The sequence below is a fragment of the Desmodus rotundus genome, chromosome 1 (assembly GCF_022682495.2).
Source record: "Desmodus rotundus isolate HL8 chromosome 1, HLdesRot8A.1, whole genome shotgun sequence".
In the NCBI taxonomy this organism is placed as follows: domain Eukaryota; kingdom Metazoa; phylum Chordata; class Mammalia; order Chiroptera; family Phyllostomidae; genus Desmodus; species Desmodus rotundus.
This window is the reverse complement of record NC_071387.1, coordinates 50,562,817-50,634,905: the sequence shown is the minus strand read 5'-3', so window position 1 is coordinate 50,634,905 and position 72,089 is coordinate 50,562,817.

The window sequence follows — 72,089 nt, the reverse complement described above, 5'->3', positions numbered from 1 at the left end:
CTGTGATGCCTGATGTGCTCTTTCAGCAACATCATGAAGTTAGAACCAGGACATCTCATTTGGATCCCACGTTTGCCTCTCCCCGACAGCATGTGTGACTTTGGGCAAATCACTCTGGGCACTATTTCCTTATCTTGAAGCTAGAGAACTGAAATGGTCCTGCTGTCCAAGGCAAAAGTTGGTGTTTAAATATGTCCATCAAAGGAGAGGTAAAAACTACAGCATAGTGGATTCTAGGGCCAGACTGGCTAGGATGGAAATTTGGGTTTCCTATTTATCAGCAGTGTAACTTTGCACAAGTTTCCTAACCTCTCTCTTTCTCAGTATTTTCATTCACAAAATAGAGATCATAATATTATTCTCATAGGATTGTGGTGAGGAATAAATGAGTGAGTTAGAGGAAGATTGCCTAGCATAATAAACACTAGAGTGTTTTCTATTATTACCTTGGGGCTTCAGAGGAGGGGGCCATTATACCCATTAGAGGGACCAGAAGAAGCCTCGTGGAAACGTGACATCTAAGATAGACTAAATATGTCATTAGTACCTGCATTAGCTTCCCAACTAAGTCAGAGAAGAGAGAGGTGTGGCAGAAAGGTCAAGGGCAAGCAGGCCAGGGAAATGGAGGAAAAAGCCATGAGCAGCTGAGTGTGCCCAATTCCTTACAGACCAAGGAGAAACCACCACTGCACTAGGAGTGCTGGGTCTCCTTTAGTCTAGGTTGGGCTCTCAATTTGGGGCATCTACTGTGTCTGAGAGCCATCAGGCAAATTTGGCTGGTTGGTTGGAGGGTCACACACCTATGAGGCAGTGCAATGAAGCAATGTCTAGCTACCTCTCTATGACGCCATCTCAGCAAGGGCAGCAGATCTGGGAAAAGCCACCCTGAGAACCTCAGAAGAAACCTGCCAGTATAACTGAGGCCTGGACTCCTGTTTTAGACTCTGTTCTCGTGCTCTGAGACCAACTCATTCTTATCTGTTTCATGATGCTGTCTGTTCAACAGATCATATCCTACTCTGTTAAACAACCAAACACAGTTACTCTCTCCACATGCTATTAAACACAGCTACATTAAAACAATGTGTTGGTTGAAACAAATACATACCACATGATAATTGGGAGTTAAGTCACTGTGACAGGCTGAATAACTGCATTAACCCTATTAAAACCTGTTTTCATGGGGTCAAAGGCTTTTCAGTGGAAGAAATCAGGTGTAAAAGAAACATTCAGTTTTTAATGCCTTGAAACATTTACTAAAATGCAAACCAGTAATTTGAAGAAGCCAGCAAACAATTTGACTTAGTTCAAGGAAAAGATGAAATGGGGTCATAGGTATTTTTTATCTTTAATTTAAATTTTTTATCTTATGAGAGGACATTTTATTTTTTCCTTTGTCACAGTAAAATATTTTATGATGAATGCAGCTTGTTTTAACAGAAAATTACTAGAAATTAAAGAAATTCCAGTTAAAACAACAATATGATTCTATAGTCAAACTATCAAATTTGGAAATCTTAACAAAATGATAAAAATTTTGTGTTGGTGATAGTGTGAGGAAACAGGTCACACACACAGATGGTATATTCCTGGATGGCTACTTCATAGTCAAGACTGATCCAATGTATACAGTTCCCCTATCTCAGCTGTTTACATCTAGGGAAGTAAAATTACCTATTGCCTAAGACAATAAGATGACTATAAATTAAGCTACAAGGATGTAAGCTTATTGAGAGCAGGAATCATTTTGAAATTGTTTTATCTTCTTTTACTCGGCACCTTCTACAAGTGTTAGTATAGGATGAGCAGTCAGTCAATATTCACATGTATATTAATAAATATGAATTCTAGTGTTTTATATCAGAAGACATCTAAATGCTTAGCAGCACAAATGAAGTGAATAAAACATGGTCTAACAATACAAAAGGACATGATGCAGTCATTAAAAATAAGGTAGTAGAAGAAAATTTATATGATAGAAAAATATGTTTTTGACAACTTGATATCTGAAAAATATCTACTTTGAAACAATATGTACAATATAATCTTAATTTTTCTACAAAACATATGTACAAGAAGGTATAAAAACTGGATGATAAAAGTATATACTAAAATTTTAACATACTGGCTATGTGTAGTTATAGTTGACTGCTGATATTTTTCTCTCTATATTCTAAAATAAGAACAAATATTTTTACAATAAGAATAATAGGATGTTAGTTACTGGGCTGAAATAATCAGCAAACTTCCTATGAGTGAGAAGAAATTTCCTGAATGCCTCTAGAGAGAAGACCTGAGACCAATGGGAGAATGGTACCGAGAAGCCAACTTTGATTTGACATAAGCAATCAGAAAATTATAACGTGGCACATCTTGAAGCAGTGAATCCCTTGTCCCTATAGGTAATTCAAGCAGGGCCTAAATGATTATCCAAGGATTAATTTGTCAGAATAATTTTTGGACTAAATTAACTTTAATCTATGAATCCAAGGCTCAGAGATTCCATGAGCTGAATGTCAGACAGCACCTCTATAAGACTCCATTTGATAAGATACAGAATTCTCTCTTTATGACAAAAAGTAGGTTCCAATTCATCCCTCTGTCTCCTTACCCTTATTGATGTTTCTTTTGTTTGCCAGGTCTTTGTGAGCTGTCCTCCTTCACTTGTTATGCTGCCTGCATAATTAGAGTTTCATTCTTTTCTCTCTTGAAGACTTCTGGGTTCTCAAGAATACTCTATAGAGTGACATGAATCTTTTAAAAGTGGATTGGTTTTCAATCAGCAGAGTGCCTTTTCCTTATTAATGTCATAGGGTAGGTTCTGGAAAAGGGAGAGGCCAAGAGGAAGGCAAAAAGCTTTGGAGTAGAGAGGAGGGAGGGTTCTCTAAACCTGTTTGATGGTTTTAATGAGGGCTGTTCCCGGCCAATTAAAGTGCTAATAGAAAAGGCATTGGCTTTCTTGAACTACTTACTGCACATTTGGACAATATCTATTTATAGCTTTAAGCCTTTGTTTGACAGGAAATTACGGACTAATTTTGACTCAGGTTGGAGCTAATTTTAAATAGTTCAAAGGAGTTCTGATTAGATTTACCATATCAACACATGGGACAAAACCATGTACAAAATGTTTTACTCAGTGTGTATCAATCATGACTTTTAAATTGTTGAATCTCAAGGATAGTGCTGGGAGTAAAGATCTATTCTTTACCAAGAGAACATCTTATCTTTGGTTTGCAGTAACTTGACATTGTTTAACATTTGACTCAACTCTCTTCTGGGTTTGGACTACCATAGTAGGACAAAGTAACAAACTCAATTGGTAAAAATCCAGGTACTACATAAGATCTAGCTTAAAGTAGATCCCAGAGCCTCTCATGGAATGAGTTTGGATCCAAATACTTTTGTAAAAACTTATTTGGTCAAGACTGCAGAGCACTGAAAGTGTTGAGAACATTTATTTATTTTATAATAAAACTCCAAAACCTTAAGACATACTTGCTCACTTTATAAAAAAAAACACAAAGTGCTAACCAAGTGCCAGGTTCAAACCTCCCTGTCATTTGTGTGATCATCTTCTCAGAATACTTTAGAATGATCATGTGGGCTCTCTGGCAAAGGGTGAAAAAGAGAATGATAAAGATTACAAAACCATCCCAGATTGTATCAGCCATTGTAACTGAAGTAGGGTTTTTAGGGGAAGACTGCTGAAACATCACACTTCTTCCATTGCCAAGAACTCCTGGAAAATCACAAGGTAAGCAAATTATAGAAAAGGCATTTGGGATGCTTCATCAAGTCTGCTGAGGCTCTTTCATGCAATATCCCATTCCATTAGCTATTCAATGGAATGGGAATAAGAGAGTGGGGATGCAATGCTGACCAACAAAGAGAAGGTCATTCTAAGATTTCCTCTCCTGCTGCCTACTGCAAAGTGCCACTATTAACACATTTGCAGTTGAAAAATGCCCATTTCCAGGACAGGGAACTGGAGCATATTTTCCCCAGTTGCCCTCCAAAATGTGGGGTCTCAGAATAGTATGGTGGCTAATTAGGAGACATGGCACAGTGCCTTCAGTCCTTCACACTCATTCACACTCATTCAGTCCTTACTTCTCTTAGATTCACCAAATCAATCTGTGTGTGTTTCCTGCCATGCCTTGAGCCTCAGATATTATAAAGATGTAGCCAATAAGGGGCACAAAGAGAGGAGTATATGCAGAATACAATAGGATAATGTGACCTGTGCTTTGTTAAGAGAGAAAGCAAGCTGTAGGCTTTTGAGAAGAAAAGAAGCTCAAAGAGATGGTCTTATAGCACTATCTCCACAGATACCCAGTGATAGGATGATGAAAACAGTAATGAGCATGATAAAGGCTAAAAAGCCACAGGGATATCAGACGTGGCACAGATATCTATATAAAGACTTTTAGCTAATAATATTTTAATGCCAAGTTCTTTTCATTGCTTTGGCTGAAACTCAGGAGTGAATGTTAACACATATTTGGCATGCGGGCATCTCTGGTGTACTAATTTCCTTTTGCTTAGTCATGTAGCTAGCAGTATAGATGCAATCAACTGAGTTGGCTGGTACTAACTGTTAGTTTCCAATTACTAGTTGCTCAAGGTTTATCAAGTATTGTGACTTTAATTAGGGCCCTAAGATGTAAACTGCAGTGTCTTTAACAGACACATTCCGATGGGGATAATTTGATGAGCCAGTTGCTGTTGTATAGTAATTGAGAACCAAAGAGAGATTCACATATGAATAGTAAATTAAGATGTGCAGTAGTAGCTGGGATTTATACCTGGACCGTTAGAGGCCTTAATGACCTCATAAAAGGGAATAAGGTCATTTGTTATTTAAAGGATCATAAGATATTGCATTTCATAAGGATATTGAGCATGCACAAGGTTAAAGCGCTCATGGGTGAGCCAGATTCCCTCTTTATTCCATTTATAAGCAGAACCAGAAGAGTTAGCACTTCTTTGTAATAAAGCTCTAAATTCCAGAGTGGCTTGCTGCTCTACCTCCCAAATCCCAAGGGGCAGCTGCTGCTGGGCTGGGCTTTGTAAAATGTTAGTTTTATCCTCAAACTCAGCATAGGCACTGAATCCTCCATTTTAGAACCAATTAAAGTAAACGGTTTTACAATTTTCTGGGACAGATTGTCACAAGTGACTGAATGAGGAATCCCAGAGGTCTGGGAAGGTGGCAGGGAAAAAGCCTAATTTCTAGGTATTCCTTGGGTACAACAGGTTCCATTTTAGGTTGAACAAAAAATTAAAAGGACTTAGCTATATATAAATGAGGGAGTTAATAGTAGAAATAGAAAACTCTCAATTACCCACAGAAACAAAGGGATAATCCAGAATAGTAGATTACCCAATATAATGTGTTGGCATTTGGAATGTATGGTCAGCATATTTGCATCCTTAATTATGCTTTTCTTAGGCTGCTATTAGAATTAATCTGTGTATCCCTTACACACAACTTAACAGCAGAAGAGGATAGCTGAGAAATACATTTGATGATTCAACCCCAAGATTAAAATTGGGTTGTGGATTAACCCTTTTGTAGATAATGGAGAAGTGATGGCAGTCTCTTTCTTATTACACACTTTGTTTCATTCCTTTTGCAGCAATAGGCACATCTGTAGACACATGCACAAACCTTCACAGAGAGCCATGCAATCATTTCTGCTATCATTATCATTCAGTCTACAGATGTTTTCCTTAGCCAGGGTCTAACTGGCAGGATAGGTTAGAAAATGAGGAAACAGTTTCTCCAGGTAAGTAATTAGAACAACAGGAGCAAATCATATGGCTGAATGTTGCTATTTAAATGGAAATTCAGGTCCCCAATATGCTGCAAATTTTAACTATACAGTGTTAAAGAACTCAGGTGGTGAGAATCTTAGGTATGTAGCTATAGGTTGTTGCATTGATTTGATGGGATTCCAGGAAATATATCTGGTGTAGAAAGATGACCATATAATGTTTTAAATGTAATTAAAATGATCAATTACGAACTATTTCAAACATGCAGAAAGGTACAGAAATAACAGGTGTCCATATATCTACCTCTCAGAATTTTAGAATTTTGACAAATAGTTTCCTTTTGATTAAAAAATAAAGCTATAGATGTGGCTACAGTTGATTACAAAAATACACAAGGACAATATCCCAGTCCTCCCTGTAGACACTTACCCTCCAATGTGAGTTTGCATTTCTTCCCATCCCTTGAATCTGGCTGGATCTGTAACTTGACTTAGCCAATAGAATGTGACTTTGTGACTTAATTTGGTCAATGTATACCAATTCTGAGCCTAGGCTTAAGAGAATGCCTGTTGGATGCTATGTCAACAGGACTGGGCTGACCTGCTGGGGGATGAAAAAATGTGACCCAGTCACTCCTATCACCCCAGCAACAGCCAGCCTCCAGCTGATCTGCTAGCGGACCACAAACGCATGAGTGAGCCCAGCTAAGAAGACCAGAAGTGCCTAGCCAGTTCCAGCCCAAGTTGTTAATCCACATAATCATGAGCAATAATAAATGGTTATTGTTTCAAGCCACTAAATTTTGAGATTTGTTACACAGCACTAGATAACTGATACAATGGTTAAAGCTACATTCTCCTTAAATCCTACTCCCTCTCTACCTCCTTCCCTCTCCAGAAGTTTCTATTATTCTGAAATTGAGTTCTATCTTTCCAATATATAAGCATACCCTTGCTATATATGTGTGTGTATACAAAATCAGTATTAAATACCAATATAAAATACCTTCATAAAATGTTGTACAAAGTGTTATTTAAAGAAACATAAATCATATTATACTTTACATATCCTTTGCCTTTTCCACTCTACTTTGTTTTTATAAATACCCATATTGACATAAGTAGAAGTCATTCATTTTAACCGCTGTATATTTCCACTCCCTTACTGATGGAGTAATAAGGAGCTGGGCTAAAAGAAATTCCAGCCTAACAATGCTATGATTTAAATAAATGTGGAGAGGTAAAAACATTTTATAAATGGTCAATTAGGATTAGAGAGTGATAAACAGCTATAAAAATAAAGCTGTATGATATATTATTCTTTATAACTGTACATGTGATTTTTTGCAGAATTTACATGTAATAATAAAAATTTTTAAAATCAATTAGAAATAGAATAGAGAACCCAAACAGATTCACTTACATATGAACTCTTAATGACAGTGGCAGTTGAGACCAATGGGAAAACAATGTTCATTCAATAAACAGTGCTGGGACAACTCGCTATCCCTATGAAAAAAAATAAAATTGCACCCCTCTCTTAAACAAAAACAGCATAAACAAAAATAAGTACCACCTGAATGAAGGTCCTGCATAAAAAAAGCAGTGGTTTAAAACATTTGTTAAGAGAATATTGCTATTCATCTTAGCCACAACTTTATCTTTCTTTTCACCTTCATTTATCTATTTGAATTGTCTCTAGGTATTAACAATAGTCTTTGTCACTTGGTCTGAAGTCCACCTGGGCCCTACATATGCTGTGGAGAAGACGAAGACTTGGGCTACTTTCTGATGAGTTGTCTTTATTGCTATACCTGTTCACCTAAAGTTATCAGCCAGTTATCCTGACTTCACTGAATCCTAGGTTCTAATTAAAAATAATGGTTAGAATAAATGCAGAGTCTAATTGTTCTTTGTAAATTAGCCTTATCTAGAAATTCTTTGGTTCTGTGTGAGTTTATCCAACCACTAGATTGTAGGCTCTTGTTACCTTAGCTGACTATCCACCCACTTAGTTTCCTTATGACTTCTGTTACTCTCCTGTTCAATGCTACTTCTCTCATGACAACTCCCACAGAATCCCCTGATCTAGAATCTCCTGTGGGATTCTACAGGGTACTCTGAGAACCTCTATAGCCCCTCATCTTCTTCCTTATCCTGCTCCTGCTTCCTTCCACTCCCTTTCACAGATGCAGATCCCCAGTGAACTGTTAAAGAAATATCCAAATTTACTTTAGAATCTGCTTCCTAGGGAACCCAACCCACAAGAATTGATTGGTGTGAGAAGAGGGCTTTTGCAGCTAGATCAATCTGTACCATCAAAAGAAATCAAGGATAGATGATTGGAAAGCCGAGGGAAATTGTTCAAATGAAGAGCCATGATCCAATGCCCAGTTTTCAAACCTGAGTCAGTTTTCCCACTTGGGAATGAATTCCCCAGAGGAAGGAAGGATGCAGCATCAACTAGCAAGTGTGAATGATGACAATTCCTTGAATCCTTTTCCAAAGAAACTGATGGCCATTGACTTGAGTAATTGTAAAATAGGAAAAGGGGAATACATAAACACCCAAGGACTGTTAGACGCAGAATTCAAATTGACATTGATACCCAGAAATCCAAAGCATTATCATGACACCACTGTTAGACTGGTGGCATATGGAGACCAAGTTACACATGCTGTCCTGGCCATGCTTCAGTCACAGTGGGTCCATTAAGTCTATGAAACCATCCGGTGGCCACTTCTATGGTCTGTGCTTGTATAACCTAAATAGACATAAGGGATACTTGGTACAACCTTTACATTGAGTCCTTGACCTATAGAGTTTTATCATGGGGTGGGAGCAGGTCAACACTAAGGAACATGGAAGAGGTGGGACATTGATGCCAAAGCTGCCAATATCTCAAATTTTGCATAATATTGAAGTAAGAGGTCAAAATATATTCTCCTCCATTCTGTCTTTTGTCACAAAACCCAGAAAAATGGAATTAGAAGAAATGTGCACAGGCTGAGCGGGTCAACATGGCTGAGGAGATCTGCTTTGGGAAACGACTGATATACTCCTCCAGACATTGACTTATTGCTTAGAAACAACTGTTTACTTTAGCAGAGCTACTTTTTATTAACGTATATCATCCCAGTCAGCTTATTGGCCTCTTCCTTTTAATAGCTGTTCTCAAGGTAATCAATGACTTGTAAGAGCCAGGCTCAGTTATCAATGTATAAGAGGAAGTATATTGATTTGATAAATACTTTTCTTCACTGGGCACCAATTATTGCAATCTGAATTGTGCCGCATTGGTCTAGAAACACCATAAAATCGTGCTATTTACTTAATGCATTCCGGTGATTGGCTTCAAGAAGCTTTATAATCAACGCTGTTGATTTGTGAGTTAACAATACTTTAAATTCCACTGAGAGCTAAGAAGCAGAATTTGCTTATAAAAGGTTCATAGACTAAGACATCCAATCTATGTCATTTTTGTGAGGAAATGAATGGAAATTGTACATGGGTATATAAATCTTAACATATATTTGGTGTTCTACTGAAAACTCATGTATTTTTAAAATAGAAAATTCACCCAATTTTGATACCTGTGTCTCCATTTAAAATGCAGACTGATTTCATAACCATTCCTAAAATTAGGAATCATTAAAACTATTAAAGACATGTCTCCATTTCTGATTAAAAAATGAAGAAAAATCAAGACACAGAATGTCATTAATATTATTAACCCAGGAATCAACCTAGATGCTTAATTAAAAAGCAACAATACAAAAAATGCAGTGAGGGCTCCAGCCAGCCAGAGCAGCCTCTGGCTGGACAGGGGTTATATGATGTCTGTATAATGGCATGTTCTTAAGTTCCAGAATTGAGCCCTGGAGACATGGGATATGGCTTTATTCTGCTGTTAGAACAACAGTATTCACTATGATTAGTACAATGAAGACCCACACTCTGTTCCAGTCTGAATCTGTCTTCTTGCTCTTTTCACTCTTTCTATCACTTATTTCACAAATAATTACTGTCTTTCTACAATTTGTGTGTTCCACACACAAATCAGGCCCCAGTGATACAGTGGTGAATAACAATGATGGAAATAAAAGTATTTCATTCTCATACCCAGTTCTAACATTCGCAGTTCTTTTCAAATAAGAATAGTTTGATTGCTGCTACAGGGAAATAAATATGAATTCCAAGTGTACCTTGAACATCAATAATAATAATGGATATTTGGGGCCAAATTCTCAGCTTGGCTTACACTGAGTCTATTTTTCAAATCTTATTTGTCCCAATTCTGAAATATTAAAATTTCTCATTTCAATGAATAATTAAACACTACTGTAAAGTTCAGGATGCCCAGACAGAACTAAATTCAGATAATATACATTTTGTCAGGAGAAATGTATGTTTAGTCTTCACTAAAATGGTCAGGTGGCATATTCTCAGCTCAGAAATCAACATACAATAATACCTGGATGGGTTAATGAGCTTGGGATTTTATGGGAATGACAAGAGTATTTATTGCAGGTGATTGGTGCTAAACTATGGAATAGGACTATATATGTTTTAATATGCATAATTAATTTAGGTACAAATCTATATAAACACACTAAATATACAGTGAGGTTCTGATCAAAGTTCCAGTTTCTTTTAATTAACAAAACAATAGAAACACTTTTGCTGATGTATTTTGTGGAGCAATTTCTGTTCTGGTCCACTCTGGTTTATTACTCCAGGTTCTACTGATGAAATATGGTTCACATTTCATCACATAATATTTCTACTGGGATAGGTCATCTCTTTTGAGTAGAGCCCTTATGTATTTCTATTTGCACAAAGTTCTTAATCTTTGCTTCTTCAAATGTTCAAAGTATACTGTAAATATCATATCTCTGTTCATGGATTTCTAAGGAGATCTGGAAAGGGCTAGCTGTCCACTCTACTTGCTAATCCTGGAAATAGTTCTGTGGACCTGTGCTGGACACTGAGGCTGTTTTTCTACTCTGAATCTCTTAATCCTGAATCTCTGTTCTTTGTTATAATCATCATCTGTGTTTTATGGCTCTGGTAGTATACCTAGAGTATTTTTCACAATTTTTTCCTACTGACTAGCTTTATGGAATATACATGAAATACCAGGTTCCCAAATTTTTTATGTGGAATAATACCTGCTCCATTTGCACAACCCATGGTTTATTTCATTGTTGCAATATAAAACTACCAATTCAGATTTTCTAAATTCCTGTCAGCTCCCTTTTTGTCTCTAATGATGTGCTGGTCTTTTCTACAAGGACACTGGTGATCTTGTAACATCTATGCACTCATGGAGATACTCAGAGTAGTCCTCTCTATCTTCTCTTTCCCCATGACAGCTGTGGTCACATCCTTTACCATGGGTCATTTCTAGTCTGGCTGACCCTGCACTATCTTTTCCCTTCCCACTCACTGCTCCTGTCTTTGGTTCTGACAAGAGTTCCCTTCCTCTTCTGAAGATCTCTTGGGCTTATCCTCTTCACCTACCCTAGACTTTTCTACTCTTCTCTAAGGCCCTTATTGTCTTTAGGCAACCTGCTTCTTGTCACATGCTGTAGTACCTCTTTGAGGCAGCAACTGACTGGGCTTTTCCATTTACAGTTTATGTAGAGTCATAGTGTGATGCACATTCCACTTCTGGTAGTGGAAAGAGTCTTTCCCACATTAGACTCTATTTAAGAAAGAATCCCCTTTGGACAAATATATAAAAACCTATGAAAAAATTATAGTTACTATCCTATTATACATTGTACCCTAACTACAGGTGACACATCTACTTAACCATTTGTGGGCAATAGTGTTCAGGCCTCTGTGATCTTATTGGACTTTAAGGAGCTTCATGATGAAGACATCTTCTGAAGTTGCATTTTGAGGCTGCATATCCACTAATAAGTAGTTTAATTTTCTAATTGCTTGTCTAAGAGGAACACTCTTCACATAGCAGGCAGTAAGTGGACGGACATCATTTACCACCTCCCTCTCTCCCTTACCCACACACCAAGTGAAAGCAAATGATTTCTCTTCTTATTTTCTTCTCTCTCTGTACCTACTTTTCTAATTATTCATAGTAAGTGTTTGGGTAATGATAGCATAAGCATTATAATTCATTTTTTAATTTAAAGAAATTAAAAGCAATTTTGAAAAATTTGGAGTATTTCATAAAGTAACACAGACCCTAATATTATGTTGGATTTTTGCTGAGAAAATTTCTTGTTGGGTGTGAAATTCCAGAAAGATGAGAATAGTCCTTGGCATAAGTTAACAGTTACTAATGAAGGGGTACTTAGTTAATGCTGATTGAAACAACTGAGGATGGAGTTTGGTTGAATTTTAATAAGGTTTTCAGTGGACCATCAGTAGGGTCATGGTGCATTCTCATTTGCTCAGAATTAACCCAAATTATGCCTGTTGTCCCTGCTTAAATATTAATAGTGTCTCTTTCTCTCTCAAAAATATTTCCATTTGAATGACAACTTTACCACCATCCTTCCCATGAACAATTCCTCCCTGGATTAACAAAGATCATCATTCTTTGGAGTCTGGCACCAAAATGTGGCATGTGAGCTTTGCATTTCATTGAAAATCAAAGACTGGTGCAGACACCAGGAAGAATGTGCAGAGTCGTCAGCTGCTTACACCTCTGATTGAGTTGGGGAAAACAGATCAGTTCAAAATCACTAGCCTCTCAGTGAAAACTGCAGGATGATCAATTCCAAATACCACATATCTCAGTGAGCAGACGTTATCTACACATTTGTTTCTTCACATTGTCTTCTCCCCATGTTCCCGTCTCCTCACTCAAACAGCTATTAACAATAACTCCAAGAAGCAGTGGGAACTAATGACAAGCTTCATCCCCTCAGTTTAATAACACAGTCCTAATTCTCCTGTATTCATTATCCCCCCGGCACCAAACTATTTCTATTTGCACACCAAAGCAATCCTCCATATCTTTAGTGTTGATGTCAGCTTGATCTGCACTGATCACCTTCATTAAGAATACGCATTTACTGAGTAATGTGATCCAAAAACAGATGCTTCCCAAATAAACCACTCATTGTACTGATGAAAAGACACCAGCATGAAGGTCAAAGCCATTGAGTTTTTCCTTTACCAAAGGGAAAAATAAAGAGTAACTAGATCATTAATTTTGTTATTCATTCAACAAACACACTGGCTATGTTTTAGGCACTGTGATCATTGGTAGGACACAAAGATGAATAACAAAACATGGAACAGACTCTTAAGGAGGCAACTGCCCGATGCGGGAGAGTGTCAGAATCCCATATCCAGAAAGGAAGGATATAGGACATTGTGCCCTGTTTGCGGTCCCAGGAGGCCTAGTCTGTGTTACAAAGGGTCACTGTTGGCCCACTGACTGCAGAGCACAAAAGAGAGGCATGTCTGAGAAACAAAGAAGGCACAGTTAAGAAGTGACCAGTACAAATGAAGCAATAATCACAGAGGGTTTGTATTAGTTAGCTGGGGCTGCTATAAACAAAGTACCACACACCAAGTGGTTTAACTAACAGAAATGTATTGTTTCACAGTTCTGGAGGCCAGGAGCCCCAAATCAAGGCACTGGCAGGGTTGGTTTCTTCTGAGAAGTGTGGGGAAGACTCTTGTTTCATGCCTCTCCCCTCGCTTCTGGTGGTTTGCTAGCAATTGTTGGCACAGAAGCATCACTCTGATCTCTGTCTTCATCTTCATGTGATGTTTTCTCCCTGTGTGCCTGTCTCTGTGTCTAAATTTCCATAAAGATACCAGTCAAATTAGATTAGGACCTGCCTAAGGACCTCATCATAATTTAACTAATTACATCTGCAATGATCTTATTCTCAAGTAAGGTCACATTCTGAGGTACTGCAAGGGTAGGGCACTTACAACTTCAATGTATCAATGTTTGAGGGGTGTAATCTGGCCCATTACAGAGCTGGACAAAGAGGCAGAAGTGAAGTAGCTAATAGGACAGAAATTGGAGATACCAAGATGGAGCAGGAGACTGACAGAACCTGGGCAGAATCTCTGAGGCACTGACATGTGGAGTTATTGTTTGTTTGTTAACTGGACTTCTGAAACTCATGTGTGAATAGAGAGGTGCTGAGGTTAGGAGTCCATCCTAGGACACATATAGACTTATTAGGGGATGCTACCACAGAACAACTAACATGTGTGGATGAGTGGCTGGTTTTCTGAGAACCCTGAAAAAGGAATTCCACTGGGTCACATCCAGGGCCTGTTTACCCTGTTCCCCTTTTTCATCTTTCACCCCATGAAAAAGCAGTTGCCTTCTCTCATTCAATCTTAACCATTCACAGATCCTAATCTTATAGAAGCTGCTTTTGATCCTATAATCCACGATTTTTTTCTAACACCCTGAGAAATCATTTGCTTTCACTTGGTGTATGCGTGAGGGAAGTAGGTGTTAAATGATGTCCATACATTTACTGCCTGCTATGTGAAGGGTGTTCCTCTTGTTTGCTTTAAAAAAAAAAGTATTCAAATTTCATATGGTTAATATGCATTTTCCTAGAATTTCCTAGTACTCTCTCTTATTCAATTTTCATAGAGATACTCCTTGTCCTAATATTTTCTACTATTAGTAAATAAGCATGTCTTCTTAATCTTATCCCAGATTATATTTCAAATCAGTCCACTTTGTTCCAACTGCATTACACCCTCTATTACCATAGCAGAGGACAGTGGTTCTCAGAGTGAGGCTTCCAGAGAGCAGCATCAGTGGGTTCTTCTTAGAAATGCAAATTCTTCATCTCCATCACCATAGGCACACAGAATCAGAAACTATAGGAATGGAGTCAACAAATCTGTGTTTTAACGGCCCTCTGGGTAATTACGGTCACTAGGCCAGTGTCATATGTCACCTGGTCTGATGCACTGGCTGGCTAACTGGTATCCTCCTATATTCACAGCCTATTCTCCATAGAAGAGCCAGTGTGACTGCCTCAAAATGTCAATCAGACTGTCACAATCCTCTGCTTAAAACTTTAAAAGCAAAGGCTTACCACTGCACCTTCAATAAAAGTGAAGTTCTCACTCAAATGTGTAAGGCCTTGGCTGATTGTCCCTTTCTGCTCTTCTGTCCCTTACTGTGCCACCTTCCCCCTTACCCACTTCCGTCTAGGAATACTGACATTTTAGCTGACGAAACTTGTTAAGTCAGTCTTGTTTGCTCTTGTATCCTTAGCACCTAGTGCATAAGAGACATGTACTACATATTTATTTAATAAATCATTTAATTGGGGAAAATGTCCCTACCTATCTTATCTACTTTATTTATGATTTTATTGAACCCAAATATGTCCCTTCTTAGCTTTTGTCTACTTATATTCTCTCCAGATGCTTCCATCCTTTGGTTTATTTCAGTTAACCATTAGTTAAATCTACAAAATGTTAATGAAGTACCTACTAGCATAATACAACATGGACTTATCTCTAGAAGTTCATATGCCAGTAGAAAAGCAGACATGTAACACCCTTCTTAAAAAAAAAAAAAAGTCTTTAGCCCTCACCAAGTGGTTTGGTTGGTTGGAGCATCGTCTGTACACCAAAAGGTTGCAGTTCGATTCCTGGTTAGGGCACATACCTAAATTGCAGGTTCAATCCCTGATCAAGGCACATGCAGGAGGCAACTAACACATGTTGCTCTCTCACATCTCTCTCTCTCTCTCTCTCTCAAATAAAATCCTCAGGTGAAGATTTAAAAAAAACAACATTTTATGGTGGGTGCCATAATATATGATAATGAAGGTAATGTTTGATCAGGGTCCAAAAGGAAAGGAAAGAATTCTCAAAAATAGAGAATTGTATAAGGAATGCCCTCTCAGAGGAACAGCAGGTTCAAAGGCCTTCAGCTATTAAGAAAACAAAGACGGTAAATTCAGAGGGGTTTGGTCTTAGGGGAGAGAAGCTACACATGAGGCTGAAGAGTTAGAGTAGACCCTATATACAGTAAATGACCCTGTAAGCAAGTGAAAGCTCAGATTTCACTCTGTTGAAAATGGGAAGCTCCACATTGTTTTCCATAGTGGCTACAGCATTTTGCATTCCCATCAACAGTGTACAAAAATTCCAATTTCTCCACATACTTGCCAACACTTCTGTTTTGTTTGTTTGTTTGTTTAATAGCTTTCCTAACAGACATGAGATAATATGCCATTGTGGTTTTGATTTCCTGATGACTAGTGACATTGAGCATGTTTTTATGGAATAAATCAGAGATTTTTAATCTGGATGGGGGTAGACCGTATATGAGTTTAGGGTCCCTCTGGTGGTAATGTGTGGGATGGACTAGAAAGAAAGGAGACAAGAGCAGGAGGCCCATTAAGGAGGTTGTAATTTCTGAACCTTCTCTGCTTCTCTCCTTCTTACCTATGTGGAAGACACTTGGGCCAGTCCTCACCCTTTTAGACAAGATGACCGTCAACACTGTCTTTCTGTTTCCTTCAGTTACTCTAAGTATAGTTCAAAGTCTTGTCAGTTTTGGAACTGTGTGAAGCAGCATTCCCTTGAACCTATGTGCGTTCTGTTACCCAGAGAATCTCCCTTGGAGTCCCTTTACTCATGGCCATCTTTAGGCTTCCACACTTACAGCAGCCCCATTGAATACAGCAGCCCCACTGAATTCACTACTCCTGCTTTGGAAGACTCTAATCAGACTGCCTATCCATGCCTTTTTCTTGGTATTTATGAAACCCCAATATTTTATGACTGGAAGGGATACCAATGAGTATATATATTTTTCCTATTAGTACTTAAATAAACTAATGATTTACCCAATGGTACACACCTGGTTAACATTAGATGTGGGAGTTGATTCTCACCACTACTAATTGTTCGTTTCCTAAATGACATCCTTGTGGGCACATGTGACCATGGGATGAATAATGAAAATCATAACCCTATAGCAGTATGCATGGTGATTTTTGGCTTACAAAGGGATTACTCTATCATTTATATTACTTATATTAAATCACATGAGGTAGGCATTCTAATTATTCCCATTTATTGACCAGTACACTGAATTTGGAGAGAGTAAATGACTTGCTAAGATGCCCACAACCTGTACTGGCTGAGAATCCTCAAGCCCAGGTACTCTTATTCCTAATTTATACCCTTTCTATGATATTCTGTGGGCTAGAATGCATGCAAAGCTATAAATGAACCCTCCTATCTCCCTGACACAACCTCTAGGTATTTTGGGTTCATATACCTTAATACTGTTGCTGCAACAAGGATTTGAAACTACCCATCCACTGGTTTACTCAGCACACTGACTTACTGAGTTAGGTAAAGGAGCAACATCTTGATTAAAAAGAATTTGAAATCAGAGGCTTTGAATAAGTAAATTTTTGATCAATTATAATGAACCTATGAAATAAGCAGAAGAGAAATTAGAAGGGAATAAATGAGGAAAATACAGCCCTGGCTGGTATGGCTCAGTGGACTGAGCACTGGCCTATGAACCAAAGAGTCACCAGATAGATTCCCAGTCAGGGCACATGCCTGGGTTGTGGGCCAGGTCCCCAGTGGGGAGTGCACTAGGGGCAACCACACACTGATGTTTCTCTTCCTCTCTTTCTCCTTCCCTTCCCCTCTAACAATAAATAAAATAAAAGCAATTTTAAAAAGAATGAGAAAAATACAATTCAGCTAGAATTTTAAAATATTGGATAACAAGAAGTTGCACAAATGCAGTGGAAATTTCAGGGAATATCCATCCCAGAGCCCCCAGTGCAACAAGAAAACAGCCAACAAGGAGTCCAAGCTTGAGGGTGTGTAAGCAGACCCAACACAGAGATGTGCACATCATTACCATCTCCCAAAATGTCAACACTGCCTTACCTTTGAAACTATATCTCTATAAAGTTTGCTGACTCACTGCACAAGACTATTTTTCTCATGATAAATGTATTAATAATAATTATCTCCTATTTAGTGAATGCTTACTATCAATGTGCAGAAATTACAATACATACTTTATGTGTACTATCTCACTTGTACCCACAGCCATTATTAATGTTTTTTAAGTGAAGAAATTGAAGCTTAGAGAGGTTAAGTAACTTGCTTGAGATCACATAGTTAATGATGGTAGAGCCAGGATTTGAACTTAGAACTGTTTGACTCCAAAGTCAAGGCCTTTAGGTACTAAAATTTGGGGGAGATGTAGTTTTGCGTAAGAACTGGTTTGCAAGAAAACGTTTGCATTTTACTTGTAAATCAACCCTCTTGCACAGTCATACTCTCTGAAATGGCAGCAGCTAAAAGATAGTCTGCTTCCTTCTGGTATTCAATCAACAGATATGTGGAAAACTAGAAGCCAAATTTCTTAAAGTACAGATGCTATGTTCTAACTTATTTTTAAATATTATTGTTACTTATATTTGCTTACATTGAACTACTGACTTTATTTTTGTGTGTATGTTTTTGTGGAGCAAAATTATCATCAAAGTGTTGTATTTTATACTAAATCTCAACAATATATTTAAAATCTAAACATATCTTTAAAAGTATACAAGTAAATGTATTTTTTTATACATGTCTCATAATAGTACTAGTATTTTGAGTACATATTCAGTTTGACCTGTGCTTGTGGTCCGGCATATATTTCATTATTATCAGGAATTCTTGCTTTGTGAAATGAATGGATGTCATGGGGATAAATGAGAATGATGATATGGGTTATTGATTCCTAGAAGTATCTAAGATGATTTGCCATAAATCATGGATTATATTTTATTCTTCCATTTTAATATTTTAATCATAACTCTCTAGTCCTAAATTGGTGTATCTTGCCCAAGAATTCCATAATCTTAATTCATTAGAGTGTCCTTGAAGATAGCAGTCAGATAAAATAGTAATTCCTCTCTTAGGAATTGAACCAACTAAAGCACTTGTGAATTGGCTAAGGAAATGGAGCTGAAGTTCCCAGAAATCAGCTTCATCTCATTAGTAATGCACACCACCAAAACCAGCACCAGCAGTCTCCTGAGCTAGTGCAGGAGTCCACCTGGGCCAAGTGGCCTGCCACCTGAATTTATATGTCCTATGAGCCAAGGATGGTATTTACATTTTTCAATGGTTAAAAAAAAATCAAAAAGAATAATATTGTTGGATATTGAAAACTACATGAAATTAAAATGTCATTGTCCATAAAAAATATTATTGGAATACAGCCATGCCCATTTGTTTATGTATTGACTGTGACTGCTTTTGTGCTACAGCGGCAATTTCCACAGAGACTGTATGGCTCATAAAGCCGAAAATGTCTGGGTTTTTTTTGGCATGTTACAGAAAAAGTTTGCTGACCCCTGATCAGGAGCATAGCCCCACGTCTTCAAAGCAATGCTGAACACAGCAAAGTACATATGCCAAGAGAGTGCTCTTCTTCACAAACTGGAAAACCACAGTCACTCCTTCTCAGGCATTTACTGAGCCTGTCCTATGCAATGGCCTCTGGGGAAGGCACGCAAGATGCAGGCTCAGTAAGACACAGTTGCCACTCTCATGGAGCTTGCTGTCTAAAAGGAGATTAAACATACCCTGAAAATACCAAAGCCATAGTCCAGGACAAAAAAAGATGTCAGGGGACATTGGTGCTTCCCATGGCAGCTGGTTAAGAGTCTTAATTAGTTAAGGTTTTAACATGATAATTCCGCAAAAGGACTAAAAGTTGGAAGTCAGGTTACTGATCTCTCCTCTGTAGCCTGGGACTTATTTACAGAGGAAGTAACCGTTTGAGTGTTCTTCATTTTGTGAATGACAAAGTTCAAGAATCTTGAGGCTTTCCACACACAAATAAATTTAAAAGTGCACTTCTTTACAAAGGAAAAACATTAGCTGTGCCTAAAAGTATATACATTTTGAGAGTTGGGGAGACTGTGAGAGATGAAGTCATAGTGGCCAGTTGATTGCATTTTTTGGAATCCTTCGTAATGATCTCATCATCATAAATTCTGTTAGCAGTTCGTTGTAATGACATAAATCTTGATGAACTCATCTTATATGAATATGGATCTCCTAAAGCCTTTCCTCAGTGCTGCCTGGCATTTTTTATCATTGCTAGCTACCTTATTTCCAGAAGCAGCAATCGAAAGAGCAGCTCTTCTGAAGAAAGGACTAATAGTACTGTCCTGTTGAAGCCAGTTGGTCAGGTTGCCCTCACATGCATGCCCCATTAACTTGTGTCCCTTAAAGTTTATCACTGGATCTTTTATTTCCTATCATTTTTGATTTACACTTGCTCTATGACCATTTTCCTAACAGCCCAGAGATATATTAGATTGCTGCTGCTACCCTTTATTTTTATTTTTACAGATAATGAAAAGAAGGTAAAATAGGACCAGTAAATGTGTGTGTATTACAAAGAATCAGCCATTAGAGAACCTTGAGTTCAGGTTCTAAGTGTCAGCTGAGATACCAGTAAACACTGTTTCCTTCATCATATCTCAAGCTCTCAGAACCATGCTTGCATGTGTTAGGTCCTCTTAAGCATTTATGACCACGTAGAATCATTGCCTTTGTTTTAATCAGAAAGTTATTGGCCTTTCTTACTGTCTTTACATAGATACCTTGCTAAGACTCAGTACTACCATGCCCTTCAACAAATATTAAGCAATAACCACATGCCTTATACTATTAGACATAATGAAGGGCCACAGAGAAGTATCATGCTGCCCTCAGCTTGGTGAGTGTGTGATCTTTTCTAGAAGTCAAAGAACCACTTAAGGAAAAAATCTCAATGAATTACATCAACTAATCAATTAATTTTTAAATTCTCCCTAGGCATATCCTTTGATGGCTGTACTAAAGGATGACATTAGATTCTAAGGAGAAGGTCCTTCCTTATGGATAGTCGGTCCTTCAGAAACCCTAAGTTCTGCAGTACTTCTTCAAAGAGTCTAGGAGATGACAGGAAATAACAGAAAGAATATGTAGTGAAAAGACATGAATTTTAGTCCCACATCTGTCATTAATTCATTCTGAACAAATCAGATCAGCTCAATGAGTCTCACTTTCCTCATCTGGAAAATGGAGGGTGAAGCAGAAATAATGCTGTGGGTTCCTCCTGCATATATGCAGGAAGACCCCAGCCCCCAACCCCCTTTCAGCTAGACACTGTCTGACTGACTTCTGGCCAGTGCAATGTAGGCCACCTCCAGCTCTAGCCATAAAATGCCCCATGTGTGATCTTCCTCCATTTCCAAAAGACTCTGACAGTCTCTCACATGGTGGAGAGACTCCACTGGAAAGAGAATAGATCCCTTTGTGAATGAGAATATATCTTTATTCTGTTACACTACTGAGATTTAAAAATTGTTATGCAATTAGTCTATCCTAATGAAAACATATAGGTTGGTCTAGAGTTATCTTTAAGAATCTTTTTAACATGAGAATTTATATTCTTTTATAACTCTCCTATATTCATCTCTTCTTTTGCAAATATTATTGGGCAACATTTGGACTATGGTTTCCATGGTCTTCTTTTAACTAAAATATGTGTAAGGCTTTGATCCTCCTATGAGCTTTAGACATCAGACTCACCTCTGTTTGAGGGACCTGATCACACATGGGTTCAGTATCTGAATACACATGGATTTGATGTATCCCCTTAAAATTCACAGGTTGAAGTCCCAGTCTCCAATGTGATGGTATTTGGGAGGTAATTAGGTTTAGATGAGCTCAAGGGTCACAAGGGTGGAGCCCCTACAATGGGATTAGTGTCCTTATAAAAAGAGGAAGAGGCACCAGAGCTGTCTCTGTCATGTGAGTAACAACAGGGTGGAAGCCTGTCTGCAAGCCAGGAAGAGGGTTTCTTTTTAAAAAAACAAAAAACAAAAAACTTTATTGTTATTCAGTTACAGTTGTCTGCATTTTTCACCCCATCCCTCCATCCTACCCCAGCCAAACCCACTTCCCTCCCCCGCCTCCACCCTCCCCCTTGATTTTGTCCATGTGTCTTTTTTTTATTTTAATTTTTTATTGTTATTCAATTAGAGTTGTGTGCCTTTTCTCCCCATCCCTCCACCCTACCCCAGCCAAACCCCCCTCCCTCCCCGACCTCCACCCTCCCCCTTCATTTTGTCCATGTGTCCTTTATAGTAGTTCCTGTAATCCCCTCTCCTCACTGTCCCCTCCCCACTCCCCCCTGTCCATTGTTAGATTATTCTTAACTTCAATGTCTCTGGTTATATTTTGTTTCCTTTTTACTTCTGTTGATTATGTTCTAGTTAAACGTGAGATCATATGGTATTTGTTCCTCACCGCCTGGCTTATTTCACTCAGCATAATGCTCTCCAGTTCCATCCATGCTGTTGCAAAGTGTATAAGCTCCTTCTTTCTCTCTGCTGCGTAGAATTCCATTGTGTAAATGTACCATAGTTTTTGGATCCACTCATTTGCTGATGGGCACTTAGTTGCTTCCAGTACTTGGCTATTGTAAATTGTGCTGCTGTAAACATTGGGGTGCATAGGTTCTTTTGGATTAGTGTTTCAGGGTTCTTAGGGTATAATCCCAGCAACAGAATTGCTGGGTCAAAGGGCAGTTCCATTTTTAGTTTTCTGAGGAAATTCCATACCATTTTCTACAGTGGCCTCACCAGATTGCATTCCGACCAACAATGTACTAGGGTTCCCTTTTCTCCGCATCCTCTCCAAAATTTGTCTGTTGATTTGTTTATGTTGGCCACTCTGACTGGTGTGAGATGGTACCTCATTGTGGTTTTAATTTGCATCTCTCTGATGGCTAGTGATGCTGAGCATCTTTTCATATGTCTCTGGGCCCTCTGTATGTCTTCCTTGGAGAAGTGTCTGTTCAAGTCCTTTGCCCATTTTTTAATTGGGTTGTTTATCTTCCTGGAGTGGAGTCATGTGAGTTCTTCATATATTTTGGAGATCAGGCCCTTGTCTGAGGTATCATTGGCAAATATGTTTTCCCATGCTGTGGTTCTCTTTTTATTTATTTATTTATGTATGTATGTATTTATTTATTTATGTTTATATATTTTTTATTGTTGTTCAAATAGAGTTGTCCCCATTTTTCCTTCCCCTCTCTCCCTACCCCAGCCATCCCCACCTCCAACCCCTGATCCCATCCCCCCTTGGTTTTGTCCATGTGTCTTTTATAGATGTTCCTGAAAACCCTTCCCCCCCATTATCCCCTTCTACATCCCCTCTGGTTACTGTCAGTTTGTTTTTTTTTATTATTATTATTATTTTTTAAATGCTGTTTGCTTTAGCTATGCAGAAGCTTTTTACTTTGATGAGGTCCCATTTGTTTATTCTTTCCTTTATGTCCCTTGCTTTAGGGGACGTGTCTGTGAGGATGTTGCTGTGTGGAATGTCTGAGATTTTCCTGCCAATGTTTTCCTCTAGGACTTTTATGGTGTTACGACTTATACTTAAGTCTTTTATCCACCTTGAATTTATTTTTGTGTATGGCGTAAGTTGGTGATCGAGTTTCATTTTTTTTTTGCACGTAGCTGTCCAGATCTCCCAACCCCATTTATTGAAGAGGCTATTTTTGCTCCATTTTATGCTCCTGCCTCCTTTGTCAAATATTAATTGACCATAAAGACTTGGGTTTATTTCTGGGCTTTCTGTTCTGTTTCATTGGTCTATGTGTCTGTTTTTATGCCAGTACCAGGCTGTTTTGATTACAGTGGCCTTGTAATACAGTTGGATATCAGGTATTGTTATCCCTCCTGCTTTGTTCTTCTTTCTCAGAATTGCTGCAGCTATTCAGGGTCACTTATGGTTCCATATGAATTTCTGAAATGTTTGTTCTATATCTGTGAAATATGTCATGGGTACTTTAATAGGGATTGCATTGAATCTATAAATCTCTTTGGGTAGTATGGCCATTTTGATGATGTTAATTCTTCCAATCCATGAGCATGGTACATGCTTCCATTTGTTTGTGTCTTCCTTAATTTCTTTCTTCAGTGTTGTGTAGTTTTCTGAATACAGGTCTTTTACCTCCTTGGTTAGGTTTATTCCTAGGTACTTTATTTTTCTTGTTGCTATATCAAATGGGATTTTTTTCCTGATTTCTGTTTCTGCTGTTTCATTGTTGGCATACAGGAATGCCTTTTATTTCTGAGTATTGACTTTGTATAGGAAGAGGGTTTCTCATAGGACACAACCTTAACCTCAGATTTCCTAAACTCCAGACTGTGAGAAACAATTATCTATTGTTTAAGCCCCTGTCTACAACCTGTTATAACTATCTGAGCTAAGAGGGTATCTAACACAAGGAGTGATTTTTTCAATTATAATCTTGTTACAAAACAACTGAAAAGGAGTATCAGGTTGTTTTGCTTTGTTTTCTTTTTTATTTCTGAAAGGACATTTCAAACGAAAACAAAAACAGAAACCCGAGGCTGTGTAAATTCTATCAGACCTGCAAAATTTGTATTGGTACCAATCTCAAAACCAACTTTTTCTGTAAGTTCTTTCATTTCCTTTATCAGAAGAACCCTGAGCTCTCAAGATGGGAATGGGCTTATTTATAGGCTACTAGAGTCTGAGGGTCCTCTCAGAAGAGACACTAGGCATCCCAGCTTAAATGCAGTGCAATTTCCTGAAGCTCTAAAGGACAGGCCACCAACTTTTACAATCTTTCATTTTCCTGGTGACTACCTCCCTTCCCTCCCTCCCTCCTTCCCTACCTTTCATCTCTCACCCCTTCCTCCCTTTTTTTCAGGTTTTAATCCTCTGGACCACTTCTTATTTATGTGGTTTTTTTTTATAGACCAAAAGTGAAAAAAAAACATAACAAAGGAAAAGTGAAAGTGAGACCAGAAAAGATGCAACAATTATCTGTCTTTCTGACAGATGATGTTTGCAACCCAGGATCATTAACTATACATAGAAATAACTGTTTTTTCAAATAAGTCATCTTCGAAGTGTGAGTCATCAGCTGTTTAATCTGTCATGATATGATATGGGGCACACCTGTGTGAGTACACGCTTTTAGATATCTCTGTGCATAAATACAGCTAGCTGGATCCCAGTCTGTGTAGACCTGGCAGTAGTCCAAAAAGAAAATTTTCATTGATCTTCCAGTTTAATTATATCTGTGGTGATATGTACTACCTTGTGAATCATCATGTGGGCTCGTTAGGCACCTGTTCTCTCTCCACTTGCAAGGAAAATGTTTCAATTAGAATAAAAAAATGATTAAAGATCTTTCCTTTTCATTTCTTGCCCTAGGTAACTGGGAGAAAATTGACATGAATATGCAGCTAGTCAGGCGGAGAGCAGGTCAAATCACAGATGGGAACTTATTAGCTTTGTTCCATTTCTCCCAATGCACTCCCACTTTCTAACCCACACCCACAAATCAAGTGTTCATTGTATGGGTGTCACGTATGTATGTTTTACTCAAATAAAGACTCCATGAAGCATCATGAGTGAAGTTGTCGCATTAGTTCTTTTGACTGGAATTGAAATCAGAAACCAGGGTCGGGGCAGTCCAGGAGGTCAGAACCAGCTGGGAATCAGAACCTGGCTGCTCCCTGGAGATCACTCATGAGGACCAATCATTGCTTAGGAATGAAGCAGTGGGTACCAGACCTTGCTCCCCACCTCCATGGATAGAGGGGGCTTCTCTGCACTTTGACTTTGGGGCTTCCCATATGGCTTGTTTTGACCAGTTGAATGACGGGGGCTGGGATTTGGCTGAAGGCTTGCTCTCCAATGCTCTACCAGTTCTAGAAGAGCATGGCCAGATGAGCCTTCTGATCCAGGAGAGGATGAAGGGCATGTGGAGCACAGTAACTTCAGCTGGACTGCAGTAAATAGATGTCATTAATTCCACTCTCTCCTATCGGTGGTTGAGATGGAGAATGATGACAAAAGCCAGGACACAGATAGAAGGCACTAGCACACTTCAGCCTCAGCAGGAAGGCTCTCTATTCATTCCAGGTCACATAAGAGCCCATCAATAACTTTAGTAAAAATCACAGCACTTCAGGTCTAGAAGAATGACTGGCAATTACATTTTACAAATGAGAAATCGAAAGTGCCATGGCTGGCCCCAAAACACCCAGATGGTGAATTTGTAGTTCCACTTGCAGTGCTGGATTTTCAGGGTATGACCATTCTAAACAGAACAAACAAGGCTGGCAGAAATGGGGAATGCTGCATCACAGATATCAGATGAAGAAAGATGAAGTTTTCTGTCAGTGGCTGAACCTCTGGCAGAGTGAGGCCTATGCCTCTGCTTCCTAGATTACACTAGATGCCCCTATGGGTGACCTACTTTGGCTGGGAGGTGGTGGTGTAACTTCTAAAATTCTATACTTTAGCAGGAGCCCATTTTAGTGTCAGGTTTGCTCCTCATAAAGTTTATGTCACGATTTTTCTTCTCCAGCGAGTTTCTTTATGCCTTTGAACTAGGTGCCCACTCCACCCCAGGAGAAGAGATGTCTAAGTCACTTTGTGTCTATTAAGCAGATGTTGCTGTGGTTTTGTCCCCTACATTGTTGTTAGTGGCATCTGCCAGCAGTGAACCAAAGAAACAAAGCCACCCCTATGTACCTAGGGAGCCTAAATATTCAGAAATGAGCTCACTGTACATTCATTACTGGCATTTTCCATCTCCTTTCACTAAGTTTGAAAGCTACACTGTATGTGTGCTAACCAGAAAAGGAGTGTAAGTCATAAATACCTCCCGGTCCAAGATGCCATCTATTCCTGTTTTGTTGACTCTGTGGTGCCATCTATTGCAGGGCACACCATAATCTAATAACAGATTTTTAGAGGTAGAGGGGAATAATACTACATTATGTACAAAATTGGTGGTAAGATGCAAACCAATTTCAGCACTATTAAAACATGAGAAAATACACATTCCCTAATGGATACTCCCCTGGTTTTTTATTTATTTATTTATTTATTAATCATAGTCATGGATTCTTATTCCATTATCTCAACTCAGGAGCTATGACACTTCACTCAGGTGTCTTAACTCTTTTGTCTCTTGTCTTTCCTTTTTCTAACACAAAAGGATCCTTTCTAAAGGAGGCCTTTTGGACTTCTATTTTTATCTCAACTCTGTAATTCTATCCATTCATTCTTAGAAATGTACATGCGATCCCATTTCCTCTGGGCCAGGCAGCAGCCAGCATGACATAGAAGTTAAATATCTCTTGTGCCACCTTGTACAAGAGCTCTGGGTAAGAGCATGGGGCAAAGATTTCCTTTTAACTCAGAGACATCAGTTCCCTGGGGATCAGGAACTCACTGTTTAAAACAGTTTGGGTTCTTCATTAACTACTTCTATCTGACAACAGAATAGAAATGTAGTGAAAGGATTTTAGGGTACCCAGAGAATCACCAGGAAGGCTGAAGAACCTAGTTCATAAAACGGGCAGGAAAAAGGGAGGCCAGACAGTGGCCAGAACCATAGTCAACATCGTATCACAGAACCACCTGGTGAGAACTCCACCATTGAAGGTGCAGCTGAACACCGTGTGCCACTATTAGGGCTTGCTGTCCCTGAGTCACAACATGGCCTTTGGCGCCAAAGCTGCTGGCGCTCCTAGACTCCTGGAAACTGCTGATGCTACCTAATATTTCCTCTACTTGCAACAGTCTTCTTCCAAATATCCATGTAGCTTGTTCCCCGCCTGCTTTAGGGTCTTGCCCTTATAGTGAAGCCTTCAATAATCATATGATTTAAAATTGTATCTTCCCCTCCTCCACCGTATTCTAATCCATGATGCTTACTTCTATTTTTTTCTATGTCAGTTATCAGCATCTGATACACTCATTTACTTCTTCCCCCCCCCGCCCCCCTTATAGAATGTAAGCTCTACAGGGGCAGGGATTTTTGTGTGTCGTATTCTCTGCCATATATATGTCCAGTATCTTGAAAAGTACCTGGCATAGAATAAGTATCCAATACATATTTGTTGGAGGGAGGGAGGCAGGGAGGGCGGGAGGGAGGAAGGAAGGAACTAATTCTCAATGGCTCCTGTTTCTTTGGGTCGCTAGTTATCAATTCAAAGTCTGAGGCAGAGGTAGTTGATTGGTTGAGTCCAGGTAATATGCTTAGGCTCCAGCTACAAGTAAGGCTGGGAAAAATATTGTTTTCTACAATGATATTTGTTTGTGCTTCATGTCTTACTTGGGCTAATACCTGAATTTCTTATCCATCTCGACTGTCTCAATTCTTTTCCCTCCTCATCTCTTATAATGTTTTCACAGAGGTGTCTCTGCAGCACAAATTTAATGATGACAAATTTAATTACATCATCTCCAGATTTAAAACATCTCAGTCCCTCCTCCCCTCCTCACCTATAGGATAAAGACAAAACTATCTGCCATGAGGTATAAGACCCTCCCACATTTGATTACTGCCTACTCTCCTCCTGCTGTCTGACATGCCCCCTCTATCACATCTGCTTGGTGAGCACCTGGTCTTTTACTATCTCCCCTCAAACCCTTGACCACTGTGGTTCACAACCTCTGACCCCACCCCCACCCTTCCCCAGCACCAGGAAACTTCAACTGTAGCTTTATACACCACGGCAACAGCCCTTGTCACCAGCTGAATTTGTTTTTGCACTCATTTATTGGCAATATTCACCAATAGCCTTCTGTATTTCATGTACTGAGCCAAGTGTTGGTGATTCAGTGATGAAGGAAGTAGACCTGACCCTACCCTAATGGAGCTTATAATAAGTAAAAAGCTATGTACATAAATGCCCTAAAAGCAAAATACAGAGTACTTGAATAGCATTTAACAGAGAACAGAAATCTAGTTGGATAGGTTAATCTCACCTGAGACCTGAAGGGTGAATTGAGGCAGAAGGTTGGGGATCACTGATGGGGAAGAAGGTGGATAAGCAGTGAAGGAAAGGATAAAGGAAAGTTGCAGGCAGGGGATATAAGTGCCAAGTCTGAGGTCCCTAACTTAGAAAGACATTTTACACAACCAGGAAGCCAACAGAAGCCCAGAGGGGATGAAGTATGGTGATGGATGGGGAGCCTGGTGGGAGATGCTGCTACAGAGGCAGAAGACAGCTTAATCACCTGGGCTTTATAGGCCATGTTGAGAACTTTGGATGTCATCCTACTGAACATCAGGAAGCCATTGAAGAATTCTAAGCAAGAGAGGCCCCAGATCTGATTTGCATATTTAAATATATCACTGTGGCCATAATATTAAATATGATTGGAGAAAGACAGGAGGGGAGAGATGGGGAAGCCATTGAGAGGTCACTGATGCAGTCTAGAAGATAAATGATTATAATGCTGATGGACCATGCTAGTGGCAGTGAGGATGGAAATGGAAGGTGAATTTGGAAGGTATTTAGAAAGTGATTACTCTGGTTAACAATTGAGTGTGGGGTGTGAAGCCAAGGGAAGTGTCCATAAGGACTCACAAATTTCTAATATAAAAACTATGCCTAATTTCCCTGACTCTTTGCTATTCACAGTTTAGTCCACAGACTGATGACATGGAAAAGCAGACTACTGAATGAGAATCTGCATTTAGACAACCTCTTAAACATATTCAAGTTAGAAAAACCTTGTCCTAGTAGACTTTGCCCTAATCATAGCACAAGGCATTACATAGAACACTGCAAAAATTTGGCAAATGAACATGTGTTCATATATATATATATATATATCTGTGATCATATATATACGATGTATATATCTGTGTGTACATACACACATCAAATCCCATGCAAATAAAGTGAGCAATAGGCAAATATTTGTAAAGACTGGAGCTTTGTAAATTTCCATAGAAGACAATTTGCAAAATGGTACATTTTCCTGTTTTGGAAAAAAAAAATACTGTCTATAGATTTACAGGGAAGGCATTGTATTTTCCTGACAATCATAGCAAGAATAACACAGAAATAGCAAAAATAAAATATTAAGTAAGGTGATTTTGTGGGTAGGAATATTTCAATGTAACTGTGAGTCTGTCTGTGGACCTGGGGCTGTGTGAAGCCTTTGAGTTGACCTTTATAGAATATTTGATTCACTTTGCTGGTTCCCTTGGATTATTACTGCTTTGTTCGATGAAGGGACTATTTGAGAGAAATGAAGACAAGTACAGAAACCACATTGCCACATGTAATTTATTAAAAGCAGCACAGTCTGCTGACTGGCCTTTCCTGCCCCTTAGTGTTTTACTGGAAAATGAGTTACCTAGTCTGTTAACTGAGTGCTATCTGGTAAGCATACACACATCCACAAATGTGCGTGCGTGTGTGTGTGTGTGTGTGTGTGTGTTGTGTAGTTAAGCTGATTACACCTCAGGAGCTCTTGTGTTCTGAGTGAGGAGGAGCAGGTAGGGATGCTGTCGAAAACTACCTTCCCACTAGTTGCTGAGTCCTTGCTGGCCACCCTGGAATTCTGCCCATCCTAGCTTGCCGAGACACGTCTGTCATTTTTTGACTGGGTGTGATTATATCAGCCCAGTGACTTGTCAGGTCCCAAAGAAATTAAAAAAGGAAAAGTCCAGATGGTGACATTTGTGGTGAAAAAGAAAAGTGTCTTTTTCAGTCAAGCTGCTTTCCAATTATTTAAATTTATACAGATTTTATTTATTTATTTGCCATTTTCTCCTCTAAAAGGAGAAAGTCCTAGGCTTGGGAGGAGGTTGCTCTAGCCTATGGCATGGCTGCCCTTTATCGTCCCATGGCTGGAATGATTGGTTTAACTTGGAGAAAGAGGGAGGTGTGGACTTTGGCCAGGGAACAGCTTCTCGGTTCTGTGGAATGACTGTGTCCTATTCTTTGACTTAGCACTTCTAAGCCCTCCTCGCAGACATTTAATTTTTTAATGGAATGAAATTCAATGTTATGAATGCTATAGGAATTTAAGAGTAAAATGTATATATCTTTGCTTCTTTATTGAGTCTGGTACCATGTGAGGCCCCGCAAATGCTATGATTAACATCATGTAACATTTAATGAATACTTAAATCTTCTAAGCACTGTTTTTAATGTTTAACGTGCATTATTTTATTTAACTCTCAAAATGATCTGTTGAGATATGTAGATATTTCATTCCCATTTTTTTTTCAGGTAATGAAATGAGGAAATGAAGCTTCAGGAGGTTATGTAAATAGCTCACAGACCAGCAGATGGTAGATTCAGAGGAAGAACCAGGTCTATCTAATTCCATTATACCCACTGACTTTACAGTACAACAAACTCCACAGCCTAACCAGTGGGACTGAAGAGTTGGAACTGGGTTTAGAGGAAGGTGGAGTTAGTCCTGGTGAGGATATGGGTGGGGAGGGGCAAGTGAGCTTAAAAGGATGTGTAGGCTTAACCAAATGAAGAAAGGATGTAAGGGAAGGAAGTACACAAAAACAAAGACATGAGACAGAAATATGGTATTATTTGGGAAATACCTATGATTGGGGCATAGGGTAAAAGATGACTTTAGAGAGACAGAAAGCAATACCATGTTGTGAAGACCATTTGTCTGCTAGTCTATCGAGTTTCTTCTTCCCTTAGGATTGGGAAAATGTTAAAGTAAGAAAGTTATGTGGTCAGCCGGACATTTTCTTAAAGTTGCTCTTTAGTCAAATAGAAAATAAACTTCAGGTTTCTCTCCTATATCCTTTTCTTCCCCTACTTCCTCTTCCTTGGAGCTTCTACACAGAGGTGGACACCAAAAAGAATTGGGTGCTTGGTTCCCAGCACTCTCTCCTTGGCCAGTCAGTCTTGAATCTTGGTATTGACTCCAGAATTAATTGACTCTGTTTGACAAACCTCATTCTAAAAACAGAAAACAACATGGGCATCCTCCTGCTTCTCTGACCATCCCACTAAAGGGTCTAGATATGCAAATTAAAAATATTCTGGGAGGGTATGGCTAAGAGTAGTGAGGGAGTCCTTTTCTTTTGTTCAAGATAGCTTTGTCCCATCTCCATCCAGCTCAGCTCAACCCCTGTACCCATTCCATCTGCCTAGTGCTACAGTATACCTCTACCCCAAAAGTTTGGACTCCAAAACATTTTGAGTCCAAGTTCTGAAATCATATCTTTTTCCTTCAATACAGATTCTCACCTTTTCTACCCCTCTCTTAACTTCTCAGGCCTCTTTCCCCTTACTCAGCCCTGACCCTAACCTACTTCTGTTACTTCTATCTTTTTAAAGAACCTAGGGATAGCTGCTCTTCATCACCACCCACCACTAGGGACAATACAGACGATGGTACATAATAAAACCTTCCTATTAACACAGTTGTGAGTCTTATGTTGATAATTAGTATTATTCAGATTTTACGTAAAACAGATAGTTTCATCTTAGTTTAGTCATAACTTGTCATTGACATTTACAAAACATTCCTTCTGCAGCATCACCAATAGTCATCTAAAGAACTAAACTATCCTTCATTGCTATTCAAGAATATAGCAATGGACAAAAGAAATCCACTTTTTCTATGTGGTAAAGCAAGTAATAACACTGCAAATCAAGGATTACCAGTCTGTCCCCAAGTAGTACTTATATTCTCTGGAACTGTGTTACCACTGGGATGTTAGAGTGGATTTTCAAAGCTAGTCTGAGATAATAGATCTTGGACTAATATGAAAAACATTCAAAGTAGGTGTCAAGCACATGCTTTACAATTCTCACACATGAAGAAAATAAAAGAATTGTTTGAGAGAGATGATTTGTGATGATGGGGATAGGGGATGCTTCCCTTGCCATTTTAAGTCAGCAGGACCATCCAGAGAGCTTGATATGTGTTCCATGACACTTTGGCCTAGTGTGTGACACACGTTTGAGTAACCTGGAGGGCAAGATAGAGGCAGTGTAGCAGCTTTGGCAGTGCATTAAAGAGTTAGTGTTGCATGGGGCTTGGCCCACATTTTCTCAGGAAGGCCTGTAAAGAACCTCAAAAGCGTACAAAAGTGAAAGGGTCAGTTTCAAACTTTTATCAGTCCATCTTTTTAATTTTTCATATTTGTTTCCCAAAGGCAGGGACATATTAAAAATGTTTAGAATTCCATTTTTATAATCATAAACTTTAAAGATAACAGAGATAATTCTTATAGTAATCTGAGTCGTATCTTTTATTACTTAAAAAGAACCTTCTCAGATATGAAATTTTGAATAAAGCAGGGATTTGCCACAGGTTGTTTCAGTAGATGAATGTGACCCTTTACTAGATTCCTGGATAGTTGAGGGGCCCCAATCCTTATGTTACCTTGCTTAGTGTCAGGTTTAAAATAGGGGATATGATCAACAAAGCATTCCTCTGCAAGAAAAGTTGCTGATATGCAGATCCCCATCCAAATTGCTTTTTGCTGAGCTCCCAGTAAAAGTCCCTCTATGCTTCTGCACTGTTGTCGTGCTACCTTCCAAGTTCAATGAACTATGCAAGCTGAGACATGTTTATTTAAATGGATTTTGTGGAAATGTAACACTAGCTTTCTAACACCTGTTTGCATTTCCATAGACTCAATAGAAAGAAAATGCTATTCTCATGCTGAACATGCAGAATAATATTTCAAATTTTCTGCTTTTGATTGAGGTAAGAGAGGCAAGTTATCTTTATCTTCTTTGTCATTTATGCTTTCAGTTAATCATTCATTCACCCATCATGTATTGGACACTTGGGCTGTACCAGGCCCTGTGGGAAGTCACTGGTTCTACAAAGATGACTAATCACACAATGGGGGGAAAAGCACATGTAGTAAAAGGCTTTATTTCTTCCTACTAACCATCATGTCCACCGCAGGAAACCAGCTATTCTTTATTAAGTGACTTTTGTATTGAACATTCATAGAAAAGTAGTCATAGTCTTGTCATTAAGAATGTGGACTCTGGAAGAGATTGTCTATTTTAAAAGTGGAATAATGCCAATGATTACTTGTGCCACCTTGGTAAAGCGACTAAGTTTTCTTATCTATAAAATGGGTACATCAATAAATTATACCTACATCAACATATTTTTGAAAAGACTACACCTGGAAGATAGCAAGCAATTAAAAAACATTAGTTGGCTATTTTGTATTGCAGAGCTGACATAGCATTTTTTATATTTGACATATTTTGTGTATTACTTGGAGATGGTGAGAATAAGGCAGTTTATCTTCCCTTCTTGCCACTCTGCACCTCATTTTGAGTGCCTTTACAGAGATTCCAGGAAGAATCCTGAATTAGAGATGGAGAGAAGGGACCCAGAGTAGGTACAAGTAGTCCTAGGAAGCAATAGCAAGACAACTGAAATCACAGGCCACAAGGTATTAGGATTGAAAATATCCCGTAAGATACTCTGGCATAAAATCTTCCCTTTTCAGATAAAGAAATACAACTAGAAAGGATGTAACTTTTACATGTTTTCCTAGACAATAAGTGATGGGGAGCTGGGACTCCTAGTTCATTCCACAAATTGAAGATTCAGGGTCGCATAAATGTAGTATGGTAGAGATCGGACTAGAGAAAAGGACTAATGACTGATCTTTACTCCCTCTTTAGTGCTGGTCTAACTTGTCTCATTCTCCTCTTCTCTACTCTTCCTTCATCTGCAGCTTGTTTACCACCTCTGAAAGCCCTTATCTGGGCTCACATTTTGGTTTTAGTCAGTGGAAAGTCATCCAGTTGATGTTACTCCTGACTTACCTTTCTAAGTAACTGAGAAATCTTGCTCAGGGAAGACAAGTAACTTCAGATAAAATATAAACATCAGATCAAAAAGAAAACTAACAGTGCAAGAAACTTTAGTTGTGAATTTCCATTTAATCCTTACAACAACCCTATGAAGTCAGTGTTATGATCATCTCTATTCGAAAGCTGTGGGCACCATGGCACAGAGAGGTTGAGTGATTTGCTCAATGTCCCACAGCTTGCTAATTCAGAACCAGAATTTAAAACTCAGTCTGACAGTGAGAAAATGTTTATGAGTTCTTAGTAAATGAGAAAAAAATCAAATTACTAAAGAAAATAATCTCAACTTCATTTTTATAAACTACCTTATATGTAAAATAATAGAAAAAAATCTACCAAATCTTTGTCTGGTAGAATGAATGCAAGTGATTTTTCTTTCTCTATTGTAAAATATATTTTCCAAATTTTCTGTAATGGAAATACTTGTTTTCATAATAAAATGAAAGTACAAATGTTATCTTGAAAAAAATATTAGATCTGTGAAACTAGGATTTCAATGGCAGGAAAGTAGTACTAGTTTTAATTCTCCTTGGGATCAAGGAACCCTCATTTACAAATGGAGAAATTTAACTGAGTCTAAGAGCCTGCATATCTCTCACTTACATTAAAAAATAAAATAAAGTTATTATTTAAATTATAATACTATCCATGTGTCCTTAAAATTTTATCTGCCACACCTTTATATTATATCCAATCACTAAAACCCCATTCAATCTCTAAGTGCAAACATTTAATCTCAGTACAAAGGAACTTGTTATCACCTTGCTTTCCCCACCCTACTTGTCTCAGATGGCTCCCTTGATTACAATTAAACATAATTTAAGTCAAGGGGAAGGTTATGAAGATCATTCAACATAACTATAAACTTACTACATTTAGAAAGTAATTTATGTGAGTTTGTTTCTACTTCTTCCAAATACCAGTCATGCAACATTGACACAGAAATGTAACTTCCCTGGGCTTCAATTATCTACTCTGTAAAATAAGGAGGTTAGGTTAAATTTGTGTTATCCAAACTGGTGATTCAAATTAAAATTAATTAAAAGTATATGCAATTAAAAATTCATTTTTTCAGTCACACCAGACACATTTCAGGCACCCAATATCCACGTGTAGCTAGTGGTCAGCAGCTACCATCTTGGGTACCACAGATATACAACATTTCCATCATCACAGGACATATTATTGGACAGAGTAAGAATGACAAATGCTTACTCTATGGAGCATTTTATAGGTGTTTATGTAAATTTCATTTGATTCCTTTACCACAGCCCTATGAAGGAAAGTAGAAGTTGATCATTTTACTTTCCAAATGGGAACTGAAGCCCAGAGTGGCAAAAGCGTCTTGCCCAAGATCAACGAGGGCTCAAACCAAGGCTTTCCTGTATTTTTTACGCCATCATCCTACCTTCTAAAATTAAGGATCCACAACTGCTTGGAGATCACTGATGCTCACTGACACTAAGGATTCTGAGATACCACAGGGAAGGTTGCCAAACTTGATCAAGCAACAAACAATGGGAATTTTCTTCATGCCTGGCATGGAAGTACAGCCACTATGGAAGAGAAAGCATCCCCTAAGATGGAGTTTGCAATGTGTTTAAGAACACAAGTTTTGTAAATTAAAAAAATAGGTAACTTAAACTATTTTTAAGACAGACTTAAACATATGCTACTAATATTAAAAGACACAGGGAAAATAAACAAAAGTAGATTCTTATGGTGATCAGGAGTCAAGACATGGGAAGGCCAAAAAGGGAATTGCTGTTTTTCAGTAATTATTATTTGCCTTTTAAAAACTAAGTACATATATTACTTTGATTAAGGGGTTCTTATGACATTATACATTAGTCTACTCCTCTGTAGATCAAATAATTATTATTATAAAATGATTCCTTTTGCATCAGTCATTTTCCAATTTTATTCTTTGATGTGATAGATTCCCCCTTGTGTATTTCTCAAGAAAGTCTCAGTCTAACTAAAATAATTCCCACCAGGACTCTTGAATACATATGATCTGATAAATGTATCTGTTTTGTTAATTTTTACAATCTTTATCACATATTTCTTGGTAGTTACCACTAATATCTAATTTAGATGCATAAAAGTCAGGGATTATACATAACAGAATAGGGCCTTGAACATTATTTGTTAAATGAATATGTAAATAAGTATGCAAACTAGACAATGAGGAGGTACTTTGGTGAAAAATGAAAAGAATTAATGAAACCAGGAAATTAAAAGGAGAGAAAAAAGATTTATGGAACTAAATAGGAGAGCTCACAATCTTGTTGAAAAACCAAGTTTTATAAGTAAAAAATAGATAAATAAAGCCAATTGAATCCAGAATTGGACATGATAAAATAGGAACCTATATAGATATTTGCTGTATCACATGCTTATTTCTCCCACCTGTACTTCTTTCTTCAGTCTAACCCTCTGATTCTACAAGTAAGGAAGCAGCTTACTCTCAATCTCTTTTCCATTAGGTGAAAGATTTTTTTTCCCCTGTGTCAGGATATTTCACATTATAGTGTAAGGCCATGTGTTACTTTCACTGGGGGAAACAAAGAAGCAAACACCTGATTTTTAAGGGGCTTAAATCTAGTCAGAGTAACAGGACATGTAAACATTAAATAATAGTAGTAGAGGTGTTAAACAGTATCTGCAAAAAAGTTGGGTAGCTGCTGCCTTCTCTGGCCTCACAATCTTGTCCTTGACCAACAAGATACAAGCACTGTGTGTGTGTATGTGTTGTGATGCTATTGTCCTATCACTACTAAGAAGAGGCCTTCCCACCATCAACAAAACAAAAGGACAACCTATTGAATGGGAGAATATATTTGCAAATGTAATATCCATTAAAATTAACATCTAAAAGTTATATAAGCAACTCATACAACTCAATAAAAAATAAACAAGTCTATCAAAAATGGACAGAGGACAAGGAGAACATTTCTCAAAAGAAAACATAGAATTGGCTAACAGACATATGAAAAGATGCTTAACATCACTAATCAGAAAAATGCATGTGAAAACCACAGTGAGATACCACTTCACACCTGTCAGAATGGCTATTACCAAAAAAGTCAACAAATAAGTGTTTGCCAGGAAGTGGGGAACAGGAAACACTCATGTACTATTGGTGGGATTGCAAATTGGTAAAGCCACTGAGGAAAACAGCACAGAGAGTCCTCAAAAAACTAAAAATAGCACTACAATACAACCCAGAAATTCCACTTCTTAGTATTTATCTGAAGAAAATAAAAACACTAATTTGAAAAGCTACATAACCCCTGTTCATTGCAGCATTATGTACAATAACCAAGATATGGGAACAACCTAGGGGTCCATCAATAGGCGAATGGATACAGAAGATGTGATACATATATGCAATGGAATATTACTCAGCAATAAAAAAGAATGACATCTTGCCATTTGTGACACCATGGATAGAACTAGAGGGTAATATGCTAAGTGAATAAGTCATAAAGAGAAAGACAAATATCATATGACTTCACTTATATGTGGAATCCAAAAACAAAACAAAACAAATGAACAGATAAAATGAAACAAAAACAGACTCATAGAAACAGAGATTAAACTGATGGTTGCCAGAAAGGAGGTACATGGGGGCATTGGTGAAAAAAGCCAAAGGGAATACAGTCAATAATATTGTGATAACTTTGTATGGTGACAGATGATTACTAGACTTAGTGTGGTGATCACTTCATAAGGTATATAAATGTCGAATGACTATATTGTACACCTGAAACTAATATATTATATGCCAACTATCCTTAAATAAAAAAGAAGAGGCCTTCCTGTCATTTACTGCATCTCTACATTTCAACATTTATTACATGATCAATCAAAATCTCTTCTTTCCTCACCTAGGAGTAAAGAAAGTTTAGATAGGTTCAATTAGCCTTTCCCTAAGACAAATAGTGCAAGTGGCCCCAATCCGTGAATAAACATGGTACAATCCTGTTCAAAGCTGAATCTGTCTTTTAACACATTTGAAATAATCCTTTTCTCCAAGAATCTCCATCATAGATTTTCTCTATCTTCTCACAGGGCTGTGTGAAACACAAAAACAATATTGGTCAAAATACTTATTTCAAATAAAAAAGGATCAGACAGCTCAAAAATAGAAGGCAAGCAATGGGATAACTACATTTGTAGGAGTTGCTTTGCCATGGTGAACCTAAGAAAAGAATTTTTCTTAATAAATGGCATTCTCAAATATGTTTGGTTCCAAATTATTGTTCAGCCTCAGAAACTCCATTTGCCTGATGTCAAGTCCCTGTGATTTAAGCCTATAAACTCCCTGGAATCTAGAGTTAAGGTGGTTGCTTTTCAATCCTTCTACCTGCCTATATGTCCTGGCATGTGAGTGTTAGCAATAATGAACCAACAGTGTTTCTGCACATCTCTGTAATCCTTCAGTGTAATGGGAAAACCAATCTGTGCTCCAACTCTAAATCACATTCAGTATATTAATATTTACTTGGTCAATTTTGTTTCTTTCATCTTTCCTCATAAAGAAAAAGTAAGCCACCCAACTCAATGATAATCATTGCATTATGTAAATACTTTGGAGGTACCAGGAACTACTTAATATTGACTGGGCCCAATAGAAGGGCAGATATATTATAAAACAACAGTAATAATAACAGAAAACAGAATCCATCAAGACTTCTTTAAAAATATTCTTCAAGACCAAACCTTTTATAGGTTTTACTAAGTGTGAACATTCTCTTCACCTCACACCACTCCACCCATCAAAACATTTTGCTATTTTTAGGGAAGGTGAAGCACCTGCACTAGAGAACTTGGTGAGAGCTGATGGGTACAATTCTAAGAGAATGGCTATACATTCCAATACCCAGAAATACAGCCAGCCCTTTTAAAATCACTCATTATTCAATCAAGAGTGATTTTGTTTATGGTTTATATCATTCTGAAACATGGGAGAAGAACAAAAAACCCCATCTACAGAAGCTGAAGGCATTGATCTGGGTGAAGGTCTAAATTACTTTACTGACTTGTTATGTGCCTAGGGACTTGCACTAAAATATAAAAGCAACTAGTAGTACTGTAAAGTCACAAAAATTGTGAAATCTTGTATTTGGCAAGGCCATTGAGAGATCATCAGGTTAATTTTCTTTTCAGACCAAAAAAAAAAAAAAAGAGTCTTTTAGTTTGAAATGACATTAAACTAAAAAAGCACTCAATAAATATTAGTATATTTATGCCAATGAAAGGGATCCTTTAATTTTGCATTAACAAAGCATTCTAATAATTAGCAAATCTGTCCTTAAGAAATAATAATAATAATACAATTATATAATATAACTATATTATAATAATATATTCATAATTAACAATTATTATATACTAGTATATAATTTTATTATTATTATTATTTTATCTTCACCTGAGGATATGTTCTCTGACCTGAAAGAGAAAGGGAAAGAGAGAGGAAGAGAGGGGCAGAGAGTGGAGAGAGAGAGGGAAGAAGGGATACAAGGAGGGAAGCACAGAGAAAGAGACAGACAGACAGACAGACATTGATCAGCCACCTCCTGCATGCGCCCCAACCAGGAATCAAACCCACAACTCCCTGGTACATGGGATGATGCTCCAACCAACTGAGTCACCTGGCCAGGGCCCTAAAAATATTTTATTCATTCATTCATTTAGGGAACATTTCAAATGACCTAGCATTGATACAAGGTACTGCTTAATTATTTGACCCTGTTCTTTCCACTTCAGAGAAGACCCATAGTAGAGAAGAAAAGCTGGTCATTTTTTATAAGCAAATTTCTTACTTAAACTCTACTCTGTTTAAGCATTTTACAAAGAGGTGCTTATTAATCGTTATTAATTCTATTCAGCTTTTTCACGTATGCAGGTAGGAATACATATGCCATCTCATTGAACAAAAGATATGTCATATAACAAAAACTTGTATAATATTTTTGAACTGAAAATTAAGATCAATGAAAATACATGAACACAAACTCAAGTACAGGAGATGAAAGGAAAATCCTATAATTCATACATATGTAGTCAAAAGTTCACATTTGACCTTGAACTTCCCCAATGCCTAGGTACAAAGTGAGTTATGCTGAATTGCATAGTTCATATTGACAGAGAGGGGGGAATGTATTTACTCTTTAAGAGAAACAAAGTTTTTCTTAGCATTTGAAGTCAAAATAACTTATAAAGAGCCTTAGGTAGTGGTATTCTCCATCACAACCTTCCTTCAGCAATGGCAGAATAGGTTTTTCTCTAGAGTAGACTTTCTTACAACATACCTTAATGTTTCATTCAGCCTGGTACAATGTCTGGCATGTAGTAGATACTGAAAACAAGAGTGAACAATAACAAAAAGAAAACAAAAACATTATTAAGTATACAGAATTCTATCCTTGAAGATGGGCCAAGATAAAGTGATTTAAGAATGAAATTCTTGAAATTATGACAGATGAGCACATGTGCTTACTTCTACTATTTCTAAAAATGCCTTTAAAATCACAGTAAAAGGGCATTAAAAAAAAAAGATCAAGAAGGATGGGTGAGGAAATGCTGGCATAAAATTCGTGGGATCAAAAAAGCAGGTGATTTTGAGTAACTGAATTCAAAGACCAGAGAGAGCTGAAAACTATGCATATTGTAACCAAGACCCAGAAGCCAAAAGCCTGCAATTGCACTGCAGAATCCAGAAAGACTAAGGACCTGAAAATACCAGGGAGCTACCACTGTGTGTGGGCTTGAGAATAGAGAGACTAATTTAAAGTCTAGGTAAGAAGCAATCCCACCCCAAAGATCTCTCTAACACACACAGCCAATGAACTGCCTCTCCCCAACTCTGGAAGAAGACTCCAGGTTAAGGCTTTAGATTGATTGGAAGCAAAGGGATTCCTAACTTGTTACTGACTGGCATAGCAAAATGTAGGAGTAAAGCAAGAGGTTATAAAAGGGGTATGAAGTAAAACTTCACTCTTTCTTTCTTGACTCCATTACTTGGCTCCTTAAAGCACTGGCAGCCAGTCAGGAAAACAAAGGATACTTTTGTAGAGAAATGGAACAGATCAAGAAATTCTGATATTCAGTGGTCACCTAGCAAAACAGATAGGTTCCTGTCTGATAAACCTGAAGTTAAATTCACCAATCCATATGCAAATGTATGGAGATAATGCCTCACTCTTAAATATGAAAGGCCATTCAAGGATAACTAGGCATTTGAGGAAATCATCCAACAGAAAAGACAGAAAACAAAACAAACATAACAGAAGGAACTTGTAAGGGAATAGACACTATGAGGAGCATAAAAAATTACAAAAAAATGTAATTATTACTTTCAGATTGTGGAAAGAAGACAAAACAAGGGCAGTACAAAAAGAGGAACACAAAAAGCATTTAAAAATAAGTTTTGAAAATTGGAATTAAAATAAGGTAGCAGAAATAAAAACAATCCAATAGAACATTTAGAATATAATTAAGGAAATCTCCCAGAAATTAGTGGTGAAAAGTTAGAGATAGTAAAGAGAAAGAAAATATAAGAAAATAAGATTAGTGAAACATGTGAATGGTTAGATTTCCAGAAAATGAAAAATATACAAAATAAAGAAATTTGATATGGAAACAATTCAGGAAATTTTCCTAGAATTAAAGAATATGAGATCCCAGAATCAAAGGACCCACTTAATAGGACAAAAGCCCCTTTTTCAGGCCCTCTTTGCCAGAGCTAGCTGGACCCCATAAAGTATGACTGACCCTAATTGTTTTATGAGTATCTATCCTCATAAAGGATACTTTTGTAGAGAAATGGACAAGATCAAGAAATTCTGATATTCAGAATTTCGGAAAATTACTGGAAGTGCCCTGGAGGCACAGAGGCTCTGGGAACTTATGAAACAGGATGTACTAGACCACAATGACTGGACCAGACAGACTGGACCAGACCCTGCACCCAAAAATAACGATGAAACGAGATGCAGCCTATACAAGACCAACTGAAACATCCTGCTCTAAAACCACCCCAATCATCTAATAAAAGGTCAAAGCCCCACCCCTCAGGGCTGGTGCCAGTGCACACCTCTATGCCTAGCCCTTTCCTCCCTTGGGAAAGTAAAAATGAAAACTTTACTCTCAGTACTTTCTTCTCTTCATGAACCCTTTCACAGCCTGCACCATTGGCCACCTAGCACCACTGAACAAGCATTACAGTGAACGAATACCAAGGTAGATGATTGAAATTTCAATAAGTAGAGCCAGCATAACTGAAAACAGGGGAAAGATCTTCACAACTTTCAGAAATATATTTTTAAAAATCTCATTAGAGGAATGAGGAATCAGAATGGCAGCAGACTTTTCAATCACCCCACTCAAGAAAGAAAAAAAATGTACTGTATTTTGCCAAGTATAATGCACGTCCACGTTTTTGGCCCAAACTTTCAGGAAAAATATCTTTTGTTTTAATTTTTTTAATTCAATTTTTATTTATTTATATTTAGATACTTGCTTTTTGTATTTATAAAGAAATTTTAGCATTTATTTTTGAACATATTATGGTACAAGAAATTTTATGTAATAATTACAAGAACAGACACAAGGTATTTCAGGTACTACCCATGTAGAAAGTACATCCCCACTTTTCCCTGAAAAATTTGGGCAAAAGATCCTGGCTTCCAACCAAGAATTCCATAGTCAGTTAAATTACTGATCAAGAATGAGAATATTAAAAAGACATTTTCAGACATACTAGGTCTCAAAAACTATTACTACTTCTATGCACCCCTTCTCAGGAAGCTACCGGAGAAGATGTTCTACCAAACAGGCAGTGAACTAAAAAAGAGAAAGCCATAGGTTCCATGAACTAAAACATCTAAGAAAAGATGCAAATTAAAAAAATCCTGAGGATAATGATAAAGAATCTAAAAAAAAAAAAAACAAAAGATGTATTTGAATATGTTAAGATGAAATTTATCTTTTAAAAAAATTTGGTAAAATACATGCAACGTAACATTTATCATCATAAAGTATAGTGTAGTTACTTAGAGTTCAGTATTTTTATACTGTTGTGCAACCAATCTCCAAACTTTTCACCTTGCAAAACTGAAACTCTTTACCCAATAAACAACAATTTCCCCATTTGCTCCCTCCCTCCATTCTTGGCAACTACCATTGTAATTTCTGTTTCTTTATGAATTTGACTATTCTATATACCTCCTAAATGAAACAATATAGTATTTTTCTCTTTATGACTGGCTTATTTCACACAGCATACATTTTTAAAATTTGTAGCATGTGTCAGAATTTTCTTCCTTTTTGTTGCTGAATAGTAGTAGTCCATTGTATGCACATACCACATTTTGTTTATCCATACATCAGTTGATTGACATTTGGTTTCTTCTACCTTCTGCTATTTCAAGTAATGCTGCTATAAACATGGATATACAGCTATCTATTCAAGACCCTGCTTTCAATTCTTTGGGCCTTTATACTTAGAAATATATAATTGATGATCATATGGCAATTCTATTTTTAAGTTTTTGAGGAACTACCATATAGTTTTCTATACTAACTACATTATTTTACATTCCCACTAACAGTGCACATGGATTTCAATTTATCTACATCCTTGCTAAAGCTTATTTTTTGTTTTTCTGAATGTAAACATTCTAATGGTTTTAAGGTGGTATTTTGTGGTTTGGGTTTGCATTATCTTAATGATTAGTGATGCTGAGTATCTTTCTATATGCTTGTTGGTCATTTCTGTATCTCTTTGGAGGAAAAATAGTCTATTCAAGTCCTTTGTCCATTTTTAATTGGGTGTTTTGGGAGGTCACTTGTTGGTTTTGAAGTTGTTGAGTTGTAAAAGTTCTTTGTACATTTTGTATGTTATTCAGATATATAATTTGCAAATATTTTCTTCCATTCCATGAATTTCCTTTTAACTCTGCTGACTGCATCCTTTGATGCACAGAAGTCATCAGTTTTAATGTAGTCCAATTTATCTATTTTTTCCTTTTACTTGTGCTTTTGGTGTCATAGCCAAGAAATCATTGCCAAATCTAATGTCATGAAACTTTCAGGCTATGTTTTCTTCCAATAGTTTTAGGCCTTATGCTTTTTTTTTTTCTTCTTTCATTTTGAGTTCATTTTAACATATGCTGTAAACTAGGACAAACTTCATTCACTTGCATGTGGATAATCAGTTTTCCCAGCACCATTTGTAGAAAGACTGCTATTTCTCCACTAAATGGTCTTAGTGCCCTTGTCGAAATCACTTGCCCATATATACAATATTTCTTTTTCTGGGCTTACTATGCTATTCCATTTGTCTATATGCCTGTCTTTATGCAGTACAACACTGTTTTGATTACTGTAGCTTTGTAAAAAATTTAAAATCTAGCAATGTCAGACCTCCAACTTTGTTCTTCTTTTTCAAGATTGTTTTGATTATTCAGAGTCCCTTGAAATTCCACATGAATTTTAAGATGTATTTTTCTATTTCTGCAAAAATTTCTATCAGTATGTTATAAAGACTGCATTAAAACTATGGATCACCTTGGGTAGTATTGACATCTTAAAAATATTAAGTCTTCCAGTCTTTGAATATGAGGTATCTTTCCATTTGTGTCTTTTAATTTTTGTCAGCGATGTTTTGTAGTTTTCAGTGTATATCTTTCCCCACCACAGTTAATTCATAAATATTTTTTTCTTTTTTGATATTATTGTAAAAAGAATTGTGTTCCTAATTTCCTTTGAGGATTGTTCATTGTTAGTGTATAGAAATGCAACTTTTTTTATATATTGATTTTGTATCCTAACGCTTTCCTGAATTTATTTATTAAGCCCAAGAAGGGTGTGTGTGTGTGCATGTGCACATGTGTTTGTGAAATGTTTAGTGTTTTCTTTATATAAAATCATGTCATGTGTAAACAGAGATAACTGTGCTTCTTCCTTTTTAATTTGGAAGATTTACAATTTTCTTTCCTAATTTCTCTGGCTTGACCAAGTACTATGCTAAGTGGAAGTGAGAAAAGCAGGTATCCTCTCTTGTTCCAGATCTCAGAAGAAAAGCCTACATTCTTTTACCACTGAGGATAATGTTAGTTGTGGAATTATTGTATGTGGCCTTTATGAAGTGGAGGTAATTTTCTTCTAATCCTAGTTTGTTGAGTGTGTTTAACATGAAAGGACATCAGATTTTATCAAATGGTTTTTCTGCATCAGTTGAGCTTATTTGCTTATATTCCATCATAATTATGTCCATATGGTGTCTTAAATTGATTGATTTTCATATGGTGAACCATCTTTGCACTCAAGGAATAAATCCCACTTGCTCACGGTGTATAATCCTTGTAGTGTGCTGTTGAATTCAGTTTACTAGAATTTTGTTGACGATTTTTGCATCAATATTCCTCAGGGATATTGAACTTTTTAAAAATATTTTATTTATTTATTTTTAGAGAGAGGGGAAGAGAAGGAGAGAAACATCAATGTGTGGTTGCCTCTCAAGCACCTGCTACTGGGGGCACAACTTGGGTCACAACCCAGGCATGTGCCCTAACTGGGAATTGAACCGGTGACCCTTTGGTTTGCAGGCCAGTGCTCAATCCACTGAGAGCCACACCATCCAGGGAAGTTATGAATCTTTAATTTCCTTTCTTTGAAGTGACTTTGGCTTGGCATCAAGATAATGCTGGCCTCATAGATTGAGTTTGAAGTCTTCCCTCTTTTTCAATCTTTTGGAATAATTTGAGTATGGATGTTAATTCTTCTTTAAATGTTTGGTATAATTCACTTGTAAAGCCATTTCTACCTAGGCTCTTTATTGGGAAGTTTTTGATTTCTGATTCAATCTTCTTACTATCTATAAATTTATTCATATTTTTTATGTTTCTTCATAATTCAGTCTTGATAGGTTATGTGTTTCTTGAATTTTATCCATTTCATCTAAATTATACAATTTGTTGGTGTAAAATTGGTCATAATGTCTTCTTACAATTCTTATTTCTGTAGCATAAATTTGTGACATCCCTTCTTACTTCCCTAATTTTAGTTATTTGAAACTTCTATTTTTTCTTAATCAGTCTAGCTAAAGGAATGTCAATTTTGTTGATCTTTTTGAACAATCAACTCTGGTTTTGTTAATATCCTGTACTGTTTTTCTATTGTCTATTTTGTTTATCTCTATTCTCATCTTTATTTCCTTTGTTCTACTAGCTTTGGATATAATTTGTTCTTTTTCTAGTTCACTGGGATATAAAGTTAGATTGTTGATTCAAGCTCTTTCTTCATTTTAAATGTACACATTTACAGCGATAGATTTACTCTTGGCATTGTATTCTCTTCATCCCACAAGTTTTGGTGTATTGTGTCTTAATTTTTATTTGTCTCAAGAAATTTTATAATTTCTCTTGTAACTTCTTTGATCCATTAGTTAAGAGGATGTTACTTAATTTCCACATATCTATACTTAATTTCCACATACCACTTTTCCTTCTGCTATTATTTTGAGTTTCATTCCATTGCGATTGGAAAAGATGCTTTGCATAATTTCTACCTTTTCAGTTTTAAGACTTGTTTTGTAGCCTAACATAGGGTCTATACCAGAGAATGCTCCATATGTACTTGAAAAAAATGTGTACTCTTGTTTTGTTGGGTAAAGTGTTCTGTATGTATCTATTGGGTTCAATTACTCTACAGTGTTGTTGATATCCTCTACATTCTTACTGATCTTCTATCTTGTTGTTCTATACTTTATTAAAATTAAAATATTGAATATTACTACTAATGCAGAACTGTGCATTTCTCCCTTCAGTTTTGTTAGTGTTTGCTTCATATATTTAGGAGCTCTGAAGCTTGGTGTATATATGTATTTATAATTGTGAAATCTTCTTGAAATTGACCCTTGCATTATATAACATCCCCTTTTGTCTCTTGTAACAGTTTTGACTTGAAGTCCATTGTCAGAGAGTATAACCACTCCTGCTCTCTTTTTGATACTATTTGCAGAGACTATCTGTTTTTATCCTTCCACTTTCAACCTGTGTGTGTCCTTAGATCTAAAGTGAATGTCTTGCGGTATAGACAGACTCCATTTGTTGGAGTCTGGGGTGTTTTTTTTTCTGTATTCTGAAGTTTTACTTTTTTAATTTTTTTGATATATTTATTGATTATGCTATTACAGTTGTCCCATTTCTGCCTCTTCACTCAACTCCATCCTGCCCACCCCCTCCCTCCCACATTCCCCCCCTGGTTCATGTCCATGGGTCATACTTATAAGTTCTTTGGCTTCTACATTTCCTACACTATTCTTACCCTCCCCCTGTCTATTTTCCACCTATCATTTATGCTATTTATTCTCTGTACCTTTCCCCCCTCTATCCCCCTCCCAATCCCCTATTGATAACTCTCCATGTGATCTCCATTTCTGTGGTTCTGTTCCTGTTCTAGTTGTTTGCTTAGTTTGCTTTTGTTTTGGTTTTAGGTGTGTTTGTTAATAACTGTGAGTTTGCTGTCATTTTTACTGTTCATATTTTTTATCTTCTTTTTCTTAGATAAGTCCCTTTAACATTTCATGTAATAAGGGCTTGGTGATGATGAACTCCTTTAACTTGACCTTATCTGAGAAGCACTTTATCTGCCCTTCCATTCTAAATGATAGCTTTGCTGGACACAGTAATCTTGGATGTAGGCCCTTGCCTTTCATGACTTGGAATACTTCTTGCCAGTCCCTTCTTGCCTGTAAGGTCTCTTTGGAGAAATCAGCTGACAGTTTTATGGGAACCCCTTTGTAGGTAACTGTGTCCTTTTCTCTTGCTGCTTCTAAGATTCTCTCCTTCTGTTTCATCTTGGCTAATGTAATGATGATGTGCCTTGGTGTGTTCCTCCTTGGGTCCAGCTTCTTTGGGACTCTCTGAGCTTCCTGGACTTCCTGGAAGTCTATTTCCTTTGCCAGATTAGGGAAGTTCTCCTTCATTATTTGTTCAAATAAGTTTTCAATTTTTTGTTCTTCCTCTTCTCCTTCTGGCACCCCTATAATTCGGATGTTGGAACGTTTCAAGATGTCCGGGAGGTTCCTAAGTCTCTCCTCATTTTTCTGAATTCTTGTTTCTTCCTTCTTTTCTGGTTGGATGTTTCTTTCTTCCTTCTGGTCCACACCATTGATTTGAGTCCCAGTTTCCTTCGCCTCACTATTGGTTCCCTGTACATTTTCCTTTGTCTCTCTTAGCATAGCCTTCATTTTTTCATCTAGTTCTTGACCACATTCAACCAACTCTGTGAGCTTCTTGATTACCAGTGTTTTGAACTGTGCATCTGATAGGTTGGCTATCTGTTCGCTGCTTAGTTGAATTATTTCTGGAGCTTTGAAGTGTTCTGTCATTTGAGCCATTTTTTTTTTTTTTGGTCTTGGTGCTTCTGTTGCTTAAAGGGGCGGAGCTTTAGGTGTTCTCTGGGGTGGGGTAACACTGGTTGCTGCACTGTGATGCCTCTCTGTGAAGCTGTACGTGGGGGAGGGGCCGAGAGCGAGTAAAGGCACCCACTCCACTCTCCACTGGATTTCAGTCACTCCCTCTGCTACCCACAATCAAATTGGGCCCCTCTGGTGCTGGTTGGAGTCTGTTTTTTAATGTACTCAGCCAATCTATGTCTTTAGACTGGAGAGTTTAATCTACTTACATTTAAACTAATTACAGATAGGGAAGAACTTAATAGTACCATTTTTTTAATTGTTTTCTGGATGTCTTATAGCTTTTTTTGTTCATTTCCTCCCTTATTACCTTTATTATTGTTCAGTTGACTTTTTTTTCATGGCGGCATGTTTTGATTCTCATTTCCTTTTGCATATAGTCTATAGATGTTGTTTTTGTGTTTTCCATGAGAATTATATACAACTTCTTAAAGTTATAACAATGTATTTTAAACTGACATAAAGGGCAGCATGGACAGACATGGCTTACCTCTTCACACAACCACATCAAAATTACAACTAAAATATAGAATGACCATCACTCAGAAGTGTCAGAAATCGAGTTGAATGGAAGTCTGACAACTGCAGAATTAAAGAAACTACATCCATCCAGACTGGTTAGGTAGGGAGACACAGAATGGGCTAGTCCCACAACCACGTGTGGTAGATAAAAATTTGGGAGGGATATCTTAAGAGCAAGGAGTCCCAGACCCACACCAGGCCCCCCAGCCCAGGGTTCCAGTGCCAGGAAGATAAGTCCCTACAACTTTTGGCTGCAAAAACCAGTGGGGTTTGAGTCGGTGGAAGAAATTTCTGGAAGCCCAAGCAGTTCCTCTTAAAGAACCAACACATGGACTCACCTACTCAGACTCACTCCTCTGAGCTCTGGCACCAAGTTAGCAGCTTGAAAGACACCAGTGGAATACTGGGAGAAGCTGAAGTGTCTAGCATCAAGCCTAGAAGAGGTCACTGTCCCTTTTTTAAGTCCTCTCCTCACAGATCTAGCAAGTTGGTACTGCATATGAGATTCCATCAACCTAGCTAACACTGTTTGACCCACCTTGGAGATCCCCAGAGACTCCAGCCCACCCAACTTACAGCCAACCCAAGTTCCTTTTCCATATGAATGGCTGCTCTTGGCTCATACTGCACAACTTCCTAAATCCTCTCAAGCAAGCAACAAACTGGCCTCAGTGAGTCCTAGGCCTGGTACTAGCAGCAGCCAGCCTAGATTTATAGCTTGGCTTTACCTGGCAATCTCCAAGCCCAGCACAAGTAGCAGCCATCTCAGATGCTTTATAGATCAGGCAGGGTGCCCTGGGGAAAAAAACAGGTCAGGGCTGACCATGGCCTGCACCACCCAGGAAACTCCAGGGCCAGCACACCCAATGGACAGCTATAGACCACATTGAACATCACCACCCTACCCCCACCACACAGCTCAACCTTCACAGAGGACAGAGGTTAGTGCTAAGTGGTCACAGCCAATCTTTGCAGCTGACTGGCCTGGATAAATCCCTCCCACTGACCTGTTAACAGCAACCACAACTATAAGACCAAGGTCTACTCAGTCCACACAAAGGGTACACCTCAAGTACCCAGCTTGGACCATAAGGGAGGCTGTGCCACTAGACCGTACAGAACACCTACTACATTAGGCCACACTACTAAGACACAGAGTCAAAGCAACTCTACCTTATATATAGAAACAAACACAGGGAGGCTGCTAAAACAAGGAGACAAAGAACATGGTCCAAATGAAAGAACATATCAAAATTCCAGAAAAAGAACTAAACAAAATGGAGATAAGCAATCTATCAGATGCAGAGTTCAAAACACTGGTTAAAAGGATGATCAAGGAACTTAGTGAGGACCTCAACAGCATAAAAATGATCTAGTTAGAAATGAAGGATTCACTAAGTGAAATAAAGAACAATTTACAGGGAAACAAGAGTACAGTGGATGAAGTGGAGAATCAAGTCAATGATTTGGAACATAAGGAAGAAAAACAACCAATCATAACAACAAGAACGAAAAAGAATCCAAAAAAATGAGGATAGTATAAGCAGCCTCTGGGACAACAAGAGGTCCAAAATTCACATCATAGGGGGGTCAGAAGAAAAAGAGAAAGAGCATGAAATTGGAAATGTATTTGAAAAAATAATGAATGAAATTTCCCTAATTTGGTAAATGAAATAGACATGCAAGTCCAGGAAGTACAGAGAGTCCCAAACAAGATGGATGCAGAGAGGCCCACTTCAAGACAGAATCTTAAAAAGAGCAAGAGAAAAGAAGTTAGCTACAGGGGAGTCCCCCTAAGACTGTCGGCTGATTTCTCAAAAAAGAAACTCTGCAGGCTAGAAGGGATTGGCAAGAAATATTCAAAGTAATGAAAAGCAGGGAACTACAGTCAAGATTGCTCTACCCAGCAAAGCTATTATTTAGAATCATAGGGCAGATAAAAAGCTTCCCAAACAAGAAAAAAATTAAAGAAGTTCATCATTACCAAACCATTATTATATGAAATGTTAAAGGGACTTATTTAAGAAAAAGAAGATGACCAAATCTATGAAATAAAATGGCAATAAATACCTATCTATCAACAATTCAATCTAAAAAACAAACTAAGCAAACAAGAAAAACAGAGACAGAATCACAGATACAGAGAGTGTTTTGATGGTTGCCAGATTAGGGGGAGAGGTTAAGAAGTACAAATAGATATATAATAGCCATGGGGATGTAAAGTACAGTATAGGAAATGGAGTATCCAAAGAACTTATATGCATGATGCATGACATGAACAATGGTGGGGGATTGCCTGAGGGACTGGGGGGTGCTGGGTAGAAGGGGAACAAAGGGGGGAAAATCAGGACAATCATTTTATTGATTATGCTATAACAGCATAATCAATAAAATATAATAAAAAAATAAAATAAAATGACAAAGTTATAAATCACATACAAAAACTCTACTTTAATGTGCTGATCCCTCCTTTTTATTTTGTGGATTCACAAATTATATCTTTATATATGTGATATGTTCATATGTAATAGGTGCCTTTGTTTAATCCTATAAAAGATTAAAATTTAATGCGGTATGCAGGATATCTAGTGATATTGGCATGAAGAAACTGACCTTCAGCAGACAGTTTTTAAAACTGGATAGAATTATAAATGAAGCTATTATATTCTTGAAGATACTGGAAAATGACCAATGGCAGACAGAGACTAGACAGAAGTATACTCCAGACAGATTGTATGCACTTTGGATTATCTGGCTTTGTTACCTAATGCTACCCCCAAACTCGAATACTAGCTCTGGCAACAGAAAATTGCAGCCTTGTCAGTGCAAGGTGGCAGACAACAGAGTTCAGATCATCAGAGCAGCTGGAAATTTAAGGGAGCAACTTTTGGAAGTGAGAGAGAATCAGAAATGCTGATATCCAAAATTTGAAATAAACTCAGCCCAAATCTCTGCCTATTAATCTGGGAATGTACACAGGAGAACCCAAGGAGCCCACAAAAAAAGCAGGCAGAAACTAGAGGATGGTTTACACTTGAAAGGCACTATGTTCCTGATGAGATGGGTGAACTTCCTATGCCTTTGAATGCATTCCCTACCTACATACAATTCAAAGGACAAAAAGTGGAAGCCTTCCTGGTTTATGATGTCAGAGGAAAGAACTTGCTGCTGAAGTAGCAACTGAAAATTTGTGGGGACCCACAGAGCAAAGGAACCACAGGGAGAATGAGCCTCAAAATCTTAGCAGAAATTTTCTCAAATTTTTGACTGAATACTAAAATATGCAGGTACAGGGGAAATAACCAGAGGGCCAAGTATATAAAGCACCAGCTGGAAACTGAATAAAATAAGGTGTTGTACAATCTGAGAAATCAGATTTTTTAGTTTGAGTCCAGGCAAGGCAACTGTATGATAAACAACAAAAAACCCAATAATCTTCATAAGAATACTACATAGTCCAGAGTAACTACAGCATAGTGTCCAGTTTTCAACCAAAAATTGCCAGGACAGCAAAGATACTGGAAATAGTGATACATACCAAAGAAAAAAGTAATCAATAGAAACAGACATCAAATGAACCCAGGTATTCCATTTAGCAGAAAAGACTTTAGAGTGAATATTATAAATATATGAATAGTGTAAATATGTCAAAGAATGTAAAGCAAATATGTTCAAAGGATTCAAATACATGGCACTAATGAGCAATAAGATAGCAAATCTCAAGACAGAAATGGAAACTACAAAAAACTGCCAAGTAGATACTCTAGAGCTGAAAATTCCAACTGTAAAAAAGAATCACTATGGTGAGTAAAACAATATTAGCAGACAATATTAAACAAAAAAGAAAGCATCGATGAATATTAAGGTAGAGCAATAAAATAATCCAATCTGAAGGTTGAGAAGATTTAAAAAATTAAAGAAAAATAAAGCTTTAGAGACATGTGGGGAAGTAAAAATCTATCCAGGATTCATGTAATTAGAATCCTAAATGTAGTAGAAGAAAGAGGCAGAAAAATATTTGATGAAATAATGTCTAAAAATACAAAACTTGCACATAAATGTGTATAGCAGTTTTATTCATAATCACTAAAAACTTGAAGCAAACAAAATAACCTTCAGCAGGCAAACAGATAAACTATATAGTACATTTATACTAAAAAATATTATACAACAATAAAAATGAGATGTTAATCCACAAAAAAATATGGGGGAGCTTTAAATGCACATTGTTAAGTAAAGGAAGCCCATCTGGGGAGGTTATATATTGTATGAGTATAGCTATATGACATTCTGGAAAAGGCAAAACTAGAGACAATAAAAAGATCAGTGGTTGTCAGGAACTTGGGGGAAGGTTAAGGGATAAATAGGTGAAGCACAGGAGATTTTTAGTGCAGGGAAACTATTTTGTTTGAAATAGTTTGGTGAATATGTGACATTATACATTTTTCAAAATCCTCTGAACTATACAACACAAAGAGTGACAAATTATGGACTCTAACAATAATATATCAAGATTGGTTCATTCATTATAACAAATGGACCACACAATGCAATATGTTACTAGTAGGGGAAACAGTGTGAGGGAGGGTTATATGGAATTCTCTGTATTAGCTGCTCAATTTTTCTGTAATTCTAAAACTTCTAAAAAAGTCTATTAATTTTTTAGCCCTGACTGGTGTAGCTCAGTGGATTGAGCACAGGCCTGCAAATCAAAGAGCTGCTAGTTCAATTCCCAGCTGGGGCATATGCCTGGGTTGCAGGCCAGGTCCCCAGTTGCGGGCATGTGAGAACAACCACATGTTGATGTTTCTCTCTCTCTTTCCCCTTCCCTTCCCCTCTCTCTAAAAATAAGTAAATAAAGACCTTTAAAAAATTCTATTAATTTTTTTAAAAAAATCTTCCCAAATTAGATGAAGAAAAACATAAATTATTTAATAATGCAAAATGTTCCTCAGATGCCAAGTTCAACTGTTGTGACTGTTGTGCTAATATGACCTGGAAACTAAAATATGGACATTATAAATTTATGGGAAATGAGTCTTTTTTATTCAAGAATCTGAGAGAAAGAACTTGACAAGTTAATAAATTTGTCCACTCTTTTTTAAAAAAGCTTTTTCCACTCAAATCATTGCCACACTATGAAGTGATGTCTGTGCATCAGTAATTTCACAACCCATCAAATGCCAGGCTTTCTGATTTTAGGACGCAGGGAAAGAAATGTGGAGAAGTGCTTCCCTGGGGTCTGAGTAATGTAGGTCATGAATGCCAACGTTTAGAACAATAGTTCATGCCATGTGAGTCCCGGGCAGTAGTAGATCCTGAGTGATAGAGGTACCTGTGTGTTTTGTAATAGGCTGTTTTGTGTTTTTGTGACATGTGGGGTCCTCTAAAGTAAGACGCTTATTCTGCTAGAGTTTAATGAAAAAAAACAAGGGATAGTAATATATGCATGTTATTTAGAAATATTCATTAAATATCTATAAAGAAACAGGTAACATCAGCAAAAGTGAATGCTTTGGGAGATCAGATATCAGGATGCAGGGATTGTAGGCAAGGAATTGCTGTTTATCAGTAATTACTATTTGACCTAAACACTGAGCACATGTACTATTTTGATTAAAAGAGAAATTAAAGAAAATAAAAAGACTGTTAGGACTTTCATGACTTTATAACATTATACTTTGACTTTGCCCTCTATATAGGTTTAGAATGGGACTATACAGGAAATGGGACCATTCTAAAATCATTCTGTCCAGGACTTCCAGCCAACATGGAGGTGTAAGTAGATACACTTTGCCTCCTTGCACAACCAAAAGAAGGACAACAACAACTTTAAAAACAAAAAAATAACCACAACTGCAGGAAAATCAAACTATATGGAAGTGTGACAACCAAGGAGTTAAAGAAGAAACATTCATCCAGATTGGTAGGAGGGGCAGAGATGGGCGGCCAGGGTGGAGATGACTCGTGGCAAGGCAGTGAGGCAGTGGCTGGTGGACCTGGCAAGGTGGTGGCTGGTGGAGTGGGCAGTCCTACATTTGCATGCAGATAAACCAGGAGGAACAACTGGGGAGCAAGACAGACCAGGCAACACAGAATTCCAGCACAAGGAAAGAAAGCCTCAAAACCTGTGACTGAAAAAAACCTGTGGGGGTTGCAATGGCAGGAGAAACTCCCAGCCTCACAGGAGAGCTTGTTGGAGAGACCTAGAGGATCCTGGAATGTATACAAACCTACTCGCCTGGGAATCAGTACCAGAGGGGCCCAATTTGCTGGTGGGTACCAGAGGAAGTGACTGAAAGATGACTGAAAGCTAAGCAAGTGACATTGTTCCCTCTCCAACCCCTCCCCCACCTATAGCACCAAAATCCAGCAACATGGGTTGCCCTGCCCTCGTGAATATCCTTACTATGTAATAGGTGTGCTGAGACAAAGAAATATGGCCCAAATGAAAGAACAGATCAAAACTCCAGAAAAAACACAAGTAAGTGATGAAGAGATAGCCAACCTATCAGATGCAGAGTTCAAAACACTGGTAATCAGGATGCTCACAGAAATGGTTGAATATGGTCACAAAATAGAGGAAAAAATGAAGGCTATGCAAAGTGAAATAAAGAATAATATACAGGCAACCAACACAGAAGGGAAGGAAACTGGGACTTGAATCAGTGGTTTGGAGCAGAAGGAAGAAATAAACATTTAACCAGAACAGAATGAAGAAACAAGAATTCAAACAAATGAAGAGAGGCTTAGGAACCTCCAGGACAATTTTAAGCATTCCAACATCCGAGCCATAGGGGTGCCTGAAGGAGAAGAGGAAGGTTAGGAACTTGAAAACTTATTTGAAAATATAATGAAGGAGTACTTCCTCAATCTGGCAAAGGAAACAGACTTCCAGGAAGTCTAGGAAGCTCAGAGAGTCCCCAAAAAGTTGGACCCAAGGAAGCACACACCAAGGCACATCATAACTACATTACCCAGATTAAAGATAAGAAGATAATCTTAAAAGCAGCAAAAGAAAAGGAGACAGTTACCTACAAAGGAGTTCCCATAAGACTATCAGGTGATTTCTCAAAAGAAACCTTGCAGGCAAGAAGGGGCTGGCAAGAAGTATTCCAAGTCATGAAAGGCAAGGCTTTATATCCAAGATTACTGTAGCCAGCAAAGCTATCATTTATAATGGGAGGGCAGATAAAGTGCTTCCCAGATAAGATCAAGTTAAAGGAGTTCATCATCATCGAGCCCTTATTATATGAAATGTTAAAGGGACTTATCTAAGAAAAAGAAGATCAAAACTAAGAACAGCAAAATGACAAACAACTATCAATAACTGAACCTAAAAAAGAAACAAAAACAAACTAAGCAAACAACCAGGACAGGAACAGAATCACAGAAATGGAGATCACATGGAGGGTTATCAGCAGGGAGGGAGGAGATGGGGGAAAAGGTACAGGGAATAAGAAGCGTAATTGGTAGGTACAAAATAGGCAGGGGGAGGTTAAGAATGGTACAGGAAATGGAGAAGCCAAAGAACTTCTATCCAAGTTCATATCCATGAATATGAACTAAGTGGGGGGGTGAGGGGGCGGGGGGGGCGGGAATGCTGGTGGGATGGGGTGTGCAGGATGGAAATGAATAAAGGGGAGAAAAATGGGACAGCTGTAATAACATAACCAATAAAATATACTTAAAAAAATAAAACCATTCTTTCCAATTTTTTATCTTTAATATGGTTCTCCTTGTTTATTACCCCCAAAATGTCTCAGTCCAAATAAAATAATTCCTAGCAAAATCTTCAAATATATATGTGTGTATATATATATGTATTATATATGTATAATGTATATATTTTTTCTTTATTTTTATCTTTAACATATCTTTCTTGGTACTGACCACTAATGCCTAACAAAGATCCATGAAGTCAGGGACCATGCATAGCACAAGAGGCACTTGAAAATTATTTGTTAAATGAATATGGAAATATTTAATTAAACTAATAATAAAACTATGTAGGCAATGAGGTGGCATTTTGGAAAATAATAAATTAATGAAGCCCAGGAAAAAATGGGAGAACAAGATGATGGAGCTATATAATAGAAATACATATTCTTTTAAAAGAGGGGGAACAGAATGGAGACTCAGAAGATCTATATAGCACATCATTCCTTGTCCCACCATCCCCCATACCTGTCCACACAACTTTTGAGAACAACATGGAGTAAAGTATCAAAGCTATGGGCGTCTAAGACCTAGAGCAGGGTATCTCAACTTTGGCAATATTGGCATTACCAGCCAAACATTTCTTTGTTGGTTGGGGGCTATCTTGTGCATTGTAAGAAGTTTAGCAGAATCCCTAGCTCCTACTCACTAGATGCCAGCAGCATCCTCCCTCCAGCTGTGACAACCAAAATATGTAGATAATGCCCAAAGTTCTGGGGAGCAAAATCTCCATTGGTTGAAAACCATAGACCTAGAGTAAAATGTGTAATGGTGACTCCACTGGCTTAATGTAATAATTTGGGAAATGATCACAGGTAGCATATTACAGTATCTATAGTACTTATCATAGACATCATAGTAATTTGTAGTTCTTTTAGAACTGTTCATCACAATGAAAAATTATCTTATATATAAACTATCCTATCTAAATTTTAAAAAACTTTCCTGTAATTTACCTCCCTTCCATTTTATTGGAGTAGGGGCAGAAGACCATTGTACCTTAGCAGTTGGGAGGACATCTGTGATGGTCTACTAATCATCATGTGGATATGAATCCCTCCAACCCTCTCTCTCCCTCCCAGCTTCCTCAGTGGTCACTGTGGACTGGATGTGGTATAAGTGATCTTGTCAGAGTGAAGTCAAGTCTGTGGCTACAGACTCAACACTGTAGTATTAGGACAGCAGTAGAACAGTTTGCACCTCTCTAGCAAGAGCATGTGTCACATAGCTGTCAGAGCTCCATTAAAGTTCATAAAACCATATATGTTGGTACAATACTACCATTATGTATCATTAGTGCACATGACCTTTACCTATCTGGTTGTAGATTTCATGTACATGCAAATCAGATAATCCTACTATATTGACACTCATAATGCATACCTTTCGCTGGGCAAAGGCCATATATAATAAGGTGTTGTGGCCAGAACTTGAATTTAATAGTCATTATTAATCAAAACAGATACTCTACACAGAGAAATAGAATAATCTGTCAAGGATTTCTAATTCTTTGAATCAGTAATTCCTTTACTTTTGGAGTGTTGGGGCAAAGTTAGTAATTTCAAACTTTTAAAATTTATTGTGATCTGTGTGCTGCTGAGAAGTGCCTAATTTGGAGATTTAGCTATTACATGACTGTCAGGAGAAAATTCTGCAGTAATCGGTTTAGCTTTTAGCCCCTAATTATCACTTCACAATGGATTTGGGGTGAGATAATTGAGAACTGCAACACTTAAAGGACTCCAATTGGGCACTTTTAATACAATGAAGTGAATTATTTCTCTATGAGGATTGCATTTAACAGGTATTGTTAACGAGGAAGGAAATGTGATACTGTATGGGATTTTGAAAAGTGATTTTAAGTAGTTGATTTATTCATTATGCAATTAAGTAAAGCTCAGCTGTGTATAACTTATCTGATGTCTGGGTCAAAGAATGTCTTTCAAAACTCCCTAAAATTCACTGGAAGGATTTCATTTTAATGGAGGGTTGGAGAGTTGGGTTGTTGTCTAGACTATGTAACAGAGTCTATCTTAGATACAGTGACCTGCGCTACTTTCTTCGTTTATTTGGTTTCCTTTTCTGTCCAATGAAATACCTGTCATTCCATACCTTATTTGTATAACAACTCTTAAAAAACTCAGCCCTGGCAGGTAGTTCCTTATTTGTTGCTAATATAAACTTTCTGTCAGAGCTAGGTTGTTGCAGTCTGTTCAGACCTCACAGACCCTACACTCAAATTGCTCACTCCTAGCACAAATACACACACACACCATCATGGTAGTAACTGTTACACTCTCCTCTACAACTACACAAATCCTCTCCAGTCTTTAAAGTTTTCTTCAAGTCAACAAGTGGCAGCTGAATGCCTTTTGTATGACAACACATTACAAAAATGATGGAACATAATCTCCACCCTTATTGTGTTTTGTAGGGCACACAAGCAGACATGTAACTCAGTAAGAGAAATGGAAAAACCAACTTCACATACTTATGTTTTGCTCTCCACTCAACCAGTTCAAAATGAATATCTTGTCAGTAATTCATTACTTATTCATCCAAGGAGCAGGTCATTAACTACCTACTATATTCCTTTGTCTATATCCCCATATCTTTTAATCACGGTGAAATAGGATATGTTTTCTTTCATCCAAATGTCATTCCATACAACCCTTCTTCCTTGATAACAGAACACTAATTTGGAATGGGGTGGCAAATTGACTAGTGCCAGAAAATAAACCATAATTAGTATAAACCAATAATGGCAATTTCACTTCCCTTTGCATGATACTCACTTTTCTAGACTCCTTCCTAATCAGAAGTGAACATGTGACCTAATTATTATATTTGATGTATACAGAAAATCATGCTTAGATGCTTCAGAGTCTGATTTTTCTCAAATTGAAAGGAAGATTCATTTCTATCCTCATCCTTAAGTGATAGGATACTGGTATAAGTAGTATGTCAGGTTGCAATCAAGAGACAATAAAAACACAGGTGTAAAGTCCTCAATGACCCTGAGAACAACAAAACAGAAGTGTGTAGAGGGCCTGGAAGGACTTACACCTCTGAATGTGGGAACAACTTGTGTAAGACCAATGGTCCTACTGATGATAGCTGAAATTGCCAAAGAACATATAGCAATCACCTGGCTAAAGGCATTTGATAGCTGCTGAGGCTCTGAGAACTGTATGGGCGAAAACTGTGGAGAGGAGAAAACCTAAGAGGGGTGAGCTGAATTCCACTGCATTTTTATTCTGGGGGTGTTTAGTGATTCTGGGGCTTGAGCAAGAGATTAGGATACTGGGATTTGAACCAACTGCTGCTAGTGAACAAAGGAACTGGCAGAGTTTGGGACTGAGTCTTCTAGAGGAGGGACTGGAGCATGCAGTTAATTTTGTCTTAAAGACATTTATTGAATTCTGGGGCTGATGGGAAGGGAGCCTAGAAACTGAAGAAGAAACCCTCTGGAAAGCAGAACAAAAAAATTTAAGAGTTTCTTGAGACAAATATTGGAATTCAGTGCCCACTAAAGGAAGGGTCTTGAAGAACATACCTGGCTGTTAGTTGAAAACCTTGGAAGGCCAAGAAGAGCCAGTAACGGACTGGGCCATACGAGGAATACCAATCTTGATTCATTCCTGTCCCTTCTTAAATTAAGGCAGGTGATCTGTTACCACTCCCTGCCTGGCAGTGGGAAGAGTAAATCCATTCTAGAGGAAGATAAGATAATCTGGAATTTATATATTTCTAATATACAATGTTTGGCATTCGATCTGAGATTACCTGGCCTGACAAAAGATAGAACCACATGACTACACACCAGGAGGAAAACAAGTATGCATGCTTGCATACACACCAAAAACTGAGCCATAGATAATTTAGACATCGTACTTGGCTGAAAAGAACTTTAATATAATTATGGTTAATATATTCAATATAAAAGGTGAAAAGATGCACAAGATAGACAAAAGCCTTGCAATTTCACCAGAGAATAGAGTCTATAAAAAAGAAACAAGTGGATGTTTTGTAACTTGATATACAAAATCTGAAATTAAGAATTCAATATATAGGATAAACACCAGATGAGACACAGCAGGGCATAGCAAAAGACAGGACTAGCGACCTAAAGACAGGTTAACATACATACATAAAAACCTAAACCACACCTAGATACATCATAGAAATAAATAAAATAAAGAGAAACATAAAAGCTGTCAGGAAACAAGATACATTACCTTCAATAAAGCAACAATAAAACTTAAAGATTACATTTCAATTGAAACAGTGAAAGCCAGGAAACGACTGAATAATATCTTTAAAATGCTGAAAGTATTGACAATCTATAATTCTACCCTTCAAAACTAAAAGTGAAACAAGGACACTTTAAGATGAACAAATTAAGATAATTCACCACCAGCAAATCTGCTCTAAAAAGAAATAGTAAAATGAGTTATGTAGGAAGAAGGGAAATGATCCCAGAAGGAGACGGGAATTGCAGGAAGGAAGAAAGACCAACAGAATGGGTGCAATGTGGGTAAATATAAATAAATACTAATTGTATAAAACAATAAAGTAATAATTCGTGGAGTTTAAAATATATGTAGAATTAAAATACATGACAATAACACAAAAAACAGAGGGGTAAATAGCAAATGTTAAATCACATAAAAGGCTGAATCGGTAATAATGTGTTTTAGAGTATAACTGGTCGATGATAAATATAATCCCTAGCATAACAACTAAAAAAACTGTAAGAGAATGCATAGCTAGCCAGTTAGAAGGGGAGAAATAAATATTTAAAATATGTGATTATTCAAAAAGAAACCAAGAAAAGAGAGAAACAGGATCATAAAACAGATGCATCAAGGAAAAAAATAGATAGCACGATGATAGATAAAATCCTAAATATATCAGTGATTACATTACATTTAAATTAACCTTATCCTCCATGTAAAAGATTAATAATGCCTGCTGGATAAAATAGAAAAATAAAGCAATAACGAGTTATGTGCTTCCAAACCCAATTATACACCTTAAATGTACCATGCAAGATTCATAATAAAAAGATATACCATGCAAACCTTAGCAAAAAAGAAAAAAAGGCAACGTAACTATAATAGTATCAGATTAATCATTCTATAAGGCAAGTGTCAAAATAGAAAAACACAGTGGGGCAAAGAAGGTTTACAGTTGTGAGTATGCAAAACACAGAGTTTACTCTTGTATTATTAATTGATTATTATATTGTTTTCCATACAAACAACTGTAAAACTACTTTTGACACATCCTGCATATGTATACATAAAGTAAAAACAAGATAAGAAAGGGGCATTTCATAACAATACAGGAATCAGTCCACTGGGTAGATACTACCAGAAACATTACTTCAAACATAAATTGCTTTATATCATGATGATAATGTTGATTTAAAGAAACAAACCTTACCTTCCAAACCACTTCACTTCATGTTTCATCACAATAAATATCATTATGGCTTAAATCACGTTAGTTGCGTTTCAGTCACCCACAGCTGAAAGTATTCCTATCATTCAACTGGTTACCAGGCTAGAAATCAAGAATCATCATTATTTAGGCAAATGTTTGCAGGTGAATAAAATATTTCTACAAAATGATGCTAATCAAAATCTGCTGAGGCAGAAGGCAATCTAGCAGACCACCTTCAATCCATTCATCTTCCAATGGAGAAACAGGGACTCAAGGGGGACAAATGACGTGGCTAACATCACACATTGGTACGGTGGTAGGATGAGGGCAAGCTCTCAGGTCCCTGACTTCCAGTCAACGCTGCCACTGACCATGTCAACTTAGCACATGCTGCTAAGCCCCTTCTGAGCAACTTTAATATTATTACTACAATATAATTCAGCTTTGTTTTCACAATGCCTTTCATATCTGTACCATGCTAAAATGCCTTACCAGAGAGAGAACACGATTTCAAGTTAAATAAGAGTAGAGAGAAGAAATTAAATACTGTAGGTGCATACAGAAATACACTAAACCACACTCAATTTGTAAGGTAGGTTTTAGACTTTTTATCCACAGACAAACACTGCACACATGCACCACACCCCCCCCCCCCCGCCCCCCAAAGCTCAGTGCACCACGCCACGTGCACTGTTTCTGGATAGGATCATTTTATCTCTATGTTAAGAGAGCCACAATTGGGGACAGTGTAAAGCATTGCCTAGCACCTTGTCTGGGGCAAAAAAAAAAAAATCTCCCCTTTACCATATACCCTGGGGCTCACTGAAATCACAATGAAAAAACCACACTTCTATGTGGCTCCTTCTTCTTGATGGCTGATAACTTGTGTTGAAAATGAGTTTCTCCTTCAGCTGCTTCGCATATGTATGTTGGCAAGAGGAATTCAGGCCACAGTGCACCAGAGTACCCTAGGGCCCCCTGCTGAGAACATATGGGTATCTAGACACACTCAGTTTCAGGTTGTGTGATTGCAAACAGCCAAATCCCCAGATGAGGGATTTTTAAACAAGTTAATGATTTTCAGATGAAGGATACCAGCCACAGAAGTTTAAAGTGCTCCTCTGCAACTTGGGCTTCCAGTGAAATACCAATTTCTCCTTTTTTTAGAACAATTATTTCTTTTATTTTTCCCCAGACAAACCCTCAGACATTCTTCTCCTCCCTTCTGTGGCTTCTTTCTGAAAGAGCCAGTGCAGTAGATCATGCTGGGTTACTCCCCAGATAGAACTGCTGAACACAGGTGCATTCTGGGGCTTCCGTGTCTGGCTTAGTCTCTGATTTGTTGCAGGAAAAATACTTTCTGTAGTTTCCCAATTCCCACATGTGGATCCTTTGAAGATGGATATGATGTATTAATTTTGTGTTTTCACAGATTTATGCTCTGCAGACGTTAACTACATTTTTCCAAGAAAGGAAGGGAGAACTGACTGTAGAGTCTGTGGGTCAGGAATGGCGTGACAGGATTTGTGGGTCTTCCTGTCTCTTAAAGGTGTCAGCAAAGATCCCAGAAATGAAAATAGAGCCTGTTCTTTGACCTCGAGTTTAGAAGACCCCACTTCCAAACTTCATGTGGTTGATGTGGCAAAGGCAACATGTAAAACACCTTACAGAGTGCTTGGCAAAGAGATATAACTCAGTACATAGTAGTTCCTTATTTCACTCCACATTTGCTCCCTCATCTCCATCACCAAATATCAGATCTTTGTTACTGAGGGTTTGGCATCCCTAGTAAAATATAAGGATGGCCGTCTGCTATAAAAATAGCTATAAAAAGACCTGGTATATTTGAGCATCTATGATTATAAGAACCATAATCCTCATGAGTCAAAAACTTGTACTACCAACCTAAGAAACTGGCAATTTCATAGAAGACAATTAATAGGATAAATACAAACTATGTTTTTACAAAATATTCCTTGATGTTTAATAATCTTGAAAGTTAATAATATTACTTCTTAGCATTTGTAAAGTGATTTATAGTTTACAAAGCCTTTTCATATCCATTATCCCTTTTGAACCCTTTAAGAATTATGGGAAACAGGCAAGGGAGGAATTGTCACTCCCATTTAATAGATAAGAAGCCAAGATGGCAAAGACTTAATGTGGCAGGGAGAATAGATTAGCAATGAACCTGGGAGGTGATATGCAGGATGGTGGGGGTAGTAAGGGAAATAATATTTTCTGAGAGAAATTTTCTGTGGTGAATGTTTGAGTGTGCTGCCCAGATCCCCTTGCTCTAAAGGATTTGTTGCCCTAGCTGTGGAGACTTGTGTAGGCAGAAAGCCCCAGCCACCAGCCCCTCCAGGGATTGCTTCAGGTTCAAAATTTTTATCACCCCAAAGCATGCCCTTTGCTGGGGCAGCAACCCACATCCAGTAACTGATTAATGTGGTTATAAGACTCCAACCATTTTAGTCAAACTCTATACAGTTCTAATGAGTCATTTTAGCTCCAGAGTGTCCTGTGGGTTTGGCAACATTATAACTTGACTTGTGCCTCCAACTAGTAACATTCCCTTTGCTTCTCTTCCAAAGGTCTGAGTCCAAGGGTACCCCTAATAAATAACTTGTGCATTGAACTTTGTCTCAGAGTGCTCCCTAGAGACCCCAACACGAATCCATCAGTACCAATACTGATTGAAGAAAGAAATTGGCAAGAAGGGGTTTGGGAGATGGATCACACACTCACAGTCTTGCCGTCAGTGAAGACCTGATCACTGTTAGCTGGTGAAGTCTTTGGCAGTAGGTGACTACCCAGTTGTTAAAATGAACACCTGATGGAGAACTAGGATGGTTCACAGGTTATACAGGTAGAAGTGAGTGCATTAACTAGTGCCATATACTAGACTTTTGAAAAAACTATGGGGTAGGAGGAGGTGGGAAGAAGTAACTATAAAGACAATAGATTTGAATGGTTAATGCTAAGCTTGAATAATACTCTAGAAAAAGATAATGGGAGTCTGAGAGAAATTAACAGACAACTGAAAGCCAAATATGAAAATGGGGTGGTTACCTTGGTGGCATATGAAGACACTCTCATTTCTTGAGAAAGCTTAGGGCCAGGGTCGGAACTTGATCATAAGAGTAGCCAACTGTCTTAGTCAATGTGGGCTGTTTTAACAAAAATACCATAAACTGAGTGGCTAATAAACCAAAAACATTTATTTCTCACATTCTAGATGCTGGGAAATCCAAGATCAATGCACAAACAAATTTTTTTGCCTGGTTCATAGACAGCCATATTTTCCCTGTGTCCTCACATGGATAAAGTAGTAGATGAACTCTCTGGGGCCTCCTTTAAGAGGGCACTAATCCCATTTATGAGGGTTTCATCCTCATGACTCAATTGCCTCCCAAAGGCCCCACCTCCAAATACCATCATTTTGGGGACATGTAAATTTTGAGGGGACACACATTCAGTCTATATTACTAACCTCTAAAGGAGGTTAAATTCTGAACCAAGGCAGATCTGCTGCTTCAAGGTCAGTGTCCTTGGAAAGTCTGGAACCTTGACATATGGGATGGAAACATCTGGGCTGGCATCCCTGAAAATCTTGAGTCCTTAGGCTTCCCTGAGATCCCTCAGCCTGCAGAAGTGGCCTACTACTCTCTAGTAACAGCTAACACTACCTACTTGTTTGAAGAACATGAAAAGGCCTCTTTCACCTGTAAGAATACACGTCCTGATGCCTTTTGGAGGAGGTAAAGGGGACAGTCATTCCTGATAAGGAATGAAAGGAACTATACCCTAAAGGAGCAGTAAAACCTAGCTACCAGGTATGGCAGGAGCTAAAAAAGGTATTTGATCAAGAGGACAAGAATACCAAATTGGATAAGGAAGCATTTAGCCACTTGAGAGTGCATACTCTCCTAAGAAATAGGACTTTACATCTTGACAAAGACCACTGGAGATAATGTGAACTTACTGCAAAGAAACCTGGACAAAATGATGGCTTACCCTGAGTCAGGTTCAAACATTAGAATTCTCATGGCAGTTGAGGAAGAAAGGGAATAAAAGGATTAGGGAACTGAGCATGCTGAAGTACTAATGCTGTAAATACTGTCAGGCTAAAAAAAACACCCCAGATGACACTGCTCCACAGGAATGTTAGAAACATACACTAATTGCCAAGGCAATAAGGAATGATCTTGTGAGAGGGCACCAAAACAACTAAAATGTTTATTGATGCTCTTGTTTTGTCTGTAGACCAAAGCTGTAGGCAGTCATTACAGAGCTAGGCTGTTGATAGCAATAGGGGTGATGGTACTCCAAAACAATGGGAGTCAAGTGACAATGCTTTCGGTTGCAAGACAGGTAGGTATGAATATTATAATTAGCACCAAGGTCAGAGTGGTAACCAAGGGGGCCTAACTTGCAGAAAGTTATTAGGATGATTTAAAGAACGCAGCATCCCTTGTAGCAAAATAGCCAACAGGGACATTGTTCAGCTTGCATCATTAGCGAAAACAGAGGGTGGATGATCAGAAGTCTGCAGTTATCTTAATACAATATCACAATCCCTTGCCATGTTTCTGGACCTGATCCAGTTTTTGGACCTAGAATCCACTGGTTGAAAAGACGACTGAGTCTACAGGAGAAAGGACTCTGTTACATATGACAAAGATACACAATAATTATTGTCCCAGTCTTTCCCTGGGAACTTCAGCCATTTACCTAGGAAACTGAAAACTGGCGCAGACAGGGAGATAAACATTTCATTTATTCGTTTCTCAGCTTTATTGAAGTGTAATTAAATAAATAAAATGTTAATATATTTTAAATGAATGTGATAACTTGATAAATGTATATACATATATACATATATACTTTTTTGAAAGATTTATTTTTAGAGAGAAAAGAAGGGAGGGAGAAAGAGAAGGAGAGAAACACCAATGTGTGAGAGATACAGCAATAGGTTGCCTCTCTCACACCCCCAAACTGGAGATCTGGCCCACAGCCCAGGCATGTGCCCTGACTGAGAATTGAACCAGCGACCTTTAGGTTCATATGCCAGTACTCAATCCACTAAGCCACACCAGCCAGGGCACATATATACTTTTTTTGTTTGTCAGAACACTTAACTTCTCCTCTATTAGTAAATAGCAATTATATTTTTTCAACTATAGTCACCATGGTATATTTTATATCCTCAGATCTTATTCATCTCATAACTAAAAGTTTGCATCTTTTTACCAGCCTCTGCCTCCTATTTCCTCCACCCCCTCACCCCCGAGTCCCAGGATCTGTCTTTATCTGTCTGGTTTATTTTACTTAGCTAATTAATGTCCTCTAGATTTATCCATGTTGGTGCAAATGACAGAACTTCCTTCTCTTTCAAAATAAATAATATTCCATTATACATGTATATGTCACATTTTTTAAATCTGTAAATGGATGTTTAGGTTGTTTCCACACCTTGGCTATTGTGAATAATGTTGCAATAAACATGTAAGTACAGATATCCCTTCAAGATAGTGATTTCATTCCTTTGGCTATATACCCAAAATGGCATACAAGCAAAATGGGATTGCTGGATCACATGGTAGTCCTATTTTTAATTTCTTGAAGAATCTCCATACTTTTTTCCATAGTGGCTGTACCAGTTTACATTCCTACAGTGTACATGGGTTATTCGTTCTCCACATTTTCTCCACATCCTGCTATCTCTTGTCTTTTGGATAATAGGTACCCTAACAGGTGTGAAGTGATTATAGTGATGCCGAGTACCATTTCATGTACCATTTCATGTACCTTTGGCAATTTGTATGTCTTATTTGAAAGGATATCTATTCAGGTTCTTTCCCCATCACCTTTTTTTGCTATAAAGTTCCATGAGTTTCTTGTTTATTTGGAAAAGTTTTTCTCTCTCATTCAGTTCTGTAGAACAACTTTGCCAGGTAGGGTATTCTTATTGGCAGATTTTTTTCTTCTGCACTTTGAATATATCATCCCATTTATGATCCCATTCAACCTGGCCTGCAAGGTTTGTGCTGAAAATTTCTTCTAGTGGTCTTATGAGAGTTCCCTTGTATGTTACAAGTTGCTTTCCCCTTGTTCACTTTATCTTTAAATTTTGACAGTTTAATTATAATGTGTCATGGTGTGAGTCTCTTTTATCTTCTTACTTAATACTCTTTGGACTTCCTAGGTCTGGATATCTGTTTCTTTCTCCAGGTTGAGCAAGTTTTCAGTTATTATTTATTTAAATACATTTTCTGCCCCATTCTGTCATTTCTACTTCTGGTACCTTTATAATGCATATAGTAGTCCTCTTGATGGTGTCGCATAAGTACTTTATTTCCACTCTTTTACGTTCATGTTTCTCTTTGCTCCTCTAACTAAATAAATACCACTGCCTTGCCTTCAAGTTCTCTGATCCTTTTTTCCAGTTGATCTAATCTTATGTCGAACCCTTCTATGGGATTTTTCAGTTCAATTATTGTAGTCTTCAGCTCTGTGATTTCTATTTGGTTCTTTTTTATATTTTCCAACCCTACTGAAATTCTCACTTGTTCATGAATTGCTCTCCTGACCTTAGTGAGCTTCTTTATAACTGATATTTTGAACCTACCAGGTAAATCACTTATCTCCATTTCATTAAGATCAGTTTCTGGATATTTATCTTATTATTTTGTTTGGAATATATTTCCTTGTTTCTTCACTTTTCTTGAGTCTCTGTGTTGATTTCCACAGATCAGATAAAACAGTCACCTCTTCTAATCTTGACAGACTTGTCTAATGTAGGAGAAGAATCTCGTCAATCAGTTTGGTCCAACCTCCTGGTTGCCTCTCAAACCTTTGTGATTGTCTAAGCCACTACCTTTGTTCTATTGGCTCCCAGTAATTCAGTGTATACCAACACACATCAGTGTCACAAGGGGGAGAATCTCAACATCACATAGATGCAGGCTAATTAAAAGGTGGACCCTCAGCTGTTGGCAAAATATGGAGTTAAGCCCCTTCCAGAAATAAACTGGGAGATGACCATTTTTGCTTATTCCCATCACAAAAGTCTGGGTATTTAGCTATGGGAGTGCTCCTGTGCCTTTTTTAAAAACTGCTTCATTGTTACAGACCTGTGGGACTCATGGATACATACCCCATTGACTATCAGAGCTAGGTGATTTGGGAGCTTGTTCCTTGGATGGCAGCTGTAAAAGCTGGGTTGTTAGATGTGTGAACAAGCTCCTTTCTGAGAAATACTGGTGACTTGGTTTTATTGTTGGAGTGAGCCAAGGGGAGAAGGCAGGGAAGTGCCTACCTGCTCTTTTGGACTCCAGGGAGGATTGTAATCAGCACCTTATTAGAAGCTACACCCTTAGGCAGCAGCTTATAAGTATGCAGTCAAATCCCTTCCAGGGAAAGACTGGGGGAATAAGCATTATTGCCTGTGCCCTCTGTGAGGAGCCCTAGGGGAATAGCTATGGTGAGCACTTGTGTACCCATTAAGAACTTCACTGTTTGCTCTATAGTCTAATGGGACTTGAACTTAATGTAAGTCCCTTAGGCTTTCAGAGCTAGCTATTTTGGACCCATCCTTTGGGTGGAAGCCTTAAAATTTTGGGCCCTAGATTTGTGGTCCATACCCTTCAACTCCTCATGTAGAAGCTGGGAGTCAAGGTTCCCTCCTGACTGTATGCTCCTGTGTCGGTGGTGGTGGTGGTGGGGTGGTGAGGTTTATGGAGACAGTGTGTCTCGGTCTTTCCCATCTGTTTCAATGTGGCTGTTTTCTCAGTTGTCTGGTGTATAGGAGGCACTCAGCTAGTTTCTGGATTTCTCTCAGAAGGAATTGCCCATGTGTAACTATACATTGGTGAGTCTGCAAGAGAGGCAAATTCAGGAGCTTCTGATGACACGATCTTGGTACAGAGTCTTCTATCCAAACATTTTTAGAACTGCTTGCTGTATGTTCAGAGTGGCTAGAGACCTAAAGTACCCACGTGATCCCTCTTTTAGAGGGACCAGATAACACAGAGTAGGGGGGAAAAAGGTTTACAGTTGTTCATATGGAAAATAATACAATAATTAATAAAGAAAAATATAAGAATAAACTCTTGTTTCACATACTCTCAACTGTAAACCTACTTTTGCCCAACCCTTTATATTAAATCCTGCCAAGGTTTAGCTCACACTGAGCCCATGACATTCTCAGATGCAACAGTTTAGTCTTTTGCCACTTTTAGTCAAATATATTATTAGGATAAAGGGGAGGAACAGGACAACTGTAATAGCATAATCAATAAAATATATTTTAAAAAATCAAATATATTATTAGGATAGAACTAAGTTATGGTCAGCATAAGTCCACAACGGGTCCTTGGTTGTCAGGTTAAGGACTATCTTAGTGAAAAGACAAAACAGCAATCTCTAGAACTGCTTCCTTTTCCTATATCCTGGAGAATATAATAAAATTTAAAAAACTATAGACATGGGGGATGGCAGCAGTTAACACTATGCATGAGATCTAAAGGATGCAGGAATGTTACCCATCATATCCTCATTTAATTTACTAGTCTTAGTCCTGAACAAACCAGATGCACCCTAGAGGATGGCAGAAGAGTTCTGCAAACATAACTAAATAGTACTTCCAAATTGCAGCTGATCAGCCAGAGGTGATATCTTTGTCAAGGCAGATTAATATTGCCCCAGGGAGATGATATATAGCCACTATTTCACAAACTCATTCTTTTCTTTCCCCATTGAATAAGGGACCAGCAACAGTTTGAATTCATATGGAATGAATGCTGTGTTAACTTTACTTGACCTTTGTCATAATATAGTTTGAAAAGGTCTTGACCATCTGGATATTCCACAGAATATTGCATTAATCCACTACTTTTTAAAAAATATATTATTGATTATGCTATTATAGTTGTCCCATTCCCCCCGCTCACTCCACTCCATCCTGCCCACCCTCTCTCTCCCGCATTCCCCCCCTATAGTTCATGTCCATGGGTCATACTTATAAGTTCTTTGGCTTCTACATTTCCTACACTATTCTTACCCTCCCCCTGTCTATTTTCCACCTATCATTTATGCTACTTATTCTCTGTACCTTCCCCCCCTCCCCCTCCCACTCCCCTGTTGACAACCCTCCATGTGATCTCCATTTCTGTGGTTCTGTTCCTGTTCTAGTTGTTTGCTTAGTTTGCTTTTGTCTTTGTTTTAGGTGTGGTTGTTAGTAACTGTGAGTTTGCTGTCATTTTTACTGTTCATATTTTTTATCTTCTTTTTCTTAGATAAGTCTCTTTAACATTTCATATAATAAGGGCTTGGTGATGATGAACTCCTTTAACTTGACCTTATCTGAGAAGCACTTTATCTTCCCTTCCATTCTAAATGATAGCTTTGCTGGACAGA